Genomic DNA, 70,257 nt, shown 5'->3' with positions numbered 1-70,257 from the left:
TCAGAATCTTCATTCATCAGTAATCCATTGTTGAAGACTTTATGAATCATTAAAAAAAATCCCTCTCGACATCATCTTTACATTGCATATTCATAAGTTTACTGTATTCTTATTATATATATATATTCTTATTATTTTTGACAGTGGCAGCAGGACAGGCTCTAGAGGCCGAGCTGAACAGGGCAGGGCCAGGGTCATGCAAATTTGTACCTTGTGACATCTCCAAAGAGGAGGACATCAAGGTAGGGCTTCTGGGCAATGACTTATCTTATAGGGCAGTGAAATGAGAGTCAAATGATCACTCATATGCACAACATTTCAACAGAGTTTATATCCTCATTCCTCAATGGATCTCATGACCTGTGGTTTATCAGAATGCTTACTAAAACGTTTTGTATTGTAATCTACACTCCACCTATCTTTAGTCTTTGTTGTATTTTCCCTGTCTGTGAAAGGACTCTTCTCCACTGCTCTAGCAAGCCCCTTGCTCCTCATTTGAAGGTCTGCTTATAAACTGCTTAGAAATCACTGTTAAAGGCCCAGTCGGTCATTATTTGAAGCTCTCTGTGTTTCCTGTGCCCTTGTTTCCTGTTTTCTTCCCTTGTTTTTTTGTGCCTCCCAGACTGAGAGTTCGCTCAGGCATTGAGGTCTGTGCTGACATACATTTATTAATTTGTAAAAAAAAATATATATATATTAAACAGTTGAAGTTGGAAGTTTACATACACCTTAGCCAAATACATTTAAACTCAGGTTTTCCCAATTCCTGACATTTAGTCCTAGTAAATATTGGCTTTAAATTGTTTCACTTGGGTCAAACGTTTCGGGTAGCCTTCCACAAGCTTCCCACAGTAAGTTAGGTGAATTTAGCCCATTCCTCTTGACAGAGCTGGTGTAACTGAGTCAGGTTTGTAGGCCTCCTTACTCGCATATGCTTTTTCAGTTCTGCCCAAAAATGTTCGATAGGAGTGAGGTCAGTGCTTTGTGATGGCCACTCCAATACCTTGAATTTGTTGTCCTTAAGCCATTTTGCCACAACTTTGGAAGTATGCATGGGGTCATTGTCCATTTGGAAGACCCATTTGCGTCCAAGCTTTAACTTCCTGACTGATGTCTTGAGATGTTGCTTCAGTATATCCACATAGTTTTCCATCCTCATGATGCCTTCTATTTTGTGAAGTGCACCAGTCCCTCCTGCAGCAAAGCACCCCACAACATGATGCTGCCATCCCTGTGCTTCATGGTTGGGATGGTGTTCTTCGGCTTGCAGGCCTCCCCCTTTTTCCTCCAAACATAACGATGGTCATTATGGCCAAACAGTTCTATTTTTGTTTCATCAGACCAGAAGACATTTATCCAAAACTCCGATCTTTGTCCCCATGTGCAGTTGCAAACCGTAGTCTGTCTTTTTTATGGTGGTTTTGGAGCAGTGGCTTCTTCCTTGCTGAGCGGTCTTTCAGGTTATGTCGATATAGGACTTGTTTTACTGTGGATATAAATACTTTTGTACCTGTTTCCTCCAGCGTCTTCACAAGGTCCCTTGCTGTTGTTCTGGGATTGATTTGTACTTTTCACACCAAAGTACGTTCATCTCTAGGAGACAGAACGCTTCTACTTCCTGAGCGGTATGGCGGCTGTGTGGTCCCATGGTGTTTATACTTGCGTACTGTTGTTTGTACAGATCAACGTGGTACCTTCAGGCGTTTGGAAAATGCTCCCAAGGATGAAACAGACTTGTGGACGTCTACAATTTATTTTCTGAGGTCTTGGCTGATTTCTTTTGATTTTCCCATGATGTCAAGCAAAGAGGCACTGAATTTGAAAGTAGGCCTTGAAATACATCCACAGGTACACCTCCAATAGGCTAATTGACATCATTTGAGTCAATCAGAATCTTCTAAAGCCATGACATCATTTCCGGGAATTTTCCAAGCTGTTTAAAGGCACAGTCAACTTAGTGTATGTAAACCTCCGACCCACTGGAATTGTGATACAGTGAATTATAAGTGAAATAATCTGTCTGTAAACAATTGTTGTAAAAATGACTTGTGTCATGCACAAAGTAGATATACTTGCCAAAACTATAGTTTGTTAACAAGAAATTTGTGGAGTGGTTGAAAAACAAGTTTTAATGACTCCAACCTAAGTGTATGTAAACTTTCGACTTCAACTGGAGTGGACAGATAGATGAAGCCTCATCAGACAATTCAAATGTATTAGTGGTCAGACTAACACTGCAAGACGGAAGCTTTCCATAATGTTTTACATTTACATTTAGGTCATTTAGGTCATTTAGCAGATGTTCTCATCCAGAGCGACTTCTTTTTTTTCTACACATCCAATCATCAATCAGTGTCCAGATCCTGGTGCTTGTGAACAGTAGTGACATTGTTATAACCTGTTTTGTGTGTTTGACTGAGGGATGTGTGTATGTTTGTACGTTATTTTAGTGGTGTGTCTAGCTGGTTTTTCAGCTTAGGCTCTATGTAGCAAGTTAGGTAGGTACATAGGTAATGGGATCATAGGTCCACATACCTGGAGAGAGTAATTATACACGTCTAACACAGTGTGGTGGTCAATGACAGAGTGCAGTCAACTCAACGTATGGTATTCTCTCTGCAGAGGTTGATTTCAGTGACAGTGGAGCATTATGGTCAAATAGACTGTCTGGTCAACAATGCTGGGTGGCGTGAGTATCTGTTATCATTTTGTATGAGAATTGATGTTGTTAAGGAAATGATATATCCACAAATCAGCTGATAGTTGGAATACCAATCCACGTCCAGGCACTTATTTTTATTATTATATATATACTTTTTTTTACCCTCTTTTTCTCCCCAATTTTGTCATATCCAATTTGGTAGTTACAGTCTTGTCCCATTGTCCCGAAACACAACCCCGCCAAGTCGTACTGCTTCTTGACACAATGCACGCTTAACCCGGAAGCCAGCTGCACCAATGTGTCGGAGGAAGCACCGAACAACTGTCAGTGTGCATGCACTGACAAGGACATCCCGGCCGGCCAAACCCTCCCCTAACCCGGACGACGCTGGGCCAATTGTGCGTCGCCTCATGGGTCTCCCAGGCGCGACCAGCTGCGACACAGCCCGGTATATAACCAGGATCTGTAGTAACACAGCTAACACTGCGATGCAGTGCCTTAGACCGCTGTGCTACTTGGGAGGCCCTGGCAAGCCATTATTTAAACAGGCATATTCAAGCATTAAAAACACATACACTGAGTGTACAAAACATTAAGAGCACCTTCCTAATATTGAGTTGCACCCCTCCTTTTGCCCCCAGAACAGCCTGGACTCTACAAGGTGTGGAAAGCGTTCCACAGGGATGCTGGCCCATGTTGACTCTACAAGGTGTGGAAAGCGTTCCACAGGGATGCTGGCCCATGTTGACTCTACAAGGTGTGGAAAGCGTTCCACAGGGATGCTGGCCCATGTTGACTCTACAAGGTGTGGAAAGCGTTCCACAGGGATGCTGGCCCATGTTGACTCTACAAGGTGTGGAAAGCGTTCCACAGGGATGCTGGCCCATGTTGACTCTACAAGGTGTCGAAAGCGTTCCACAGGGATGCTGGCCCATGTTGACTCTACAAGGTGTGGAAAGCGTTCCACAGGGATGCTGGCCCATGTTGACTCTAATGCTTCCCACAGTTGGCTGGATGTCATTTGGGTGGTGGACCATACTTGATACAAACAGGAAACTATTTATGGTGAAAAACACAGTAGTGTTGCAGTTCTTGACAAACCGGTGCGCCTGGCACCTACTACCATACTCTGTTTAAAGGAAGTTAAATATGTTGTCTTGCCCATTCACCCTCTGCATGACACACAGACACAATCCATGTCTCAATTGTCTCAAGGCTTAAAAAGACTACTTTAACCCGTCTCCTCCCCTTCATCTACACTGATTTGAAGTGGCATCAATAAGGGATCATAGCGTTCACCTGTATTCACCCAGTCTGTCTGATGTGGAAAGAGCAGGTGTTCCTCATGTTTTGTACTTCGTGTATACGCTTTGCAGCTTGCACCATCAAACCGATCACCTGATCGTCACACCCTGACAAAGGTGCAAGTCGTAACGCGGATGTATTTTTAATGCTATACTGGTTTTCATCGTTTTTTAAGATCGGCAGACGTTTTTGTACCACTTAACACTTTTTTTGTGGATATGAAATGCATGTTTCTTCCCCCTCTTCTACAATTCACATACTCCATAGACATTTGGTTAGTGTTTATGCTGTATTCATTGAGTTCCCTCACTTTCATCCCCTTTCAGACCCACCTCATAAACCCACAGATGACACTACTGCAGAGGAGTTCAGAGATCTTTTGAATCTTAACCTCATCAGTTACTTCCTGGCCTCCAAAGTAAATCATTCACTCATTATATTTCCTTTACTGAAAGCCTTCAGGTATGATGCTTTATTACTTGTTATAAGCATGTATGAGCCTTAATAATGGGTTATTAGATACCTTATGTGTTACGTCATCACGGGATCTCCCCTCCTCAGTATGCCCTGCCCCACCTGCGACAGCGCCAGGGGAACATCATTAACTTGTCCAGTCTGGTGGGCTCCATTGGTCAGAAAAATGCAGCACCATATGTAGCCACTAAGGTGAACTAAAAATCTAGATAACAGTATGCATCAGTACTTTATCCCACTGTTTGAGGCTTGGAGAAGTAGGCCTAACAGGGGTGATGTCTCTTTTCCTCCACAAGGTGGGCGATCATTGCCATGACAAAAGCCATGGCTGTGGATGAGAGTCGATACCAAGTGAGAGTCAACTGGTGAGTAGAACTGGCATCTGTCTCCATTTACAAACTTTCAAACTTTCTCTCTTGCCCTTTTGTCTGTCCTGATTTTAAATACTTTTGTATTTTTCCACTTTTCCTCTTATCTCTAGCTCTGTTTGCTGCAGTCTAAATGTGTATTATCTTGTAGCATCTCCCCTGGTAATGTGATGACACCTCTGTGGGAGGAGCTGGCTGGACAGACTGCAGATACCTTAGCTACCATTAAAGAGGGAGAGAACGCTCAGGCAAGTGCTCACTGGACAGGAGCCAATACAAGATATACGATGAAATATAAGATCTGTTACAATGACATATTTCAGAATGCATTGAAAAGGGAGGGTTGGTAGAGACTTCCTAATTTCACTTGCATCTCTCGTCTTGATGACCCTGATGCCTCATCTTTAACATTCTTCCTCATCTCCAACAGCTGCTTGGTCGAATGGGGACAGAAGCTGAGAGTGGGTTGGCTGCTCTGTACCTGGCTGCTGATGCTACGTTCTGCACTGGGATAGACCTGCTGCTTAGTGGAGGGGCAGAACTCAACTACGGCTACAAGAGCCAGGTCCCATGAGCAGGCCTGTCACTCCGGGCCTTGTGCCTACCTGACCAATAACAGGACCTGTTATGTTCTATTGCCATCCTGCTTGTGATTATTGAACCAATCACCCTGTCTTATCCATAGCCACGGGATGTGGAGGTGCTGGAGATGGTACGAGATAGTGGTGAGATGGTAAAGCTGCAATAATTTGTGTTGTTGCAATAAAAACGATGAAACTATTTTTTCCGTTGCATTGTTGATATAAATGATAATGGGATTGGGGTAGGGGTAGGGGAGAGAGGAAAAAACACGAGATATGTATATATGGGACCTATTTTGCATGGAGAGCACTCAGCTCTGTTTTGTAAACTGTGCACTCATGATATGCTCCTATCTATTCAGTGTGGTTGGTTTGGAGTTGGACACGCTCTGCTGTACGATAGACCGTTTAAGTTAAATCGGGTCTGACCCTCTCCACCCTCCATATTCTATTCTTTCCCCTTTGTGGTGGATATCAAGTGATCTGGAGCAGTTTTCACAATAGTTTTCCACTTACATTTTCTATTAGTTTACAATTCTAAACTTGGCGTAAAGGGAATGGGAACAAAATCAAATTGCGTTCTCTCGCACTTGTCTCGCAGGCCTGCTGCTGCCCATGTCAAACACGTAGCGGTACTAGTCAACTAGTCTAGCAAGCAACACAGTGCTGGGTGTTTTATTTAACCTTTGTACACCTTCAAGTTTGTGAAATTAAAGTTTGGAGAAGCTTACAATTTATCCTACCATTTCTACCGATCTTCATACCAGTTATGATATGCACATTCTCGTGGAACAGTTTCATTTCAAGAGTAACGTTTTCGTTTCTCAAAATCATTGACATGTGACTAATAATACAAATCGGATTTCAAATGATTAAAACTCCAAAAAGTTCCAATTCCACGAATGGGACCAGCCTCTGCCATGTGAACACACTGATTCACACTGGCGGCTAAATAAATGAGCACATGGAACTATGAGATAGTCCTACTGCTACATTGGCCTATAGGCTATGTTTTACACTGTCAACTAAGTCAATTACATAAAGCTGACAAATAAAAACTGAAAATGTCCTGATTAAAATGCAAGATTCTTTCAATTTCATCTATCTTCCCACCGCCTGTCTGCCTCCCTTTCTATCTGTCTTGATTTGAGCTACCACTAGTGAAGCAAACATTGCATCAAATCAATAAACTAGGTCTGGTCCAATGAAGGTCTGGCCCAATGCTGTCACTGGCTACAGTGAATCAACTAGCCTTTTCTGGGCCATCGCATTGTTTTTGGGAAAAGGTCTTCAGGTATTTTATGGCGTTTCCACTGGGTATATGGGATGCTCAGAGCATGACATTTTGCTCTTTCACACTAAGGTGATTATCTAGGGGGAGACTGTTGGAAAGCTTTTTCAAATACTGTGAGGAACTATTATCATTCACAATGGATGTAAAACAATATATATATACACTTAATTGACTTGCTGAAGAAAAAAATAGCTGAGAAACTGTCACAAGAATTTTCAATCCCAATGATAATAATCAATAGCTCTGACCAATCCGAGGTTTATAAGACCATGGGAATAATCATAATAATAATTAGTCAAAGACTCAGCTTATGCAAAAGGTTAGTACAGTTTATTCAGAGAACGTTCTAAAGTCAAGAATACAAAGACATCCATTTTATAGCTGCGCACATACTTCCACACAAACAGTAAGTATCCTACGCACATACTGTCCTGCTACCCAGCCGACAAAGATTAGGGGAGGCCGTGAGAATCACCCCGTCCTCTCTCAAGATAGGGAGACCCTGGGAAGTATTCTCAGTGGCCCCTAGCCAAGGTCGGCACCGAATCTTGCTCAGACAGTCTGTTTTTAAGATACTATAATAGACATATTGTACAGATATACAGTATTGTTATACCCTAATTCTGACTAAAAACTACACTCACGGATATATAATTCTACTGACTAAAACCACACACATTATTAGAATAATGTCATGATTGTAATCAATTTCATACAATCATATGGTTTCAGGGTGGAATATTCTAATCATTAATTTAAACATAAATCCCATTAACAGAAACTCAGCTTATTAGTGGTGGTGAGTTAAGACAATCAGAAAAACCAGACATCCCAAAACAGGCAACCAGACACATTAGTCCATTGATGACATAGTCCCAAAGTGTCTGACCCAAGATGGCGTAGCAGTAGGACGTGTGTGTTTATCTTTGTCTTATCCAGCGTAAATAGCGAGTCTTTTTCGTATATATATATATATTAATCTCACTTTCTATCTACGAACTAAATATACTTTCCTGCAACTTGCCTCGCCCATTGTGGTACGGATCTGCTATTTTTATTCCTTATAACTGGAACTCCATCAGGAGCTAGCCAGCTAACTAGCTACTAGTCTTTGTTAGCCACGGCTAGCGGTCTTCACCTTTTTCTCGGTCACCAGCCAGCCTTAGCTCGGACAATACCTGCCAGTCTCCACAGCACGATATCGACCCAGAGCATATCGGACTGCTTCTCTCTACCACATCACCGGATTCCTGCCGCTCTGGATCATTACACCGGACCATCGCAGCTAGCTAGCTGCAAATGAGTGGCTACTGTTAGCTAACGCCTCTGCCCCGAAGAAAGCACCAGCTAGCGTTGAGCTAGCCTCGAGGTAGGCCCATATACCAGCTAATTTTAGGGCTATAATACCTTTGCCAATTGGCCTGGAACCATTATTGTCGAGACGGAGCCCCACCGATCCATCACGACTGGACTGCAGACGTGATCGCCTGATGTGGTCCGACAAAACAATAAACAATACAAAACAAACCGTGAAGCTTAAGGCTATGTGCCATCAAACAAAGTTAACTTCCCACAAACACAGGTGGGAAAAAGGGTACCTAAGTATGGTTCCCAATCAGAGACAACGATAGACAGCTGTCCCTGATTGAGAACCATACCCGCCAAAACATAGAAATAGAAAATCATAGAAACACAAAACATAGAATGCCCACCCAAACTCACGCCCTGGCCAAACCAAAATACAGACATAAAAGGATCTCTAAGGTCAGGGCGTGACAGTACCTAAACCTATAGGGGTGGATCTGGGTGGGCATCTATCCGCTGGGTCGGCGGCGAGGGTCCCTGCACCAAGTGGGGTGAGCCAGCGGAGCCTCCTGCGGTGGTGAGCCAGCCAGCGGAGCCAGCGGTGGAGCAGGGTCTGGGGGGGACTGTCACGCCTGACCTTAGAGATCCTTTTTTATGTCTGTATTTTGGTTTGGCCAGGGCGGGCCCCAGACTGGGGGCCGTCGTCGCAGGAGGCTCCGGACTGGCAGACATCGTCGCTGGAGGCTCCGGACTGGAGGCCGGCATCTCTGGAAGCTCCGGGCTGGGAGCCGGCACAGTACTCACCAGGCTGGGGAGACATACAGTAGGCCTTTTCCTTAGCCGAGGCACCGGATACACTGTTGTCTTAGCTCTCCTGATCAACACCTGTGATTTCTTTATGCCTCTCTCTAATGTCAATATGCCTTGTATACTGCTGTCTTGACTAGTTCTTATTGTTTTATTTCACTGCAGAGCCCTCAGTCCCGCTCAACATGCCTTAGATAGCTCTTTTGTCCCCCTGGTGCCTCCAGAGACGAAACCTCTCTCATCGTCACTCAATGCCTAGGTTTACCTCCACTATACTCACATCCTACCATACCATTTTCTGTAAATTGCGACGACCCTCCCACTCTGTCTGACAAATTCTTTCTCTTTGCTCTTGTTTTCCTTAGTAGGATGTCGGTGGGCGGAGCCGGGAGGATCGTCAGAGAAATGGGACACACCTGGACTCCCAGGATAAATACCTGGTGTGTCCCAGGATAAATACACCACTGCCCCATTCATGGAATAAATACACCACTTCCCCATTCATGGTGGAGACTCTCTCCATGCAGACACCTTTATAGATTTTGTTGTGATATTTTTGTGGCCTTTGGTTGTTTGCTTTGGCACCTTTCAACACCCCGCATTATCACATTAATGCATGCAAAACACTCACTTACACTACTGATTACACACACCATTGTTAATTGTACTTATTTTACTTTATTTAATAAATATATTTTGTTATTCCTGGTCTCCACGTTGTCTCCTTTTTGTTACAAACTTTGAGCCGGTTCGTGACAAGTGGGAGCTCATCCGGGATCTTGAAGGTATTGTGTTTGGGAGTAAACGTGGAGTTAATGTTAAACTTTGTAGATGCTTTGTTTGCTTTTTTTGTTACAGCTTTTTTTATTTTTGTCATGTTTGGTGCCCAGTATTGGTTGCCTTTTGTTTGGTAAACTTGCCACTGCGGTGGATAGTTGTGTGCTGCGTTGGAGAGACTACATTGGTTAGTTTCCAGGCCTCTTGCTCTACTCACTGTTGGGACATCGGCCTGAGGTGAGTACAATCGGCTGTGTACCTCAGTGGGAGATTTAGATAGGGTAGTGATACTTGCTACCCGGAGCTATAGACTTTTTCCCCTGTTAGGCTTAGCGACGTGTTTCATTTTGGAATACGTTGGGCATGGTTATTTTTGTGGTGTCTGTGGATTGAGCAGTTGTCTTGGGGACACTCAGTGGCTTGGGGGAATCTGCCAGCGTGCTGGGTGGTTTAGCGGGTTAGTGTGTAATTACCCACCGCAAATCTGCACGAAGACTAGGGTTGAGTTACTGTAGGTTTTGGAAGCTCCATATATATCCCATCTCTCTTCTGTGGTGCCCAGTGTGATTGTCATTTCTCTGGTTGTGGTCTGATGTGTTCAGCAGAGGGGAAGAGCGAGATTTTCTTTTCTTGTGACTATGGTGTCTTATGTAGACAAGTTCATTCGCCTTCCATCAGAGGAACTGTTAGAATGATGTACTGAAGAACAGCTGAAGGTTGCTGAACACTACAAGGTTGAAATTTGTGATAAATGTCTAAAATTATATTAGTTTAATATTGAAGGCCAATCTGATGGGGAGTGATATTCTTGAAGTTACCACTGGGTAACTTATTCGGAGTGAGTGGGGGCTTTCAGAGAGATTTGGGCCTTGCTCACCGAGATACTTTGGTTCACGGAAAAGTTTAATTCAACTAGGGTTGAGCCTGACTCCCGTGGTGAAGATGACTTTGGTCAAGAGGATCACTGCTGTCAAGGTTCAGTTCATTGGAAAAACGAATGTCCGGTTCTCAGGGCAAAGGGTAAATTCAGTACGTGTGCTTACGTTAAATCTAAGCCTACAGCGTTAGCTGCACCTGTTCCACATCAGTTCACTCCTGACACATTGTCTCAGGCCCAGGGGCATGTAAAAGTCCATATTGACCCAGACTATTTACCTTTCATTACAGAGGATTTTGTGTCTGTTGGGAAGTAAGAACCTAGTGCCAGTGAAGATCCTGAGACACTGGTGCCTCTGAATTGTTTGTGTTGGAGTCTGTTACCCTTCTCTGTTGAGGCTGCTTCGGGGAATAGTGTTCTAATTTGAACACTCTGTCAGTCCCATTGCATAAACTGATGTTGGATTGTGGACTGGTGAAAGGTGGGGGTGCGTCCTTCGTTGCCCATTGAGTGTATCAATGTTATCCTTGGGAATAACTTGGCTGGTGAGCGTCTATGGCCTGTCGTGTTTCCATCTCTAGTGGTTTCCACTAAGCCGTTATTTGCAGGGATTCCTGATGAGTGTGCAGAGTTTCCCAGAGGTGTTCTCTACGTGTGCAGTGATGCGTTCTATGAGCCGTGGCGAACTGGTCACTGCGCCAACTAGCGAGAATACCACAAAGAAGTCTGTCACTGCTTTCCCTGTTATCCCGTTATCTGTATCCCACTCCGATCTGGTCAATGCGCAACGGACTGACCCCACATTGGAAGAGTTGCGGGACAAAATTGTGCCTGTGGAACAGTTGGTAGATGTCTCCCATGGCTATTTTCTCCTAGAGGATGTCCTGATGAGAAAGTGGGTGTCTCATGGTAGTTTTCTGTGAGTTGGTTTTGACAACTTCCCACAACGACGTTGCTGGACATATGGCTGTGAGGAAAACCTACAATCGCATATTAAGACATTTCTTTTGGCCTAGGTTAAAGAGGGATGTTTCTGAGTTTATCAAAACTTGTCATGCCTGTCAATTAACTGGTAAACCTAATTAAGCTGGTACCACTGTTTCCTATTCCTGTACTCAGCCAACCTTTTGAGTATCTGATTATTGACTGTTGGTCCTCTGCCTCGTTATAAAAAGGGTAGTAGTTACCTGTTCACTGTGTCAGACCACTAGGTTTCCTGCTGCCTATCCTCTCCGGTCTAAGATGACTAAGTCTGTGTTAAAAGCTTTGACTCAGTTTCTCACTGTTTGGAATCCCTAAGGTCATTCAGAGTGATCAGGGATCTAATTTCACCTCTAATCTATTTGGTCAGGTTCTCCAACAGCTCCATATTAAACACAATTTGTCTAGCGCCTATCACGCGCAAAGTCAAGGAGCACTGGAATGTTTCCATCAAACAGTTAAGTCTTCGTTGAAAGCTTATTGTACTGAGCTGGATAATGATTGGGAGGAGGGGTTGCCTTGGTTACATTTAGCCGCTAGGGAGGTTTCACAGGAGAGCACGGGTTTCAGTCCAAATGACCTTGTTTGGACATAAGGTGCGTAGATTTCTCTGTTCTCCAAGATGACTGGAAGTCGTCCGAGCCTCCTCGGTCCCTGTTATGGTATGTGTGATTTCCGGTGACGCCTGTTTGCCAATGGTGATCTGACTAAATGTGAGTTTGCTCAAGCGACCGTTACATACCTTCGAAAGGTGGTTGGGCAGGGTGAAGTGCGTCCTGTTCGGGCTAAGGTAGTAGCTATTGATACTTTTCCACCACCAACAACTAAAAAGGAACTTTTGTGTTTCTTGAATGTTATTTTGTGTTTGGTATTGTCCTGTTCTGTCGCTCCTGTCAGTTCCCTTCTGGTCTCGTCTTCTTCTTCCTCTTAAAGGTTACTTCCTCTTCAAAAAGGTTGCAGAGGTCTGGGGAGGATGAGGTTGGCTAGGGCAAATGGACGCAAAGACTGGGTCAACTTGTATTTGTGACTGGTATGGTGTTTCGGGGTCCTTGTTGGTCTCCGGTTTTATGGTGGGGGGGGGGGGGTTGACGACCCTCCCACTTTGTCTGACGAATTCTTTCACTTTGCTCTTGTTTTCCTAAATAGGATGTCGGTGGGCGGAGCCGGGAGGGTTGTCAGAAAAATGGGACACACCTGGACTCTCCCCATTCACGGAGGAGACTCTCTCCATGCAGACACCTTTATAGATTTTGTTGTGATATTTTTGTGGCCTTTGGTTGTTTGCTTTGGCACCTTTCAACACCCCGCATTATCACATTAATGCATGCAAAACACTCACTTGCACTACTGATTACACACACCATTGTTAATTGTACTTATTTTACTTTATTTAATAAATATATTTTGTTATTCCTGGTCTCCACGTTGTCTCCTTTTTGTTACGAACTTTGAGCCGGTTCGTGACAACATTATGCCCTGAATCCATTCTACCACGCCTAGAAATCTGCTCCTTTTATTCTGTCCCCAACGCACTAGACGACCAGTTCTTATAGCCTTTAGCCATACCCTTATTTTGATACTGTCGCAAAGCTAACTAAAAAGCAGCATTCCCCAAGAGAGGATGGTTTCCACTTCAGCAGTGATAAATTCATGAACTTCTTTGAGGAAAATATCATGATTATTAGAAAGCAAATTACGGACTCCTCTTTAAATCTGGAAACAAGACTTCCTAAATTGTATCAGCATATCGATTGCGCAACCACGTCTGGTAAAACTTGGATCATTGCTATTCTAACTTCCGCGATGCATATAAGGCCCTCCCCCGCCCTCCTTTCGGAAAAGCTGACCACGACTCCATTTTGTTGCTCCCTGCCTACAGACAGAAGCTAAAACAAGAAGCTCCCACGCTGAGGTCTGTTCAACGCGGGTCCGACCAATCTGATTCCACGCTCCAAGACTGCTTCCATCACGTGGACTGGGATATGTTTCGTATTGCGTCAAACAACAACATTGACGAATACGCTGATTCGGTGAGCGAGTTCATTAGAACGTGCATTGAAGATGTCGTTCCCATAGCAACGATTAAAACATTCCCAAACCAGAAACCGTGGATTGATGGCAGCATTCGCGTGAAACTGAAAGTGCGAACCACTGCTTTTAACCTCTTGCTTCTACCTGAGACGCTTGCGTCCCAACTAGAGCTCTGGAAATGCAAATGCGCTACGCTAAATGCTAATAGTATTAGTTAAAACTCAAACATTCATTAAAATACACATGCAGGGTATCGAATTAAAGCTACACTCGTTGTGAATCCAGGCAACAAGTCAGATTTTTAAAATGCTTTTCGGCGAAAGCATGAGAAGCTATTATCTGATAGCATGCACCAATACACTACAACACAAAAGCCACGCAGGGGACGTAAACAAAATAATTAGCATTTCGGCGTTACACAAACCGCACAATAAAATAGAAAACAGTCATTACCTTTCACCATCTTCTTTGTTGGCACTCCTAGATGTCCCATAAACACTATTGGGTCTTTATTTCGATTAAATCGGTCCATATAAAGCCTAGATATCGTTATATGTAGACTGTGTGATAAACGAAAAAAACATTGTTTCAAAACGTAACGTCATTTTTTAAAATTCAAAAAGTCGACGATAAACTTTCACAAAACACTTCTAAATACTTTTGTAATGCAACTTTAGGTATTAGTAAACGTTAATAAGCGATAAAATTCATCAGGAGGCGATGTAAAGATCATTAGCTGTCCGTTCTTCAGGTCCTAGACCTGAAGAAATACGGTGCCCTGCATGTGTTTGACCAAGAAAAAACTTGAAGGGAAATGACAAGACTCTAGACACCGTGTGGAAGCTGTAGGTACTGCAACCTCAGTCAATTAATTGTGGTTCACCTTTATCAATGGGTTCAAGTAGCGCATGGATATATTTTCCCATTTTCAGTGATCAGTTTTTCCTGTGCTTTTCGATGTAAATGCCGTTCTGGTAAAGCCACAGCAGTGATTTAACCAGTTTTATAAACGTCTGAGTGTTTTCTATCCACACAGACTAAGCAAATGCATATACTATATTCCTGGCATGAGTAGCAGGGCGCTGAAATGTTGCGCGATTTTTAACAGAATGTTCAAAAAAGTAGAGGGTAGAAGCAACAGGTTAATCAGGGCAAGGTGACCGGAAACATGACCGAATACAAACAGTGTAGCTATTCCCTCCGCAAGGCAATCAAACAAGCTAAGCGTCAGTATAGAGGCTCAGACACAAGAGGTATGTGGCAGGGTCTACAGTCAATCACGGATTACAAAAAGAAAACGAGCCCAGTCACGGAACAGGATGTCTTGCTCCCAGGCAGACTAAATAACTGTTTTGCCCGCTTTGAGGACAATACAGTGCCACTGACACGGCCCGCAACCAAAACATGCGGACTCTCCTTCACTGCAGCCGAGGTGAGTAAAACATTTAAACATGTTAACCCTCGCAAGGCTGCAGGCCCAGACGGCATCCCCAGCCGCGCCCTTAGAGCATGCGCAGACCAGCTGGCTGGTGTGTTTACGGACATATTCAATCAATCCCTATCCCAGTCTGCTGTTCCCACATGCTTCAAGAGGGCCACCAGTGTTCCTGTTCCCAAGAAAGCTAAGGTAACTGAGCTAAACGACATCATGAAGTGCTTTGAGAGACTAGTCAAGGACCATATCACCTCCACCCTACCTGACACCCTAGACCCACTCCAATTTGCTTACCGCCCAAATAGGTCCACAGACGATGCAATCTCAACCACACTGCACACTGCCCTAACCCATCTGGACAAGAGGAATACCTATGTGAGAATGCTGTTCATCGACTACAGCTCGGCATTCAACACCATAGTACCCTCCAAACTCGTCCCAGTACCCTGGGTCTCGACCCCGCCCTGTGCAACTGGGTACTGGACTTCCTGACGGGCCGCCCCCAGGTGGTGAGGGTAGGTAACAACAATCTCCACCCCGCTGATCCTCAACACTGGGGCCCCACAAGGGTGCGTTCTGAGCCCTCTCCTGTACTCCCTGTTCACCCACGACTGCGTGGCCACGCACGCCTCCAACTCAATCATCAAGTTTGCGGACGACACTACAGTGGTAGGCTTGATTACCAACAACGACGAGACGGCCTACAGGGAGGAGGTGAGGGCCCTCGGAGTGTGGTGTCAGGAAAATAACCTCACACTCAACGTCAACAAAACTAAGGAGATGATTGTGGACTTCAGGAAACAGCAGAGGGAACACCCCCCTATCCACATCGATGGAACAGTAGTGGAGAGGGTAGTACATTTTATGTTCCTCGGCGTACACATCACAGACAAACTGAATTGGTCCACCCACACAGACAGCATCGTGAAGAAGGCGCAGCAGCGCCTCTTCAACCTCAGGAGGCTGAAGAAATTAGTCTTGTCACCAAAAGCACTCACAAACTTCTACAGATGCACAATCGAGAGCATCCTGTCGGGCAGTATCACCGCCTGGTACGGCAACTGCTCCGCCCACAACCGTAAGGCTCTCCAGAGGGTAGTGAGGTCTGCACAACGCATCACCGGGGGCAAACTACCTGCCCTCCAGGACACCTACCCCACCCGATGTCACAGGAAGGCCATAAAGATCATCAAGGACAACAACCACCCGAGCCACTGCCTGTTCACCCCACTGTCATCCAGAAGGCGAGGTCAGTACAGGTGCATCAAAGCTGGGACCGAGAGACTGAAAAACAGCTTCTATCTCAAGGCCATCAGACTGTTAAACAGCCACCACTAACATTGAGTGGCTGCTGCCAACACACTGACTCAACTCCAGCCACTTTAATAATGGGAATTGATGGGAATTTATGTAAAATATATCACTAGCCACTTTAAACAATGCTACTTCATATGTTTAAATACCCTACATTATTTATCTCATTTGTATACGTATATACTGTACTCTATATCATCTACTGCATCTTTATGTAATACATGTATCACTAGCCACTTTAAACTATGCCACTTTGTTTACATACTCATCTCATATGTATATACTGTACTCGATACCATCTACTGCATCTTGCCTATGCCGCTCTGTACCATCACTCATTCATATATCTTTATGTACATATTCTTTATCCCTTTACACTTGTATGTATAAGGTAGTCGTTTTGGAATTGTTAGCTAGATTTCTCGTTGGTTATTACTGCATTGTCGGAACTAGAAGCACAAGCATTTCGCTACACTCGCATTAACATCTGCTAACCATGTGTATGTGACAAATACATTTTGATTTGATTTGATTTGATCTGCGTATTCCTTCAAAGCTCAGTTGTCCTGAGTCTGCACAACTCTGCCAGGACCTAGGATCAAGAGAGACGCTCAAGTGTGTTAGTACTATATCTCTTGACACAATGATGAAAATAATCATGGCCTCTAAACCTTCAAGCTGCATACTGGACCCTATTCCAACTAAACTACTGAAAGAGCTGCTTCCTGTGCTTGGCCCTCCTATGTTGAACATAATAAACGTCTCTCTATCCACCGGATGTGTACCAAACTCACTAAAAGTGGCAGTAATAAAGCCTCTCTTGAAAAAGCCAAACCTTGACCCAGAAAATATAAAAAACTATCGGCCTATATCGAATCTTCCATTCCTCTCAAACATTTTAGAAAAGGCTGTTGCGCAGCAACTCACTGCCTTCCTGAAGACAAACAATGTATACGAAATGCTTCAGTCTGGTTTTAGACCCCATCATAGCACTGAGACTGCGCTTGTGAAGGTGGTAAATTACCTTTTAATGGCATCAGACAGAGGCTCTGCATCTGTCCTTGTGCTGCTAGACCTTAGTGCTGCTTTTGATACCATCGACCACCACATTCTTGTGGAGAGATTGGAAACCCAAATTTGTCTACACGGACAAGTTCTGGCCTGGTTTAGATCTTATCTGTTGGAAAGATATCAGTTTGTCTCTGTGAATGGTTTGTCCTCTGACAAATCAACTGTAAATTTCGGTGTTCCTCAAGGTTCCGTTTTAGGACCACTATTGTTTTCACTATATATTTTACCTCTTGGGGATGTCATTCAAAAACATAATGTTAACTTTCACTGCTATGCGGATGACACACAGCTGTACATTTCAATGAAACATGGTGAAGCCCCAAAATTGCCCTCGCTAGAAGCATGTGTTTCAGACATAAGGAAGTGGATGGCTGCAAACTTTCTACTATTAAACTCAGACAAAACAGAGATGCTTGTTCTAGGTCCCAAGAAACAAAGAGATCTTCTGTTGAATCTGACAATTAATCTTAATGGTTGTACAGTCGTCTCAAATAAAACTGTGAAGGACCTCGGCGTTACTCTGGACCCTGATCTCTCTTTTGAAGAACATATCAAGACCATTTCGAGGACAGCTTTTTTCCATCTACGTAACCTTGCAAAAATCAGACACTTTCTGTCCAAAAATGATGCAGAAAAATCTATCCATGCTTTTGTCACTTCTAAGTTAGACTACTGCAATGCTCTACTTTCCGGCTACCCGGATAAAGCACTAAACAAACTTCAGTTAGTGCTAAATACGGCTGCTAGAATCCTGACTAGAACCAAAAAATTTGATCATATTACTCCAGTGCTAGCCTCCCTACACTGGCTTCCTGTCAAGGCAAGGGCTGATTTCAAGGTTTTACTGCTAACCTACAAAGCATTACATGGGCTTGCTCCTACCTATCTCTCTGATTTGGTCCTGCCGTACATACCTACACGTACTCTACGGTCACAAGACACAGGCCTCCTAATTGTCCCTAGAATTTCTAAGCAAACAGCTGGAGGCAGGGCTTTCTCCTATAGAGCTCCATTTTTATGGAATGGCCTGCCTACCCATGTAAGAGACGCAAACTCGGTCTCAACCTTTAAGTCTTTCTTGAAGACTCATCTCTTCATTGGGTCATATGATTGAGTGTAGTCTGGCCCAGGAGTGGGAAGATGAACGGAAAGGCTCTGGAGCAACGAACCGCCCTTGCTGTCTCTGCCTGTCCGGTTCCCCTCTTTCCACTGGGATTCTCTGCCTCTAACCGTATTACAGGGGCTGAGTCACTGGCTTACTGGGGCTCTTTCATACCGTCCCTAGGAGGGGTGCGTCACTTGAGTGGATTGAGTCACTGATGTGATCTTCCTGTCTGGGTTGGCGCCCCCCCTTGGGTTGTGCCGTGGCGGAGATCTTGTGGGCTATACTCGGCCTTGTCTCAGGATGGTAAGTTGGTGGTTGAAGATATCCCTCTAGTGGTGTGGGGGCTGCGCTTTGACAAAGTGGGTGGGGTTATATCCTTCCTGTTTGGCCCTGTCCGGGGGTGTCCTCGGATGGGGCCACAGTGTCTCCTGACCCCTCCTGTCTCAGCCTCCAGTATTTATGCTGCAGTAGTTTATGTGTCGGGGGGCTAGGGTCAGTTTGTTATATCTGGAGTACTTCTCCTGTCCTATTCGGTGTCCTGTGTGAATTTAAGTGTGCTCTCTCTAATTCTCTCTTTCTCTCTTTCTTTCTCTCTCTCGGAGGACCTGAGCCCTAGGACCATGCCTCAGGACTACCTGACATGATGACTCCTTGCTGTCCCCAGTCCACCTGGCCGTGCTGCTGCTCCAAGTTTCAACTGTTCTGCCTTATTATTATTGGACCATGCTGGTCATTTATGAACATTTGAACATCTTGGCCACCCGGCACAGCCAGAAGAGGACTGGCCACCCCACATAGCCTGGTTCCTCTCTAGGTTTCTTCCTAGGTTTTGGCCTTTCTAGGGAGCTTTTCCTAGCCACCGTGCTTCTACACCTGCATTGCTTGCTGTTTGGGGTTTTAGGCTGGGTTTCTGTACAGCACTTTGAGATATCAGCTGATGTACGAAGGGCTATATAAATACATTTGATTTGATTTGATTTATCCTACTCCTCCACTGGTGATGTAGAAGTTAACTGGGGGCCCAGTTTGACTCCTATTCCCCAGACGCTATTTGTTGACTTCTGTAACCGTAAAAGCTTTGGTTTCATGCATGTTAAATCAGAAGCATCCTCCCTACGTTTGTTTTATTCACTGCTTTAGCACACTTCGCCAACCCTGATGTCCTAGCCGTGTCTGAATCGTGGCTTAGGAAGGCCACAAAATTCTGAAATGTCCATCCCCAACTACAATATTTTTGCCCAAGCTAGAACTGCCAAAGGGGATGGGGTTAATCTACTGCAGAGAGTCTGCTGCGTTCTGTCATGCTATCCAGTTCTGTGCCCAAACAGTTTGAGTTTCTACTTTAAAAACCCACCTTTCCAGAAATAAGTCTCTCTGTTGCCGCTTGTTATAGATCCCCCCCCCCCTCAGCCCCCAGCTGTGCGTTGGACAATATGTAAATTAGTTCCCCCATTTATCTTCAGCGTGTGTACTGTTAGGTGATCTAAACTGGGATATGCTTAATACCCCAGCCGTCCCTCAATCTCACACAAATGATCAAGGAACCTACCAGGTACAACCCTAAACCATCACCGTAAACACGGGCACCCTCATAGATATCAGCCTGCCCTCTAAATACACCTCTGCTGTCTTCAACCAGGATCTCAGTGATCACTGCCTCATTTCCTGGGTCCGTGGTCAAAAGACTACCCCTCATCATTGTCAAACCCTCCCTAAAACACTTCAGCAAGCAGGCCTTTGTAATCGACCTGGCCCGGGTATCCTGGAAGGATATTTTTTTATTTTTTATTTCACCTTTATTTAACCAGGTAGGCTAGTTGAGAACAAGTTCTCATTTGCAACTGCGACCTGGCCAAGATAAAGCATAGCAGTGTGAACAGACAACACAGAGTTACACATGGAGTAAACAATTAACAAGTCAATAATATAGTAGAAAAAAGGAGAGTCTATATACATTGTGTGCAAAAGGCATGAGGAGGTAGGCGAATAATTACAATTTTGCAGATTAACACTGGAGTGATAAATGATCAGATGGTCATGTACAGGTAGAGATATTGGTGTGCAAAAGAGCAGAAAATAAAATAAATAAAAACAGTATGGGGATGAGGTAGGTAAAAATGGGTGGGCTATTTACCGATAGACTATGTACAGCGGCAGCGATCGGTTAGCTGCTCAGATAGCAGATGTTTGAAGTTGGTGAGGGAGATAAAAGTCTCCAACTTCAGCGATTTTTGCAATTCGTTCCAGTCACAGTAGAGAACTGGAACGAAAGGCGGCCAAATGAGGTGTTGGCTTTAGGGATGATCAGTGAGATACACCTGCTGGAGCGCGTGTTACGGGTGGGTGTTGCCATCGTGACCAGTGAACTGAGATAAGGCGGAGCTTTACCTAGCATGGACTTGTAGATGACCTGGAGCCAGTGGGTCTGGCGACGAATATGTAGCGAGGGCCAGCCGACTAGAGCATACAGGTCGCAGTGGTGGGTGGAATAAGGTGCTTTAGTGACAAAACGGATGGCACTGTGATAAACTGCATCCAGTTTATTGGAAGCAATTTTGTAGATGACATCGCCGAAGTCGAGGATCGGTAGGATCGTCAGTTTTACTAGGGTTTTTACTAGGGTAAGTTTGGCGGCGTGAGTGAAGGAGGCTTTGTTGCAGAATAGAAAGCAGACTCTTGATTTGATTTTCGATTGGAGATGTTTGATATGAGTCTGGAAGGAGAGTTTACAGTCTAGCCAGACACCTAGGTACTTATAGATGTCCACATATTCAAGGTCGGAACCATCCAGGGTGGTGATGCTGGTCAGGCGTGCGGGTGCAGGCAGCGAATGGTTGAAAAGCATGCATTTGGTTTTACTAGCGTTTAAGAGCAGTTGGAGGCCACGGAAGGAGTGTTGTATGGCATTGAAGCTCGTTTGGAGGTTAGATAGCACAGTGTCCAAGGACGGGCCGGAAGTATATAGAATGGTGTCGTCTGCGTAGAGGTGGATCAGGGAATCGCTCGCAGCAAGAGCAACATCATTGATATATACAGAGAAAAGAGTCGGCCCGAGAATTGAACCCTGTGGCACCCCATAGAGACTGCCAGAGGACCGGACAGCATGCCCTCCGATTTGACACACTGAACTCTGTCTGCAAAGTAATTGGTGAACCAGGCAAGGCAGTCATCCGAAAAACCGAGGCTACTGAGTCTGCCGATAAGAATATGGTGATTGACAGAGTCGAAAGCCTTGGCAAGGTCGATGAAGACGGCTGCACAGTACTGTCTTTTATTGATGGCGGTTATGATATCGTTTAGTACCTTGAGCGTGGCTGAGGTGCACCCGTGACCGGCTCGGAAACCAGATTGCACAGCGGAGAAGGTACGGTGGGATTCGAGATGGTCAGTGACCTGTTTGTTGACTTGGCTTTCGAAGACCTTAGATAGGCAGGGCAGGATGGATATAGGTCTGTAACAGTTTGGGTCCAGGGTGTCTCCCCCTTTGAAGAGGGGGATGACTGCGGCAGCTTTCCCAATCCTTGGGGATCTCAGACGATATGAAAGAGAGGTTGAACAGGCTGGTAATAGGGGTTGCGACAATGGCGGCGGATAGTTTCAGAAATAGAGGGTCCAGATTGTCAAGCCCAGCTGATTTATACGGGTCCAGGTTTTGCAGCTCTTTCAGAACATCTGCTATCTGGATTTGGGTAAAGGAGAACCTGGAGAGGCTTGGGCGAGGAGCTGCGGGGGGGCCGGAACTGTTGGCCGAGGTAGGTGTAGCCAGGCGGAAGGCATGGCCAGCCGTTGAGAAATGCTTGTTGAAGTTTTCGATAATCATGGATTTGTCGGTGGTGACCGTGTTCCCTAGCCTCAGTGCAGTGGGCAGCTGGGAGGAGGTGCTCTTGTTCTCCATGGACTTCACAGTGTCCCAGAACCTTTTGGAGTTGGAGCTACAGGATGCAAACTTCTGCCTGAAGAAGCTGGCCTTAGCTTTCCTGACTGACTGCGTGTATTGGTTCCTGACTTCCCTGAACAGTTGCATATCGCGGGGACTGTTCGATGCTATTGCAGTCCGCCACAGGATGTTTTTGTGCTGGTCGAGGGCAGTCAGGTCTGGAGTGAACCAAGGGCTATATCTGTTCTTAGTTCTGCATTTTTTGAACGGAGCATGCTTATCTAAAATGGTGAGGAAGTTACTTTTAAAGAATGACCAGGCATCCTCAACTGATGGGATGAGGTCAAAGTCCTTCCAGGATACCCGGGCCAGGTCGATTAGAAAGGCCTGCTCACAGAAGTGTTTTAGGGAGCGTTTGACAGTGATGAGTGGTGGTCGTTTGACTGCGGCTCCGTAGAGGATACAGGCAATGAGGCAGTGATCGCTGAGATCCTGGTTGAAGACAGCGGAGGTGTATTTGGAGGGCCAGTTGGTCAGGATGACATCTATGAGGGTGCCCTTGTTTACAGATTTAGGGTTGTACCTGGTGGGTTCCTTGATGATTTGTGTGAGATTGAGGGCATCTAGCTTAGATTGTAGGACTGCCGGGGTGTTAAGCATATCCCAGTTTAGGTCACCTAACAGAACAAACTCTGAAGCTAGATGGGGGGCGATCAATTCACAAATGGTGTCCAGGGCACAGCTGGGAGCTGAGGGGGGTCGGTAGCAGGCGGCAACAGTGAGAGACTTATTTCTGGAGAGAGTCATTTTTAAAATTAGTAGTTCGAACTGTTTGGCTATGGACCTGGAAAGTATGACATTACATTGCAGGCTATCTCTGCAGTAGACTGCAACTCCTCCCCCTTTGGCGGTTCTATCTTGACGGAAAATGTTATAGTTGGGTATGGAAATCTCAGAATTTTTGGTGGCCTTCCTGAGCCAGGATTCAGACACGGCAAGGACATCAGGGTTAGCAGAGTGTGCTAAAGCAGTGAGTAAAACAAACTTAGGGAGGAGGCTTCTGATGTTTACATGCATGAAACCAAGGCTTTTTCGATCACAGAAGTCAACAAATGAGGGTGCCTGGGGACATGCAGGGCCTGGGTTTACCTCCACATCACCCGCGGAACAGAGGAGGAGTAGTATGAGGGTGCGGCTAAAGGCTATCAAAACTGGTCGCCTAGAGCGTTGGGGACAGAGAGTAAAAGGAGCAGATTTCTGGGCATGGTAGAATATATTCAGGGCATAATGCGCAGACAGGGGTATGGTGGGGTGCGGGTACAGCGGAGGTAAGCCCAGGCACTGGGTGATGATGAGAGAGATTGTATCTCTGGACATGCTGGTTGTAATGGGTGAGGTCACCGCATGTGTGGGAGGTGGGACAAAGGAGGTATCAGGGGTATGAAGAGTGGAACTAGGGGCTCCATTGTAAACTAAAACAATGATAACTAACCTGAACAACAGTATACAAGGCATATTGACATTTGAGAGAGACATACAGCGAGGCATACAGTAATCACAGGTGTTGAATTGGGAGAGCTAGCTAAACAGTAGGTGAGACAACAACAGCTAATCAGCTAGCACAACAACAGCAGGTAAAATGGTGTTGACTAGGCAGGGAGGGTCGGATTAACTACACACAGAGCCTGAGTGCGGCTGTGGCCGACAGATAAAACATAAACAAGCAGAATGGAGTACCGTGATTAATGGACAGTCCAGCATGCATCAGCTATGTAGCCAAGTGATCAGTGTCCAGGGGGCAGCGGTGGATAAAAATAAAAAATAATAGCGATTCCGTATCACATTGGGTGAGGCAGGTTACCGGAAGGTATAATCGAATTAAAAATCGAAAAGAGATTGAAAGTAAATATGGGTCCAGTGAGTGGTTGGGCTGGCTGGGGACGCGGCGATTCAGACAGTTATCAGGCCTGTGCTAACAAGCTAACAGTTAGTAGGCCGGGGCTGAGCAAGGTAGCAGTTAGCGGACCGGGGCTAAACAAGCTAGCAGTTAGCAGGCCGAATTAGCAAGCAAGCAGATAGCAAGGGCTAGAAAGTTAGTCTTTGGGGGACGTCGCAATGGGGTGAGTCTGTTTATGCCTCTTCATGCTGTGACATCGATAGACCGGTCGTGGGTCCGGATATTGTAGCCCAGGAGTATGCTTCGGTGGTAGCACAGGAGCTCTGGCTGGGCTAGCTTCAAGCTAAGTGGATGGAAACGCTAGCCAGGAGTAATCATCCGGGGTTGCGGTTAGCTAGTTAGCTAGTTGTGAAGATCCAGCTGAAAATGTTCCGTTTGCGGTGGGAATCCGGGGATAAAAAAAATAAAAAATAATAGGTCCGTTATGCTCTGGTTAGAGTCGCGTTGTTCGAACTGGTGAGAGCTTTCTGAGCTAAAGGTTAGCTGATGACCAGTTAGCTGATGACCGCTGGCAATGGTTTGCTGGTAGTTAGCTGGCTAGCTTCAGTTGAGGGGTTCCGGATCCGAAGTAAATATAAGTACTTTAGAAAAAAAAGCAGATCCGCGCTACATTGGGTGAGGCGGGTTGCAGGAGAGTATTTCGAAGTTGAGGTTTAGCAAAATGTTTTAAAAGATATGCGAAGAAAAATATGTAAAAAAAGGATATATACAAGGGACACGACACGACAAGACGTCTGACTGCTACGCCATCTTGGATTCTATTGACCTCATTCCATCAGAGGATGCCTGGTAATTCTTTAAAAGTGCTTTCCTCACCATCTTAAATAAGCATGCCCCGTTCAAAAATTTTAGAAATAAGAACAGATCTAGCCCTTGGTTCAATCCAGACTTGACTGCCCTTGACCAGCACAAAAACATCCTGTGGCCTACTGCGTTAGCATCAAATAGCCCCCGCAATATTCAACGATTCAGGGAAGTTAGGAACCAATAAGCACAGGCAGTTAGGACTGATAACTTCAGGAATGGGTGAGCTACATGACATTTAGCATGAAGTCACCCAGGTGTCCCACACAAGTTGCCCAAATGTACCCAAGTGGCCGAATTGGTGAAATGACCTATAACTATATACAGCAGTGCAAATAACTATATACAACATATCAAAAAGCAATTCTAACACACACACACACACACACACACAAAAAAAATATTAGATTTTTTTTTATTTTTTTTAAAACAGTACACACCCCTTGGAAGTCCTCATCATAATATTTTGCTACCTGTGCCATGTCCCATAGCAGTCTCTTTCTGATGTAAAGCAGAGGCAAACTGAACAAGTGGTGCATTTCATGCGACACAGAACACAACGACGCCTCCATGCTGTGCCCTTTTGGCTCTGAGGCACAGTCATGCCTGCAGTAATGAACTGTGGCATATGAACACCACTGGGGCCTCCCAGTCGGAGTCGCTATCACTGTGAAAGAAAACATAAAACAAATATTTGTATTGTATGAGCCTTTTATCATCACATAAAATAAATAAACATGTGTGTATATATATATGTGTGTGTATATATATATATATATATATATATATATGTGTGTGTATATATATATGTGTGTATATATATATATATATGTGTGTGTATATATATATATATATATATATGTGTCCTCCTCCCAGAGCGCTAAGAACCTTGGCGTGATCCTGGACAACACCCTGTCGTTCTCAACTAACATCAAGGCGGTGGCCCGTTCTTGTAGGTTCATGCTCTACAACATCCGCAGAGTACGACCCTGCCTCACACAGGAAGCAGCGCAGGTCCTAATCCAGGCACTTGTCATCTCCCGTCTGGATTACTGCAACTCGCTGTTGGCTGGGCTCCCTGCCTGTGCCATTAAACCCCTACAACTCATCCAGAACGCCGCAGCCCGTCTGGTGTTCAACCTTCCCAAGTTCTCTCACGTCACCCCGCTCCTCCGCTCTCTCCACTGGCTTCACTGGCTTTCCGCTACAAGACCATGGTGCTTGCCTACGGAGCTGTGAGGGGAACGGCACCTCAGTACCTCCAGGCTCTGATCAGGCCCTACACCCAAACAAGGGCACTGCGTTCATCCACCTCTGGCCTGCTCGCCTCCCTACCACTGAGGAAGTACAGTTCCTGCGCAGCCCAGTCAAAACTGTTCGCTGCTCTGGCCCCCAATGGTGGAACAAACTCCCTCACGACGCCAGGACAGCGGAGTCAATCACCACCTTCCGGAGACACCTGAAACCCCACCTCTTTCAGGAATACCTAGGATAGGATAAAGTAATCCTTCTCACCCCCCTTAAAAGATTTAGATGCACTATTGTAAAGTGGCTGTTCCACTGGATGTCTTAAGGTGAACGCACCAATTTGTAAGTCGCTCTGGATAAGAGCGTCTGCTAAATGACTTAAATGTAATGTAAATGTAAATATATATATGTGTGTGTATATATATATATGTGTGTGTATATATATATATGTGTGTGTATATATATATATGTATATATATGTGTGTATATATATATATATATATATATATATGTGCACTGAAACCCACCATGACTATATAAACGATTGTTTACATGGGCGAATCACGCCGAATGCTCCGTAAAAAAATGATAGAGATGGAATTCCCGGCACAAATAGTTTACAAAATGTTTAGATTTAGGCTATGTAATTGATTTTATCAATGAAAACGGCACCTCATTTGATCAATGGGATACTCAGGAAGAGAAATAAGAACAAGATATCAGAATGTAAGTCATAATTTTACCTTCAAATGTGAAAGTCTAAAAACTGTCATGGCGGAAAATGTTTCTGTTCTTGATTGCTCTTCTCAAACAAAAGCATGGGATTTGTTCTCTGTAATAGCTATTTTAAATTGGAAAACGTAGTTTGATTACCAAGATTCTAATCTTTTGAAGGGTGTAAGACACTTGCATTTTCAAGAATGTTTAATGTTACGAAATTGTATTTTTAGTTGTCACTCTGAAATTTCCCCTGATGTTGATCCCTGTACGGGGACAGCAGCCATAATGACTCGTGACATGACTTGGACTTGAGCCTTATGACTCGACCTGATACCCTCCCCAAGCCCAAATATTAAAAATGATGCTATTAAAAAACGTGTGCAGCGCATCAACTCCTCATTTAACTGATTACAGTTTGAATCGGACAGCAGCCAATCAAATTGTGCCAGCTGAGAAAAAGTTGTGCGTGGCAGTGCAGAGGAAGGTCGGCGGGTGAATTCAGATGGAGCCCTTGGAAAGATGATACCCCAAATTATTATTTTCAGATATAAAGACGACGACGCTGTGTCAACAAAAAAACGGATTGCAACTTGCAAAACATGCGGGAAGAAAATTACAAACGGAGGCGCAAAAATGTCCAACTTTGTTCGACATTTGAATCTGCACATAGAATGTTAAGTCATGGCTAATATAGCCGACAGCTAAATATTTTATTACTTTACTGGTGCATCATGTAGGCTAACGTAACGTTAAATCAATGAGCCTCCACACAGTCAGTCAGTGCGGGAACGTGATCATCGCACCCAAGATTGAGCTAAACTGGCCAGGCAGTTGGTAGCCTAAATCCTGCCTGATGTTACTGCTTTTCCTAAAACCATTGACATACGTTAGCCTACTGTAACCACACAGAGAGAGTGTGTGTGTGTGTTAAGTTTGGGCGATTGTGTACAAGCCTACATAGCCCGATTTTGCCCCATAGCGATCCTCGATAGTCGATCACTATTGGGTGGGTGTGTCTTTCTCATGGCTACTCATGTATTTCTATGGAAATATAACGTTTATTTGGAAAGTAATAAATATATAGATATTTTTAAAAGCATTCATGATTTGCGTAAATATCATATACTAACTATTACTCTTGTTAAACATATGAAATGGTATTACATTTGGTGAAGAGCACATTATGACTTGTTTAGGACTCGAAACTCAAAGTTTAGGACTTGATACTTGACTCGGACTTGCCTGTCTTGACTTGGGACTTACTTATGACTTGTAAAATAATGACTTGGTCCCACCTCTGGCAAATAGCCCACCCAACTAGCTCATATTATTTTTTTTGCTCTTTTGCACCCCAGTATCTCTATTTGCACATTCATCTTCTGCACATCTACCATTCCAGTGTTAATTGCTAAATTGTAATTATTTTGCCACTATGGCCTATTTATTGCCTTACTTTCCGAATCTTACTACATTTGCACACACTGTATATAGATTTTTCTATTGTGTTATTGACTGTATGTTTGTTTATCCCATGTGTAACTCTGTGTTGTTGGTATCGCACTGATTAGATTTATCTTGGCCAGGTCGCAGTTATAAATGAGAACTTGTTCTCAACTGGCCTACCTAGTTAAATAAAGGTGAAATAAAAAATACATTTAAAAATGTTTTGCATGTCAGCAATCAACTTTTCAAGATATGTTACTTTCCAAATACAGAAATCATCCCCACATGATGCACTTTGCTGTAAAATTACATGTCTTGAAAACTTGAGTGCTGACAAGCAAAACATTTGGGGATTATGTAATCAATGGACTAATTAAACAAATACCAAAATATTGTTTTGGGGTGGAATTGTCCTTTAATCCATGCATTAACCGAATTGAATGTAACCAAATGATGCAGATTAACGGTAAATGTACTACTGGTGACGTACGTAACGGTGAGTTTATAAAAAAGAACACTCAACAGTCAAACAACTAATACAAACAAGGAATGCGCAAGAACTGGAGGGAGACAGCTAATCACATTCTGGAGAGCTGAGCGCATTCTGCACATTATCTTCACACATATTTTAGATGCATTGCTTTTCACTGACAGCCGCATCGCAATAATTAGCTCGGCCTATTGCTACATGCGCTGCCCAAATTGAAATGCTTCCCAACTAGGCATATAGGCCTACATGCTTGTGATTTTAAACAATCCACTGCTATTTTTTTAAATAAGCTAATGATCCTCTGTGGCTAAGTCATGCTTTCTGGTGAAGTATTTTGAATGATTTTAATGTTCTTCACAATGCTCCAAACTCCAGAGCACAAATCTCAGGGACATGGATGTGTCATTTGTTTTGCTACAGGGTAGAACAAATCCCCAGGAGAAATCCCCAGAGTAGGCCTAATTCAACATTAAATGAAACTAGACCAACAGGTGATTCAGGCTCCACAAAACACAGATGCCCACATTGATTAAACTTAGGTTACTTGGAATAGATTATACAACCTCACTTATGCCAATATTTTTTATTTACAATACACACATTTTGAATACAGTAAAATACATTTGATTAGTAACAATTAGACATATATCAGACAAAATATTTTGCAACCCTCCCATAGGATAGCATCCACTTGCATGTAAGGTAAATTCATTATTTTCAGTCAGTAGGCTTAGCTACATAGGTTATGTGAGTGTGATAGCCAGAGTGCCTAGTATTTAATATACTGTATATCTCAGTGGTGCACTGGAAGAAGTTGTGAAACCCAAAGATCATAAAATGTGTGCAACCGGGAAATGCTTCCGGAGAGTTGCATCAGCTTTCCATATGCACACCAGAGAGGAAAATGTGAAGCAAGATGTTTTACTCAGCTGTAAAACTTTTTGAGGATCTGGGGACCCATGCCAAATCTTTTCATTCTCCTGAGGGTGAAAAGGTGTTGTCGTGCCGTCATGACAACTGTTTTGGTGTGTTTGAACTATGATAGTTTGTTAGTGATGTGGACACCATGGAACTTGAAACTCTTGACCCACTTCACTTCAGTCCTGTCGATATTAATGGGGGCCTGTTCGGCCCTCCTTTTCCTCATTGGCTAGAATGGTCCCACCTGATCTCGCCTCCTCCCGTCTATCTTCCATCTTTGAGGACATGCATTTCTATTTTTAGAGCTGCCACTTGACTATCTTGTTAATATAATAGACAATCTTTGTGGACACGGTATTGGACAATGCAAGTGTGCTGAATGCTGATGGACATTGAACATTGGTATGTAAAGAAAACGACAGGGTTCAACATATTATTATTACAAAGATTTATACAATATTACAGGAGAAATTATGCATTATATAACAAATACACATCCAAATGATGGTTACCTTGTAGTATTTAAATGCCCATCCCACCGAAAGCACGACGTCCAATCAAATAACAAGATTGCTACAACTCCCCGTTCGTAGACCAATCGTGGCCATCTCCACTCTTGGTCGTTTGAACTTGATTAACCTCGTTTATTCGAACCCATCTAACCGTGTCTGTTTTGTCCAATCAGATGGCAGAGATTCGTCACGCATATGTCATCTTCAACAACACACTGCTGTGCTGACTATTATCATCTTCCATTATAATTTGCTGTATATTTTATTAACAATGAATTCAGTATTCATACCAGCATGTCTTCAGATGACGTCTTTATTATTTCGTGTAAAGGTAAAATAGCCTACTTGAAATTCAATGGAATTTGCAAACCTATTCTTGCACAATTTACAAATGAAATATATAAGAAATATATATCAGATACGAATTTGGACATGGTTGGTGTTTTATTATTTTAATCTCAAGAACATTGTTGTCATTATGCCAAGGTCCAATACGGAACGCACTGCTTATAGAATTTGCTCCCACACGGACACATATACCATTCATTAGCTACGTAGCGGAGATGGCAGCTCTGAGGACGGTGAGTCCAAAGATCACTCTCTTATATCGCTATTGTCTGTTTATCTCGATCGTCTCTGTAAATAGTTAACAATGCGGGGCTAATGTGTTGAACAAGTAAGAGTTAATGGACCTCTACTATTTACTTGTTTAACTGATGTGCTACTCGTCCCGCGCTGCTTTACCTTCAGTCTATCAGCTACACAGGCGCAGCTACTGCTTTTGGTGACGTTATTCGTGTTGGCAGTGTGGACATAAAGCGTGCAGTCACATATGAATAGGCCTAGGGGTGTCTTTGCGCCAGCATTCGGAGCGGGGGTGATAAATAAATGTGTGGCGTAAAAATAGCATCTTTAAACAGATTTTCATTGTTATGCAAAATAACAATGCAGTAATGAATATTTAGGGTGGATTACATTATTCCGAATCTTTAGCCAGTCAGAATCTACAGATGTAAGCTTTAAAATGTGAAGGGTGGTTTGTTTACGATAAAAGCGAAATCTCAATGCATGGAAATACAGTGTCAAATTACGTTTCATTGTAAAAGAGGTGGTTTTCCCTAGAAATGGCATGCCTGCTATGAGGTGTTGGCTATGTCTCCAACACACAGACACTCTCTCTCTCTCCGCATACCTTCACAAGACAGGCCAAAACATACAGTACCAGTCAAAAGTTTGGACACCTACTCATTCAAAGGTTTTAATTTATTTTTACTATTGTAGATTGTCTACATTGTAGGTTACTAGTGAAGACGTCAACTATGAAATAACACACGTTATGGAATCATGTTGTAACCTAAAAAGTGTTAAACAGATCAAAATATATTTGAGATTTTTCAAAGTAGCCTCCCTTTGCCATGATGACAGCTTTGCAAATTCTTGGCATTCTCTCAACCAGCTTCATGAGGTAGTTACCTGGAATGCATTTCAACTAACAGATGTGCCTTGTTAAAAGTGAATTTGTGGAATTTCTTTCCTTAATGTGTTTGAGCCAATCAGTTGTTGTGACAAGGTAAGGGTGGTATACAGAAGATAGCCCTATTTGGTAAAAGACGAAGTCCATATTATGGCAAGAACAGCTCAAATAAGAAAAGAGAAACAACAGTCCATTACTTTAGGACATGAAGGTCAGTCAATGCGGAAAATGTAAATAACTTTGAAAGTTTCTTCGAGTGCAGTCGCAAAAACCATCAAGCGCTATGATGAAACTGGTTCTCATGAGGACCACCACAGGAAAGAAAGACCCAGTGGTCTACCACTTCGCAGCTGAGACGTTGTTGCTCTTAGATGTTTCTACTTCACAATAAGAACACTTACAGTTGACCGGGGAAGCTCTAGCAGGGCAGGAATTTGACAAACTGACTTGTTGGGAAGGGTGCATCCTATGACGGAGCCATGTTGAAAGTCACTGAGTCCTTCAGTAAGGCCATTCTACTACCGATGTTTGTCTATGGAGGTCGCATGGCTGTGTGCTCAATTTTATACACGTGTCAGCAACGGGTGTGGCTGAAATAGCCAAATCCACTAGTTTTGAAGGGGTGTCCACATACCTTTTTGTGTGAGTGTGTGTATATATATATTATTAGTGTATTTACAGCCTGCTTTGCTCCAGCTGTCCCTTACACAGACACAGTGCAGGGTACTGAACACAATATATATATATATATAAATAAAATGTCACGCCAGACAAGTAAACCAGTAAAGCACCACATCTATCTAGAAGAGGGACAACATTGTAACCTTGGTTGAGAAGGCAAGTTTCCAATGTGGGAGTAGATTGTATTACAAGGTTCTTAGTAGGTTATTTGTCATAATGTGAATTCTGATAGCCTATGTTCTTTTAACTTTACCGGGATTATTAAATGTAATGTTTTCTCTTGTTTATTAGGCACTTCATGGACGGTTCATTCAAGCCTTCCCCTACTCTATGGGGTCGTTGCGGTTTGCCAGCTCATTCAAGGTAATATATAAAGGAGAAGTAATGACCAGACACCTGAGACAGTTTCCTGAGTCATTGTATTACTCTCTATTGTCTGAGTCATCACAACCCCCAACACAGGAGGGACTCTGAGGCACGGCTGTTTATTAACAGAGGCCGGCTGAAGCTTCTTTACAGGTAGAAGTGTCATTTGGCGCGTGTTCAATGGCCTACCAGTCAGCCCGGGGTCTATTGATCAAACGTTTTCTTAGTCCACCACGTGACTCTGTACCCTTTCTTCCCTTCTCACTTCCTTGTGCTTTGATTATTCAATTCAGTTTAATTGATGTGCTTAATTGGCTCCCAAGCCACCATTAATTTCCGCTCCAAGCAAGCCCTTTCATTACAATAAAGAAAATCATTGTGTTCGGCCCTCGCTCTGTTCCTTTCCCCTCCTCGTCTGTCTGTCCGTCTGTCTCTTCTGCTCCGCCCCGCTTCCTCTCTCAGGCCGCAGACCTCACTATCGAGCGCAACACTGCGGGGAAGCCCAAGCCAGACCCCGCCTCCCTGGTGTTTGGCAAGCAGTTTTCAGACCACATGCTGACCATCTATTGGTCAGAGAAAGAGGGCTGGAAGGTTCCCCAGATCAAGCCCTTTCAGAACCTGTCGCTGCACCCTGCCACCTCTGCCCTGCACTACTCCATAGAGGTGAGAGACGGAGCCATAGTGCAGACATAGGAGACATTTGGCTATGTTAGCCTCGTAAAACCAGACAGACGTCGCAATAGTTCACATTCTGTTTCATAAAGGAAATGTGAGCGCAGTGGTCAATTTGCCTGACGAGGCTAGCACTGTCTTACTGAGACCTCGGTCCTTGATACAAGTCACCTAGCTTATTCTTTCAGAGATGGTTCATTCTGCCAGATGTATGAACAGTATGTCTGTGTCTGTCTCTCAGCTGTTTGAGGGCATGAAGGCGTTCAGAGGGGTGGACAATCACATCCGTCTGTTCAGACCCAACCTGAACATGGAGAGGATGCACCGCACTGCTGAACGCAGCTGTCTCCCTGTGAGTCTCTCTCAGACCTGGTCCTGAAGAACCCGGTTCTGGTTTTCCACTCAATTGAACTGAACCAAGTAGTTACAGGTCCTCTGTCCCTCCCATCTCTGTGTAGTTGTTTGATAAGGTGGAGCTGTTGGAGTGCATCAGGAAGCTGGTGGAGGTGGACCAGGACTGGGTCCCCTACTCCCTAGACGCCAGCCTCTACATCAGACCCACCTACATTGGGATTGAGGTGAGCACTGCTCCCCCTCTCACAGTCACAGGAGTCTCCATGGTTTCACATTTCATATTGTTGGTGGGGGCAGGTAGCCTAGTGGTTAGAGCGTTGGGCCAGTAACTGAAAGGTTGCTAGATCGAATCCCTGAGCTGACAAGGTAAAAATCTATCGTTCTGCCCCTGAGCAAGGCAGTTAACCCACTGTTCCTTGGCCATCATTGTAAATAAGAACTGGTTCTTAACTGACTTGCCTAGTTAAAGAAAAATAATGATCATATCTATTTTTTAACCATCTACACTTAGCCCTAGGTAGTGACATAGCGCTGTCACTGTTTCCTCCAGTAACACCCCTCTCCCCCTCCTGGCCTTAGCCTTCCCTGGGTGTGTCGAGGGCCAGCCAAGCCCTACTATTTTGCATCGTGGGTCCTGTAGGGCCCTACTTTACCACAGGGGCCTTCAGCCCAGTCTCTCTGCTGGCAGACCCAAGCTATGTCAGGGCCTGGAGAGGGGGTCGGAGCCTACAAGATGGGGGGGTGAGTATCACACTAACACACACACTTCCAAGTAGAAGTGACTCAACAATTTGCGACAGCAACAATGGGTTGCTTTGTTGCATTGGAATTTCTGAAACAGGAGTGGTTTCTTAATAGCTTATTAGCTATATAACAAATTGTATAACGTCATGGAATTATGAAGATATGGTCTGACTCTGGGGCCCCAAGTTTACTTCTGAATAGAGACAGTTTGAGGCTTATAATGTAATTGTTTAGCTATTTTAACCATGCACATTCCTCTAGACAACATGTTAGCTGAACATGAACTTAATGTCCTGTCTGTCCTCTGGTAGCCATGTTGTTTGACCTCTCTCACAAGGTCAGCCCCACCAGCAGGAGGAGCTGTTTATGAGGGTTGTGTGTTTCCAAGGAAGCTGCCTTCTGAAATGAAATATTCCATCACCCCTCCTCTCTCCCATGTCTGTTCCTCCCTTTCACTCTCATACTTTCTGTCTCTCCCTCTCTGTCAGTAACTATGGGCCTACTATATCAGTGCAGAATGAGGCCATAAAGCAGGGCTGTCAGCAGGTCCTGTGGCTGTATGGAGAGCAGGAGGAGATCACAGAGGTCGGCACCATGAACCTCTTCATCTACTGGACGAATGAGGGAGGAGGTCTGTTTCACTGTCTATGGTCTGTACGGCGCCTTCAGAATGTATTCACAACCCTTGACTTTTTCCAAATGTTGTTACAACCTGAATTTAAAATTGATTAAATTTAGATTTTATCACTGGCCTACACACAATAGGCCAGTGATAATGTCAAATTAAAATCCGAAATGTCTTGAGTCAATAAGTATTCAATCCCTGGCAAGCCTAAATAAGTTCAAGTCACATACGTTGCATGGACTCACTCTGTGTGCAATAATAGTAATCAACATGATTTATTAATGATTACCTAATCTCTGTACACCACACATACAATTATCTGTAAGGTCCTTCAGTTGAGCAGTGAATTTCAAACACAGAATCAACCACAAAGACCAGGGAGGTTTTCCAATGCCTCACAAAGAAGGGCACCTATTGGTAGACACTGAATATCCCTTTGCGCATGGTAAAGTTAGTAATTACACTTTGGATGGTGTATCAATACACCCAGTCAAACAATGATGCAGGCATCCCTTCTAACTCAGTTGCCGGAGAGGAAGGAAACCGCTTCGGGATTTCAACACAAGGCCAATGGTGACTTTTAAACAGTGACTGTAATTAGGAGACCACTGAGGATGAATCTACAACTATGTAGTTACTCCACAATACTAACCTAAATGACAGAGTGGGGAAAAAGGAAGCCTGTACGAATAGAAATATTCTAAAACATTCATCCTGTTTGCAACAAGGCACTTAAGTAATACAGCAAAATATGTGGCAAAGCAATTAACTTTTTGTCCTGAATACAAAGTGTTGTGTTTAGGGCAAATACAACACATTACTGAGTACAACGCCATATTTTCAAGCATAGTGATGGCTGTATCATGTTATGGGTATGCTTGTAATTGTTAAGGACTGGGGAGGTTTTCAGGATGAAAAATAAATGGAGCTAAGCACAGGTAAAATCCTAGAGGAAAACCTGGTTGTCTGCTTTCCACCAGGCACTGGGAGATGAATTCACCTTACAGCGGGACAATAACCTACAGCACAAGGCCAACTCTACCTCAAAATAAGACTTAATGTTTCTGAGTAGCCGAGTTACAGTTTTGACTTACATCTACTTGAAAATCTATGGCAGGACCTGAAGGTGGTTGTCTAGCAATGATCAATAACAAATTCTTCAAGCTCTGTCAAATTGTGAAAATAATAATGGGCAAATGTTGCACAATCCAGGTGGGGAAAGCTCATAGAGATTTACACAGACTGACAGCTGTAATAACTGCCGAAGGTGCTTCGACAAAATGTTGACTCGGGTATGTACACGTAAATGAGATTTCTGTATTTCATTTTCAATAAATGTGCAAAATGTGCTTTTCACTTTATTGTGGGGTATTGTGTTGAGAGATTAAAAAAATAATATTTAATCAATTTTGAATTCAGGCTGTAACACACAAATGCAGACTAGGTGAAGGGGTATGAATACTTTCTGAAGGTACTGTTTGTTTGCTTAGTGTCTGCCTAGACTGTCAAAATAAGATGTGTCAGTGCTTCCCCCTGTTGGATGTTAATGTTTCTGTTCAACTTGAAATGGTGAATTCTGTTCAACTCCAAACGACGGTGTACAGCTTATGCATGTGAGTAAGAGTATCTGTTTGTATGTAGAGAGAGAATTGCTGACTCCTCCTCTAGATGGCATCATTCTCCCAGGAGTCACCAGACAGTCTCTGCTAGACCTGGCCAGAGAATGGGTAAGTAGTGAGGAAGAGGGAGGTTATAATGGGAAAAGATCAAAGTTATTTGAGAACAGAGAGGATATAAGACCAGTGTAATCCATTGACATAGAAGACAGAAGATGGTTAGCAGAATTATTTTATTGGAATTCTAGTGATGCACAGTCATACAGACTTGTTTTGTTTCCTTCAGGGAGAGTTCAAAGTGACAGAGCGCACCATGGGCATGAAGGAGCTGCTCGGTGCTCTGGACTCAGGCAGGATTACGGAGGTGTTTGGTGCCGGGACGGCCTGTGTGGTCTGTCCCGTCGGCAGCCTGCTCTACAAAGGGAAGGTAACCACAAGCCTTGGTGTATTTCCATTTTTCTGAAACCCTTTTGTTTTGCCCTCAAACAAAATGCTCCAGATTATATTCTCTCTCCCCTCCCTCAGACCTACCAAATTCCTACAATGCAGAATGGTCCAGATCTGGCCAAGCGATTCCACAAAGAGCTGACAGACATGCAGGTAAGCAGGTCTCTGCCCTAATGCTTGCTTTGCCCCTTTAAACAGAGTACTTCCCTCCGATATTAATTACAACTAAATACATTTTGCTCTAAGCAACAAAATAAAGATGATGCTCTTTTTTTGTTTCCACTCTTCACTTCTGGCGCCATCCACTCCTCAGTATGGCCGGAAACAGAGTGTATGGGCACCACTGGTTGTTTAATTGGCAGTTTGCACATGCCAATCATATCGCGACCAGTCCCCCGCTCCATCTTCAAGACCAGCAGCTTCAGCACAACCCATAATGCACTCCTTCTGATAGGCTGGCAGAGATGAACAGGTCACGTCTGTTACTCTTGGGGACTGCGGGGACTTTTAAAGGGATAGGGTTAGTCTGTCATTCAAATGTTGCAACTTGCATGGAATACCGACAGTTACACAATACTGTATAAGTAATGCTGTGAAACGGCTGCAGCTTCGGTTCAACCAACCTAGTCTAGTCTGTATTAGGAACAAAGTCAGTCTTCTTCCTATTCAGTCCTTTATCATACTGTAGCACAGGTTACAGAAGAAATCGTCCTCCAAGCTTTTTAATAAACACTACATGAGATGGTCTATAGGGTTGTCCATGCTATTGGACACAAACTATTGTTGTAATAGTTTAAATATGCAATACACACAACTATTGTAGGGGATTACTGGTAAGTTATTGGTCATTTGCAATATGGGAATAACTTTTACAGGTACTTAATAGGAACAATTGAATCTGTTAGACATTTTCACTGGCTGACATAAGGAATATGTTGACTGTAGGAACGGATCAGATCAAAACCACGTCACAGGATTTGTTACTTTCTAAATATCACTCTATAACCTGAGGAAGTAGAATATGATTTAAAAGACTTTTTGTTGTTGTAGAACCTATGTATATCAGGAATACAAATGGTTATACATACCATATTGACACCAGAGGTGCTTTTCAACAATCTCCTAGAAATGAGTTTACACTGACCTTAGTTTGATTTAAGTCAAGTGTGTGACTGAGCAGAAGAAAGTCAGTCAAGTGATCGTGTGTCTTTCTGGATTGGAAAGATGCCACTAAGAAAGTGATGTTGAAAAGATTGAGATTAAAATGGAAAGGTCCAAGTGAACTCAAGCATACACAAAGAGGTTAGCTATAGTTACATGATGTACTTAAGCAATAAGGCCCGAGGTATATGGCCAATATACCATGGCTAAAGGCTGTTCATATGCGCATTGCGGAGTGCCTGGACTCAACCCTAAGCCGTGGTATATTGGCCATATACCACAAACCCGAGGTGCCGTATTGCTATTATAAACTGGTTACCAACTTAATTAGAGCAGTAAAAATACATGTTTTGTCATACCCGTGGTATACGGTCTGATAAACCACGGCTGTCAGCCAACCAGTTTATAATGTAGACTTCAGAGTACGAGAGAGACCACGTTCAATAGATGCTATAGACTGTGACTTCTGCACTAGGTTGTGTGTAATCATTATGTAAACTTAAGGTAACAATGAGTAGTTATTTTTTTGTCTGTGGGTTTTTCTTGTCAATTGGAACAACAGTCTTCCCAATTATTAACTGTATATCCAGGTTTATGTCCTCATCCTGCTGCTTTCCTTTCTATTAATGTATTTGCCTCTTTCATATCGCTTGGTTTTCTCCATTCCTCCCTAAGTGCCTGACCGGGTGTGTGGACTGTCGTTGTCCTGTGGATCTAACTTGTTTTTAGTTGTTGCACTAGGCTATCCTGCTGGATCTTTGTGTTTTTGTTGTGGGACATTGTTACTAGATTTTTACAATAAACTCCATCTGTGGTCCATTGTCTGACTGGATGTGGTTTTGCTAAACTATTTGTACTGCTTTGATGCTCATGCACTTTACTCGATTAAAACTTAAATCTCACATTGTCAGTGTAGTCCCTTCTCAGTAATAATGAACGAACCACACACCATCGTAATGTCTGACTTGGTCCATTGGACAGACTTTATTACAATCACTGATTCTACCGTACGGGATTGCTCATTCAATACTAATGACAGAAAACAATAGAATACCACGATTATAGAACACTAAATATTGACACCTTTAGAGAGCTGTAGAATACACATTCCTTCTAAATGTTAACTTAAAGATATCTAAATTAGTCTTGTAAATTATAATTTACATTTCTTTGGCAACTTTTGTTCTGAATATTTTTTCTTCACTAAAAACGTTTCACCCAAAATGATCTGCATACATAATCAGAAATTCTATATAAATAGATGGTTCTACCAAATTATGTTTTGAAACAGGAAAAGACAACTTCAGACAAAAGCTTTGGCACAGTGCCAACCCCTAAGATTAGCATTTGATTGAAAGATGAGATCATACCTCTATCAGAACATGCTGATAGCAGGCCAGGATTAGATCCCCAGGCTGGATTTAACTGATCCTGTACTGAGATGAGCAGCAATAGAAAGGTGTCTGTTGAGCTCACTGGGGGAGGGCTATCAGTGCCTGGCCCTCTCACTGGCTCTGGTCTTCAGTGGGACAGTCCTCCTCGAACAGGGCCAGGGTGTGCTGCCCCAGGGGGTTGTAGAGGAAGGCGTCCACCTCTCCCCCACCGTTCCTGGTCTTCTGGAAGTGGATCTCCAGCAGGTCCTGCAGGTTCTCCTGCTCCATGACGGCAGGGATGCCAGTCAGCAGCACAGTACGCCCACAAGCTGACAGCCGTGTCTGGTAGAGGGGTCAGATTGGAGGATATTGCTTTACTGCAGACAGCTTCTAGACACTAATGTTTAGACTAGCTTGTCTGTAAGTCCCAAACAATGAGTTGAGCACCTATTATCTTGTGTATAGGGCCTTGAGTTTCCTAATTGAATAACAATCCCATTGTAGTTGTAACTTGTAACCAAATTTTAATGGGCGCACAACCATAGGCTGATACTGTGTATGGTTTATAACATTACTCTCAGAATTGATTTCACTAGGCATAAAGGTATTTCTGCTGATAGTGTAGTTGGTCTATGATAAAGTTCTTATTTTATAGTATGGTTGTCATGGAGTTAAAGGGATAAACTCATGGCCATGAACATGAAATCTGCTTACCTGGAAACTTGTGATCTCTCCGTTCAGAAATGGAGTCACCTTCACACTGTGCTTCCTCCCTTTTTCAAACTCCACATCGTGGTACAGCTTGCCAGTCAGGCCTTTGGCAACTGTGGTAAACAATGCACAGTACGCTCAGATAATCAAAGTTGTACATTTCTCATTATATAAAGTCAGAAAGAATGGACAGAAATAACAGTATGAAAATTCATTTGTCTGAGCTTTTTCACTTTATGAAGAAAAATACATTTTCTGACAGGAACTTGACTTGCGTACTATTGTTTTCTATAAAAGTGATGACCACGTTGCCAGAATCATGCAGCATGTCAGACTCTTCCACCTCCCCCCCTCCATTCTTGCTCTTGGCAAAGTGGATCTCCAGTTTGTCGAGAAAGCGGTCCTCCCCGGCCTTCTTGGGCAGGTTGGAAACCAGGATACGGCGGGAACATACCTCGGTCTCCATCTGAGAGACAGGTGCACACACAGACACTGGTTCACACAAAGGAATGCAATGACATACATACCAATGAAATAAACTAAACTAACTGGATGTAATCCAAGTTATTCTGCACATCCAAGTTATTCTGCACATGACACTCTTCATAACAGAGCCACAGTGTTGTTCAGGCCCTTGTATTGCACTCATTACATCATCTTCCTGACACCTAAACACTAGTGAATGGAGATGGGTCTCTGTGGTTGTACCTCTACTTGACAGGGCACCAGCAGCTGTACGAGCTTGGCCTCCAGAGTGATGGCACAATCCCAGCCCAGATCCACCTTATGCTCCCTCAGGCTCAGGATCTTCTGGGCCACTGTGGAGGAAAGGCGGTATAATAACCACAGAAATCAAATAGGTGCTAGACAGAGTAAAGGTTTCAGTTTTACCTTCCTCATCCTCAAAAGTGATCAGTGCAGTGCCCTCCTCCATTGGATACACTATACGTGGCTTCACATTAAAATTGAGTGTGTTTGCGCCATCACCCGTTTCTCCAGTGAACACAACCTTCTTTTCAGGCACTGCAGCAGTAGACACCTAAAACCAAGAGAGACCATCTTCAATAGTGAAACTAAATCTCAACACACCTACTACAGTACACAGCCACACTAAGACTAATAATACAGCTCCTGAGTTTTGGGGTGTGGCCCTACATCAGTCTGCTGCTTGAGGTTGTGGGTGCTCTCCTCCTCAAGCTGCAGTTCTTCCTCTGCTCTCTGGATCTCCCTCTTCAGTCTGCTCTCCTCATCATGCAGGGCAGCTATCTTCTTCTGCAGAGAAACATTACTCCTATCAGTCATTCAGGCAGAATCCAAAACCTCTATCAAGACCTCTCTCAACCCCGCAAAAAGCCACTAAGTATAGGAAAAGCGAAATATAGTGATATCCTAAGACAAATGTTAATCCTAGTGTTGATCTTCGGTTTAGTGGTTTGCGAGAGGTTGTCATACCCTTTCAGAGTCTACATCCCTGGCTTGGTTGTTGTCATCCTCTTCCAGAGATATCCTCAGTTTGACTACGCGCTGTCTGAACTGTTTAGCAAGGTCCTCCTGGTCATCCCTGGCTCTGGACAGGTCCTGCTGCTCCTTCAGCAACTGATTGTGTTGAACCTGAGAACACAGATTCTATGAGGCCCTTGAGCCATAGGCTACACTCACAAACCAAGGAGATTAAATATGCATCAATTATTATACAGTAGAGAAAGCTCTCTTTCTCTCACTCTCTCTATATATCTATATATACGCACACAGTGGCTTGCGAAAGTATTCACCCCCTTGGCATTTTTTCTATTTTGTTGCCTTACAACCTGGAATTAAAATAGATTTTCTGGGGGTTTTGTATCATTTGATTTACAAAACATGCCTACCACTTTGAAAACAAACAAGAAATAAGACAAAAAAAATAGAAAACTTGAGCGTGCATAACTATTCACCCCCCCCCCCCAAAGTCAATACTTTGTAGAGACACCTTTTGCAGCAATTACAGCTGCAAGTCTCTTGGGGTATGTCTCTATAAGCTTGGCACATCTAGCCACTGGGATTTTTGCCCATTCTTCAAGGTAAAACTGCTCTAGCTCCTTCAAGTTGGATAGGTTCCGCTGGTGTACAGCAATCTTTAAGTCATACCACAGATTCTCAGTTGGATTGAGGTCTGGGCTTTGACTAGGCCATTCCAAGACAATTAAATGTTTCCCCTTAAACCTCTCAAGTGTTGCTTTAGCAGTATGTTAGGGTCATTGTCCTGCTGGAAGGTGAACCTCCATCTCGGTCTCAAATCTCTGGAAGACTGAAACAGGTTTCCCTCAAGAATATCCCTGTATTTAGCGCCATCCATCATTCCTTCAATTTTGACCAGCTTCCCAGTCCCTGCCGATGAAAGACATCCCCACAGCATGATGCTGCCACCACCATGCTTCACTGTGGGTGTGGTGTACTCGAGGTGATGAGAGGTGTTGGGTTTGCGCCAGATTTAGTTTTCCTTGATGGCCAAAAAATGACATTTTAGTCTCATCTGACCAGAGTACCTTCTTCCATATTTTGGGGAGTCTCCCACATGCCGTTCGGCGAACACCAAACGTGTTTGCTTATTTTTTTTGTTTTGATTTTTTCCGTAAATCCCAGCTCTGTTGAGTGTACGGCTTAAAGTGGTCCTATGGACAGATACTCCAATTTCCACTGTGGAGCTTTGCAGCTCCTTCAGGGTTATCTTTGGTCTCTTTGTTGCCTCTCTGCTTAATGCCTGTGAGTTTTGGTGGGCGGCCCTCTCTTGGCAGGTTTGTTGTGGTGCCATATTCTTTACATTTTTAAATAATGGATTTAATGGTGCTCCGTGGGATGTTCAAAATGTCTGATATTTTTTTATAACCCAACCCTGATCTGTGCTTCTCCACATCTTTGTCCCTGAACTGTTTGGAGAGCTCCTTGGTCTCCATGGTGCCACTTGCTTGGTGGTGCCATTTTCTTGGCAGTGTTGCAGCCTTTCAGAACAGTTATATACACACACACACACACTTAGATCGCACACAGGTGGACTTTATTTAATTAATTATGTGGCTTCTGAAGGTAATTGGTTACACCAGATCTTATTTAGGGGCTTCTTAGCAAAGGGGGTGAATACATATACACAATCCACCTTTCCATTTGTATGGTTCTTTTTTCCATTTCACTTCACCAATTTGGACTATTTTGTGTATGTTCATTACATGAAATTCAAATGTAAAAAAATTTTTTACAGGTTGTATTGCAACAAAATAGGAAAAATGCTAAGGGGGATGAATACTTTTGCAAGGCACTGTGTGTATATATATATATATATATATTACATTTATTTCGCAATTCAAACTTTGTCACATGCGCCGAATACAACAGATGTAGGTAGACCTTACCGTGAAATGCTTACTTAACCAACAAAGAGAAAGAGTTCAGAAAATATTTACCAATTATAAAAAGTAACAATAAAATAACAAAAAGGAGGCATTATACAGGGGGTACCGGGTCAATGTGCAGGTGTACAGGTTAGTCGAGGAAATGTGTACATGTAGGTAGGGGTAAAGTGACTATGCATAGATAAACAGCGAGTAGCAGCTGTGTAAAAACAAATGTAAATAGTCCTGGTAGCCATTTCATTGTCTTCTGGCTTGGGGGTAGAAGCAGTTAAGGAGCCTTTTGGTCCTAGACTTGGCGCTCGGGTACCGCTTGCCATGCGGTAGCAGAAAGAACAGTCTATGACTTGTGTGACTGGAGTCAGACAAGTTTTGGGGCTTTCCCAATCAATATCCTTTCTTTGGTCAAATATACCTTGCATTTGCTGATAGCATGTAGGATTCCATCCAAGGTGTTTTGTGATCCCTGGGTGTCTGTCATTAAGGAGAAATCCTGAAAAACAATTCCATTCAATTCCATTAGGTCAGCCGCCTGTTTATACAAATGATAGGACTCACTGAAGATGGGGTCCCCCTTACCTCATCACACATGACTGTCGGAGAAATTGACGCTAATCTGTAAAGTATAAAATGTCGTGGAAAATGTGTTAATAATGAAAAAGAGCTGTGATAGATCAATTAGTGGAAGAATATCATAATTGGGCTGGCTGTCTAAATGTAGCCAACGTCTCCACTGACGAGTGTAGGCTACACTTCATAAAATGAAGTAGTTTGAAACGATCTAGTTTAAAGCTTTCGGTATTCATATAGTTACACATTCCTTTTTGATTCGGCCCAACTATCAACGCGTCCAAGTACCATTGACCGTTCATTTTAAATCTTTAATTTAAAAAAGTATGACTCTTAACACATATCCAATCAATTTTAAATTAAAATGAGTTTAAAATCATTTAGTTACGATTTTATAGAAGACAAAGCTGAGTAAACCACTTACCGTAGTTAGCTGTTGTGTAATGGTACGTCTTTTTCTTTCAGTTTCAGTTTCTTCAATCTGACACGGCAGATTTCGACAAGAGGTAGGCGCTTGGGTAGCCCTTACGCGCACTCATTAAATCCTTGATTATGCTCCAGCACAGCACTCAATACATCATCTTTTACTGAATATATATATATATATAAACGCAGCAAAAAAAAAAACGTCCTCTCACTGTCAACTGCGTTTATTTTCAGCAAACCTAACATGTGTAAATATGTGTATGAATATAACAAGATTCAACAATGGAGACATAAACTGAACAAGTTCCACCCATGTGACTAACAGAAATGGAATAATGTGTCCCTGAACAAGGGGGGGTCAAATTAAAAGTAACAGTCAGTATCTGGTGTGGCCACCAGCTGCATTAAGTACTGCAGTGCATCTCCTCCTCATGGACAGATTTGCCAGTTCTTGCTGTGAGATGTTACCCCACTCTTCCACCAAGGCACCTGCAAGTTCCAGGACATTTCTGGGGGGGAATGGCCCTGGCCCTCACCCTCACATCCAACAGGTCCCAGACGTGCTCAATGGGATTGAGATCCGGGCTCTTCGCTGGCCATGGCAGAACATTGACATTCCTGTCTTGCAGGAAATCATGCACAGAACGAGCAGTATGGCTGGTGGCATTGTCATGCTGGAGGATCATGTCAGAATGAGCCTGCAGGAAGGGTACCACATGAGGGAGGAGGATGTCGTCCCTGTTACGCACAGCGTTGAGATTGCCTGCAATGACAAGCTCAGTCCAATGATGCAGTGACACACCGCCCCAGACCATGACGGACCCTCCACATCGATCCAATGCCAGAGTACAGGCCTCAGTGTAACACTCATTCGTTCAAAGATAAACGCGAATCTGACCATCACACAACAAAACTGTGACTCGTCAGTGTAGAGCACTTTTTTACCAGTCTTCTCTGGTCCAGCGATGGTGGGTTTGCGCCCATAGGCGACGTTGTTGCCGGTGATGTGTGGTGAGGACCTGCCTTACAACAGGCCTACAAGCCCTCAGTCCAGCCTCTCTCAGCCTATTGCGGACAGTCTGAGCACTGATGGAGAGATTGTGCGTGCCTGGTGTAACTCGGGCAGTTGACATCCTGTACCTGTCCCGCAGGTGTGATGTTCGGATGTACCGATCCTGTGTAGGTGTTGTTGCACGTTCTGTCACTGCGAGGACAATAAGTTCTCAGTCCTGTCTCCCTGTAGCGCTGTCTTAGGCATCTCACAATACGGACATTGCAATTTATTGCCCTGGCCACATCTGCAATCCTCATGCCTCCTTGCAGCATGCCTAAACCAAATTCACAGATGAGCAGGGACCACAGGCATCTTTCTTTGTGTTTGTCAGTAGAAAGGCCTCTTTAGTGTCCTAATTTTTCATAACTGTGACCTTAGTGTCCTAACGACCATTCCACAGGTACATGTTCATGGATCATTGAACAAGCATGGGAAAGTGTTTAAACCCTTTACAATGATCTGTGAAGTTATTTGGATTTTTACAAATTATCCCTTGAAAGACAGGGTCCTGAATATAAAATGACCTTGAATAGATTTCTCAGGTGTGCTAGTGGCTGGAAAACATGCACCCAGTAGCTTGGTGACCACTGTGCCATACTGATACCATTAGACCAATATGATAGTGTGGAAATGGATTTGAGCAAAATGTAAAAGGACAAGCTTGTACTTTCCAGCGTTTCCACTTGTCAATGCCATGTTCACACAAGTCTGGTTGGGCCAATAAGTTAATTCATGACATTATCATTAACAAGCAGCTTTTGTAAACACCTTTCTACTGCTTTTTATGAGGCAATAAGCAGCTGTATTGCTTAATCTCCAACACTTGTCAATAAAACCACAAATGAAAACACCAGTCAAGATTTTTTTATACATTTATTAGTGAAACCAATGAACACCTAGAATCTAAGCTTCTGGAAGAACCATTTGTTCTTCCCTGTCTTGTATCTGTGGATAGAAAAAAAACATTTTAGAAAAGGTTTACAATGGAGACGAAAAAGCCTGCCATTTTATTATCCTATAGTAGTTAAGCTACTTGTATCATGTGTCAGATATTATCAGGACAAAGAACCTGTGCATTTCTCACAAGTCCTGGTTCCTGGTGTGGGAAAAGACTCACCTCTCCTCAAACTTAATCTTGGCCTCCCGTCTGGCTTTGCGTTTCAGGGCAGGGTCTCTGAAGACATCCTTGTTGACGACAGTTTTGTCCAGGGGAATGTCCACGGAGTATCTGAGCACAAGGAAAAACACAGTAAGAGACTTAGTAAGACACCTACGTCAAATTCCCATAAAAAAGGACAAACGCGAGTGGATAACACTTCATCAACTACTCTGAACATTCCAAGAATCAAGAATGAAAATCGAACCATCTATCAAGATTACTAATGCATGCAGAGATGAAATGTGTTGAGAAGCCAGACTTCACTAGCGTGCTGACCCAAACCATACTTTGGGTCAGCTCAGTACAACATGGCTTAGGAGTGTGAAATGGTAGTTCACCACATCAAACAGAAAAGGGTCCAGTCTGTACACCATCTATACATTCCTTGGCATTGCATCCTACTTAATAGATCCCTGTCAGTTTGGCCACTGCTAGAATTCCATAAAAATGTAGACATGGATGCAATACTGCTAGTCACCTACAGTTAAGTCTCACATGTCAGCAGGTAGCCACCTAAACAAACCATTACTCCAATGTCCACCTGGCACTGACCTGGTTGGCATGAGGTGATTGTAGTTGTACACCTTTACGAAGGCCTTGATCTTGGACCTCTTGGCAACCTTCTTCTTGCCCATGGTTGTGGTCACTTTGCGGGGGTAGCGGTCAATGCCCGAGACAAGTGCGTGGCTATAAGGGCGGTCTGAGGTGCCATCATCAATGTTCTGTAGGAAGAGAATCCATATAGTTAGCTGTTCAGTTACCAGTGTTTATGGACCACATTTCAAGAGGATTATCCAAGCAAACAGTAACTAATCAAACTGGGAGTGAAATATGCACATTTAGCAATAGTTCAGGAGCAAACTTACCTTGACTATAACAGCTTTACGACCAGCGTAGCGCCCAGCAAGGACCATCACCACCTTCCCAGGTTTCATGAACTTGCCCATCTCTGGGTGACAGAGGAGTTATAAAAGAAAAGCACTATTACTAACACAAGACGCCATGGAATGGTCAATGTGGGACAATACTCACTGCTTCTAGATATCAGTAGTATCTTTGTTATCTAGGGAGTACCGGTATGCTATTACCTAAACTAGCTACGTCAGCTTGGACGTCAGATGACCAATGACTGAACGCGATTGCAGGAGCAACAACGACGTAAATTAGCAAAGTCATGTAATGAAAAACAGTATTTTATGAAAAGTTAAATTACATGTCTTAACCAACGTTCTTTTGCGGTTTTTCAGCCGAGTAAATTTTGACTCGTTCTATTGCCCAGCCCAGCTAGACAGCCATCGCTGTTTATTTACCTAGTTAGCTTATTAACGTTACCATTCAGGTGAGGTGTTGTATACATTCATACATTTAAATAGGCAACCGAACGCCATTAACCGAGCACATTGTGGTTATCCGATTATATAAATTACATAACCGAAGTGGTTGGTTTTGAATCGACATGAACCCTCATCAAGCAAGCTGCCATGTTGAAACGCTAGCTATATGGATAGCGGACACTATATAAAAGTACACCTTTTTCCAATATAAATGTCAAATGTAGGGAAATTATCCCTAAACCCGGATCTAAAACGTATACTTTAGGGTAAAAAAACAATTAAAAAGTATGTAAACGTCAGGATTTATCAAGATGGTTGAAGATTATTGCGTTGAGAAATTCACTCACTGGTGCTATTCTGTGGCCACCGCTAGCAGGAAAGGAAGTTGAGAAGATTTTCGTGACCTTTCACATCAAATCAATGATGCGTCATTTCCGCCGAGCGGAACACCTCTTTGCTCAGAACTGGTAAAGGTGGCATGAAAACCTTTTAGGAAGCTACATTTGCCACATTCAGAATTATGTCCCTGTAATTGAGGATGATTTCCACTCAGTTTGCGATTCACCTGTGTCAACTGAAGAACCTGGCCCGGATGGCCTGTCAGTTGAATTCTATAGACAGTTTTGGGACTTACTACACGACACGATTTTCAATATGTTTCAAGATTGCATTAAAAATGGGGAAATGGTCTCCACTATGAAACAACCTTCTCTCATTGACAATTGGAGACCAATTACTTTTTAAAATGTTGATTATAAATTGATTGCTCTGGTTTATGCCGATACCATTATAAATGAGACTCAAACAGGGTTTATGAAGGGCCGTCACATAAACTCTAATATTCGTTTAGTCTTGGACCTTATATATTATTCAGATGCAATTGACTCAGTTGTCTTATTTTTGGACTTCTGTAAAGCCTTTGACACAATTGAACATGAATTTCTCTTTAGGTCTCTTAAGCTTTTTGGATTTGGTGAAAATTTGATTAAAGTCATTTGCATGTTTTACAAAGATATAAGTAGTTATGTGCTACTAAACCTTAATACTTCCTAAATATTTAGTATCAACAGAAGTGTACGACAGCAATGCCCAATTTCGCAATTTTTATTCATTTTGGTTGTGGAACTTCTATCTCTAGATATTCTGAATAATGCCAATTTTGTATGGCTTAACCATTTTTTAACAAAGAAATAAAAATTTCCCAAATGGCTGATAATACTACTCTTTTCTTAAGAGACAAAGACCAGGTCTCCCATGCCCTTAATGCTATAACTGCATTTTCTATTGCATCAGGATTAATGCTGAATGTTTCTAAATGTGAAATCTTATGTTTATTTGACTCTGATGATAAAGAAATAGAAAATATTCCTGTAAAGGACTGTGTTAAATATTGAGGAATACATCTGTCAAAAAACCACTTAGTCAGACAACATTTGAATTTCTCTACTAAAATTAAAAGAGAACTAAAAATATATTGAATAATTGGTTACAAAGAGATCTTTCTATACTTGGGAGTGTACTTCTGTCCAAGGCGGAGGGATTGTCTCGTTTTGTGTACCCCTCATTATTGTTATGTGTAAATTCAGCTACTTGTAAAGAGATCAATAAGACCTTTCTTGATTTCATCTGGAAAAATAAGACTCACAAACGGAAAAAGATCTGTCCTTTCTAGCAAAAGAGCTGAAGGCGGTCTAGAAGTGTTGGATTTTGTTGATATAAATAACACTTTCAAAATAAACTGGTTGAAAAAATGTTTGATCAATACTGATTCAATATGGTATTTCATTCCAAATAATGTGTTTAATAAATTGGGAGGTCTTACATTTTTACTGAAATGTAATTATATTACTGAAAGATTACCTGCTAAATTGGCTAGGTTTCACCAACAAGCTTTAATGACCTGGAAAATATGTTTCCTGCACAATTTTTCCCCTCATAAAGCTCTTTTGTGGAATAATTCAGACATAACTGTAAGGAATAAGTCATTGTTCTACCCCAGCTGGCATGAGAGGAATATTGACTTTGTTCTTCATGTTTTCGACAACAAGTGTAATATTCTCACATATGAACAATTTATAACATTGAAAGAGTTTCCAATACCTTTCAGGGAGTTTATTTCTGTGATCAAAGCTGTTACCAGTGGTCTAACTACACTAATGAAAACTCATCTTAGCTTTGGTAATGATCACAAAGTGTATCCAGAATTCAGATTGGAAGGCGTGGGCTTACTTGAGAGATCTTGTTGTAATCAATATATAAGACAAATTCTTCATTCACAAAACCAACTTACACCGAGAGGAACATTTTTCTGACACTGTCTGGAAAAATGCATAGTTAAGGCCTTACAAATACTGTATACCAAACAAAGTTAAGGAAGTGCACTTCAACATTTTTACAGAAAATATATCCATGTAATTCTATGATATCCAAATTTGTTCCTATTGATGATATCTGCGTTTTCTGTGAAAAAGAAGGTGAGAATCTCTCACTTGTTCTTTGAATGTAAATTTGTGTCAGAATTTTGGGAAAACCTTGCAAAATACTTATTTACCATTATGAACACAACCCATGTTTTTGACATGAAAGATATATGTTACTATTGCAATGATAACAAGACCACTGAAATGATTGTTCATTTTTTAAATTCTTGTTGCCAAATTCTTCATACACAAACAAAAATTCCAAAATTCTATACCAAAATTACACATTTTTCTGATTGAATTTAATTATCTTATTAAAACATTAACCCTAGTGAATAACATTTTCCTGAATCATTATAAGATTTTTTTCAGGGTAAATACAATTGCACTAAAATTGTTTATTTTTTGTATTTTCTTGTTAACCTGTGTTTTGTTTTGTTTGACATGTTTGATGTAGCAATGTAAGCTGATTTTTGTATTATGTTTAATAAAAATAATAATAAAAAATGCTCAGAACTGGTCCTGGAACAGTTCCATTATTTTGGAACATCATATATATATTTTTTAAGTCAGTTAAAGGACAAATTCTTATTTACAATGACGGCCTATCCTAACCCGGACGACCCTGGGCCAATTGTGGGACTCCCAATCACAGCCAATTGTGATATAGCCCAGGATTGAACCAGAGTCTGCAGTGATGCCTCTAGCACAGAGATGCAGTGCCTTAGACCACTGCGCCACTCAGGAGCCATTTATGTCAAGCATATAAAAGGTAACCTAGTGTCAGCCCTATATTGAGTTTCTCTGTGACATGTGGCAATCAAGGTGTCCTATTCAGTTGATGGCACAGTTGCCAGTGTTCTCTGATGCTGCTATGCAAAGTGAAGGCCTGCAACCTGACTAAAGACAAAAGTGTCAGGCATCATTATTACCCCTGTATTTTATATGACTTATTAATGTGCACTGACAACAAGTGTGTTGAAAGCAATAAATGGATACAAATTGTGCATGGGCTGAAATAGGTTTTTGAAATAGTTTATTTGCTCACATTCATAGTTATTGAACAAAAACAATAAACAGCTGTATAACTTTTTCTCAATCTGACCAGTAGGGTATACACAGAAAAGCAAAAACAAATCAGAGACAGTAACTAAGTCTAATTTTTCATACAGAAATGTACATTGCTTAGTAGTAGTATTGTGATGTGTGCGTCTATGTTTGCGTTAACAGTAGTTTTGACATGAGCACAGTGCATTTGAAAAGTGAAAAGTAACAATGCAGGCTAAATGAAGGGGTTATTGATATTCACACTAACACATCAGTATCCCTTTTGATGTAGGACAACCTGTCCTCCCATACACTACATGGAGATGCACACCAGTAAAGCACAGACCAGATCCAAGCATAGTCTGGTAGTGGTCCGGCTGAGGCATTTGCAATTTACTATACAACAAAATAGAAATAGATCCCAATACAATACCATAGACCATAAGAGAACAGAACAGAAAGTCTGGGAGCAGCACTTAACCAGTAACAAAGTAGGTAACACCTTAATATGAGGGTTGGAAAAACCATACCAAGGATGATAACAGTTTTCACTTATGTGGAAATGAACCGTATCTATGGTTTGTACATTCAGCTTTTCAGGATACACCCCATGTGATTCACATGTAATAGGAAGATTTCACTTCAAGTGGTTTTCATTCACCATTCAAAAAACGAATAGAAACAGAGAAAACAATCACATCCCACAATCATCTTAAATATTAGACGATTAAATATATAATTACATATAAGCTAAATAGTTAAATGGTATATTTTTAGTAATTTTTGAATCACTTCCATTTGGACCAGTAAAGCAGCAGTTAATACAGGGTCTCTACGTTATCCACCTTCTTTAAGACACGTTAGGCAGGTTCTGCTTATTTCTCAACGGAGAGACACTACATGCTGCATGAGCGATCATTTTGATTTTCAGAACACTTGTGACATCTTTAGAATTTTGACCTCTCTTGTACATTCATTGGTGAGAGCATACACTGTTGCCACGTTCATTTGACCTGAGTGCATTGAATAGTGCGCGTCTTCTGTGAACGCAACAGTGGAGCTTTGAGTAACCACAGAGAGCAATGCTCTGTGAATGTGAACTGTAGTAACCCATATTATTCTCTTCCGTAGAGAAGACAAATTGTACAGTTTAGTGACAGTGCAGGATACTGGTCTGTTTTTGCCCATACTACAGAGTATGGGGAGGGAATGACTATACATTTGGTCACATTGATGATCACCCATTCTATAGGTAATCATTATACAGTAGTGAATTACTATAAAAGGCCAACCTCACGATATTATCTGCATAGGTCTGAGCTACTGTATCTCATCTCCATAGGGACAAGTCAAACAACATCACATAAAGGAAGTGTTTCCTAAGGGGAGGCAACAAGCTCCATATATGCAATGTAACAAGACATTAAGATCTTGATATGCTCCCTTTGTGTGGTTATGGGGGGCATTGATAAATTAAATGTTAGTTACAGATTTGCTATATAAAAATCAGATTTGCTATATAATGCATCTCAACATTGCACACTTGATTTTTGTTGAACAGCTTTGCACGGAATTCATGCCATGTTTTTAGACAGGATGCTAACAAAAATGTTTTGACCCAACGACCCAAGATACATTTAAAGTTAAACGGATAAAGCAACATTAGCACAATTCTTTTATGCCAATTATAATTTCAGCACTTGAGGAAGACCCAAACCATGCCTCCCGGTCCTCAAAGGCCAGTCGATTGTATTATTTTTACCCTTAAATCAGGCCTGGTAACCATGTGAGCTGAAAGCATGGTTTTGGGTGTCTCTCGACAGTCCCTTCTCAGAAGGCATCCTTGATGTTCTTGAGCTGCCTCACAGCCAGGTCCACCGGCAGGTTAAACTTGAGGTGGCTGATACGTCCCAGGATGCGCAGGGCTCCCTCAAAGCCTGTCTGGGCCATGTAGCTCCAGTGCTGGTAGTGCGGGTGCACCAAGGACCCTGACTTGCACAGCAGGTTAAGCCATGACACTAGCCTCTGCTCATTCAGAGCCATGCATACCAGAGCCTTGAACTCTGAGTCTGCTCCTCGCTTGTAGCGATCGTGCTCCAGCAACACTGAGTGAATGGCCCAGAGCAGAGACTGCTTGGGTGTGACAGTGACCGGATTGCCCGCAACAGGTAGGCTGAAGGACTGCGAGAGTTGGCGGGCAGGCGACTCCACGAAGGCCTTGCCATTTTGGAGTGGTAGTACTTGACAAAGAGCTCCCAGGGGTGGATGGTCGATGGGCCAGGTCTGTAGGGCAGCAGGCAGGAGATGGGGGCCAGCACCAGGCTCATGCCCTGGGAGGGAGAGTAGAGACCGTGGGCTAGCAGGTCTCTCAGAGCCATGGCCAGCTCCTTCCTCACTGAGGCAGTGAGCTCATCACGGGACCCCAGGGCCAAGCTGCTGTTGTAGCTGACCACGTGATCTACTGAGGGCTGTCTGCATGAGGCCTGCACTCGAACCCGGTCTACAGCCCCCTCCAGACGCTGCAGCAGAGGGCCGTAGTCCTGGCCCACTTCCCCCTGCGACCACATGCTCTGGGGAACGTGGCCAGCCGCACAGCCAAACTGGCTCACTGCAAAGATCTGCAGCACAGCCAGGGCCCGCTGGATCAGCTGCAAGCCTGTCTGCCTCATCTTCTGGGCCTGCTCTGGGTCCACTATGGGCAGGAGAAGAGAATCGTTAGAACAGATGTATTGTGAGTGATGTTGTAGAGCCTATGATAATAATGCTGGGTGATAACTGACTTTTCTTCCTCCCTCCAGGGGCTCTGGTGTTGGGCCCTGCTGTCCTCGGCTGCTGGCTGGGTTCACCGCCAGACAGAAGAGGGTTCCCTACCTCATCTGTTGGGTAAAGGGAAAATACAGTAGTAAGTCAGAATATTGGTGGAATATTTCGGTAACAAAGTGTGTATTAGTGAGCTTCCAAGACACCTAACCACAGCCAACATGGCATCCCAGGCCCACTGCCACCTACCCTGGATGAAGTTGATGAACATCTCTAGGTCCCTGATCTGGGTCTTGAGCTGGTCCACCAGCTGCTCCTTGACCCTGGCTGGGTTGACTATTTGAGCGATGGCAGCGTCCACTCTCTGTCTTAGCTCCTCAGGCGTCAGGTTCCCTATGTCCTCATTGAAGTTCACATCCAGCTTCTTGATCAACTCGTCAATGATTACCTGGCAGTGGAAGAGTGGAACAGTCATGAGTATTATCAGGACATTACACATGAGGAGGAAACAACATTGTATCGAATAGACTTTTAGGAGACTTCTGGTACATGAACGGAGCCCTACCTTCTGTCTCTCCATGACCACAGACTGGGGCAGGGAGTCGTAGCTGCCCTCCTGGTAGGCATAGCACTCCAGGTCATCCAACTGGGTCTTCAGCTGGACGATGAGCTCCTTCTGCTTCTCCCTCTGGACCTCCAGACGCTCTCTCTTCTCCCTCTCACTCTGTGTGGAGAAGAGAGAACACAGAATACACTGTCAGTGGAGGACTGGGGTGTACAGAGGGGACAGGGAGTGATGGGGAGGGTCTATACACAGCCCTTATTCATCGTGCATGTTTACTAAAGACAGACTAAACAGATGCTGGAGAGGAACAGAGAGCTGTAGCCATACTCACCAGGTCCTCCTACAAGTAAAGCATGTAGACACAGAGGAAATCAGAAAAAGAAAACCTTTAATCAAAGACAGTATTACATAAGCAGGCCTTATGACGAAGGTAAATGGAGAGTTGCATGGAGTAAACAATGGGGTTTGGTTTAGTTGTGCATACAGAAGCTATGATTACAGAGGTCAGGTCTGATCTCTGTAATAATAGTGATAATGATCTTCTGGAAGCATGTTAACTGAGCCTGTCAGTCACTTATTGTGCTGATGAGATACCACCATTTTCTATCTTCCTCTGGAGATAACAGATCTCAGGGAACAGAACAGAGAGCACAGCCTTGATGTTTTGATGCAAACCAAAGCCTTAATCAAAAGCCAGGTAGCCGCAGGATAATTTCATTTCCTGTGAGAGGTTTGACAAGACGGTGGCTGCTACTGCCTGTGTGTGCGTGTACGATCGCATGTTTCCGAGTGTTGCATCCCAGGGTGTGTCTGAGTCTATATGTGTCCAGTGGTCATCCTCACAGCTATCCTACTGACACTGAATGATGACCAGCCTACGGGCAGCAACTAATGTGACCACCACACTCACTCCCATCCCCTCACCAGGTATTACTGGTGGAACACTGTGTACTGACGTCGGTCTGTGGTCTGTTTTGTGGGGGACTAACATAACCTATTTTTCTACACATAATGGATAGCTTATAGCTTGCATAATCACACAACCTCAAGCAATTGAGTGTTTGTGTTGACATAATTTTTCCACTTACTGAAGAGGAACCATTGTTTACATTCTTAGATCTACCAAGTCTGACCAGCTGTTGGCTAGATGGACTACTTACCGCGTTTTCGAGCTGTTGAGTATCCTGTGGCCTGCATCCCACAACGTGAGGACAACCTTTGAAGGCAAACTCCTCGAGTTCTACCAGCATCCTCTCCTTCTCATCAGTCGGGGCGTGAACTATCTGCTTCAAGCGGAACTGCACTTGTGCAAAATGAGATGTCAAAGCGAGGAGCGAGGAATTCAGCAGGCCCTGTTCGTCCTCCAATTTCCTCAATCTTGCGGCCATCTCCGTCTCACCAGACGCAGCTGAGCCTTTCCTCCTCGGCTCGACCGCGTTTCCCTTCCCGCTCTCATCCTCCGGACTGGCTACAGCGCCGACGGGCGCCCATCGCTCGCCAGCCCCAGCAAAGGCAGCTTCGCTGTCCGAGGTTGACAGTTCCTCTGTCGACATATTTGAAAGGTAATAAAGACAACGTTGTCCTCCGATATTAAAGTTATTGTCAACTGGAAACGACGCTTTGTTTTATCGTTTATGTACACCGTTTTTTTACCACCGATGAAGCAGGTGCATCGCCATCTTGAAATATTCATACGTCAAAGGGAGAGGCGGGCTTCCAAACGTCATAAACAGTGCCACGTCATCGTAAAAGCACTGATCTGGTGTGCATATGAACTGCCTGCAAGAAACATCAATATGCCATTTGAACCTATCCGTAGCATAACTTCCCAGTGGGGCACACTGACGAGAATAGTAGGAGTATGGTTTGTTGGTGTTTAATCCGGTGGTTGAGTAGAGTACCAATCTTGAAGAAACCATTTGAGTTATCCAAACGGGTGGAGAGAGTACTGGGTAAAGTGAAGGTTGTGAGGATCACGAGAGGCGGGCTCATCAGAAGGAACGTGCCTTAATCGATTTTCTAAATCGCTAGCCCATACTGCATTTATTTATTTATCTTGCTCCTTTGCTAACAAAAATCTCTACTGCACATTTAAGTATCTGCACATCAATCACTCCCGTGTTTAATTGTAATATGATAATTACTTCGCCACCATGGCCTATTTTTGCCTTACCTCCTTATCTCACCTCAATTGCACACACTGTATATAGACTTGTTCTACTGTATTATTGACTGTATGTTTGTTTATTCCATGTGTAACTCTGTTGTTGTATGTGTCGAACTGCTTTGCTTTATTCTTGACCAGGTCGCAGTTGTAAATGAGAACTTGTTCTCAGCTAGCCTACCTGGTTAAATACAGGTAAAATAAAGTTTAAAGTGTCTTTGTGTCTCTTGAACAGGGCACCCCTCAAGGGGGGTACATCATCCCCGCAGGAGTCTCGTGGGAAGTTGATTTTGAAGAGATTAAATATATTCCTGGAGTAATTGAAGCACGTTGGATGAATCGTGTGATGAATGGTGAAAAAAGTATATTTGTTCTTTTGATGTTAGTCTCCCTACTCAAATGCAGTTAAGGCATATAACATTTATCCCAATACACGACCCTGTCACACAGAGCATTTATCCCAAGACCAATGCAGTTGATCATTGTGAAGCTTTTGGTCATGTAGCAAGTGTTTGCAGAAGGGAGAAGCCGAGATGTCCAAGTGGAAGGGACCATATGTTTATAAAAGTGATGAATATGTGACATGTTGCAATTGCGGTGGGAACAATGAAGCCAAGTCTTCCAATGCCCCACAAGGGTGTAAGAGAATGAGGTGGCTTAGTCAGGGTTGGCACAGAGTATTTCATATGCAGCAGCTATGAAAAGGTTTGAATGGTGCTCCAGAAGAATCCAAGGTAGTGGATAGGCCTAGGCTGCAGGAGTTGCCTTTCACCAGCAGGATCCTGACATTTTAAAGGTTAAGAAGGTGGACTTTGTGGCATTTATAGCTATGGTAATTATTGGCACTGCCAAGGTGGGGAGAAGGTTCAGGAAGATGAAAATCATACCCCAGAGCGGTTCCCTTTCAGAAAGTAATCCTTTTCCCAGTTAAGATTTAGATGGAATATTGCCCCAAGCTGTTCCACCGTCTCAGGTCCTAGAACCTAAGGGAGATATGGGTATCTAAAATGTAAATGATTTTGTTTTGTCTATATACAATTTTTTATTAGGGTGATTGTTAGTATCATTTACTATGGATTTATTCATATTTTATTGGGTTTCCAATCGTCAAGTTGGTGGCGTAAATACACCTTTTGGGGTGTAACTGGCCTAAAAACAAAGAAAAAAACCAAACGTTGAATGTGGTTTTCTCCAACTATAGTCCCCTCAGTACTCACCTTTATCACCTCTTGAGTTTTTACCTTTTTACTTGCAAGGCCTACTATAGTTACATCCTGGGCACAGATTTGAGTGAACACTGATCACAACCCAACACATGCATAGTGTACAATTGGTTTGGCAATTATTTTGAAAAAAATGAAGTCTATTTGTTCTTTTTTTTTTAATCACATTTTACAGCAAATTAATTCCAGTTGGTATATTAACAGCCAGAATCATTACGGACTATTTAAAATGGATTTCATTTCTAAAACACAAGGAAGTGGGATAATCCATCTCTTACTTAAAATGTGGTAGCAACAAGACGGAGGGCATATGGTGACGGCAGGTAGCCTAGTGGCTAGAGCGTTGGAGGAACAATGGGGTGGCAAGCCTAGTGGTTAGAGCGTTGGAGGGTATGTGGGAATGCAGGTAGCTTAGTGGTTAGGCGTTGGAGGGTATGTGGGGCGGCAGGTAGCTTAGTGAAAAGCGTTGGATGGGTCCAGGAGCGGCAGGTAGCTTAGTGGTTAGAGCGTTGGAGGGTTGTTTCACCAGCAGGTAGCATTTTAGTGGTTAGAGCGTGGACTTTGTGGCATTTAGTGGCTATGGTAATTATTGGCACTGCCAAGGTGGGGAGAAAGTTCAGGGAGGTAGCTTAGTGGTTAGAGCGTTGGAGGGTTGTGGGGGGCAGGTAGCTTAGTGGTTAGGCGTTGGAGGGTATTTGGGGCGGCAGGTAGCTTAGTGGTTAGAGCGTTGGAGGGTATGTGGGGCTAAGGTAGCTTAGTGGTTAGAGCGTTGGATTTTTGTGGGGCGGCAGGTAGCTTAGTGGTTAGAGCGTTGGAGGGTATGTGGGGGCGGCAGGTAGCTTAGTGGTTAGAGCGTTGGAGGGTATGTGGGGCGCCAGGTAGCTTAGTGGTTAAAGCGTTGGAGGGTATGTGGGGTGAGGTAGCTTAGTGGTTAGAGCGTTGGATTGGGTATGTGGGGGCGGCAGGTAGCTTAGTGGTTAGAGCGTTGGAGGGTATGTGGGGTGGCAGGTAGCTTTTTAGTGGCTAGGCGTTGGAGGGTATGTGGGGTGGCAGGTAGCTTAGTGGCTACAACATATGTTTTTTATTCACATGTGGGGTGGCAGGCAAATTAGTGGCTAGAGCGTTGGAGGGTATGTGGGGTGGCAGGTTAAAAGTGGTTAGAGCGTTGGAGGGTATGTGGGGTGGCAGGTAGCTTAGTGGCTAGAGCGTTAGCAACAAGACGGTATGTGGGGTGGCAGGTAGCTTAGTGGCTAAAGCGTTGGACTAGTAACCGAAAGGTTGCAAGACCGAATCCCTGAGTTGACAAAATCTCTCGTTCTGCTCCATCTCTCGTTCTGCCCCTGGACAAGGCAGTAAACCCACTGTTCCTAGGCCGTCATTGAAAATAAGAATTTGTTTTTAACTGACTTTCCTAGTTGTATATATATTTTTAACCTTTATTTATATATATATATTTATTTCAAGTCTTCCCAAGTAGACAGTATCAGTTCAGCCACAGGGTGGCATATTTATTTGATTTAACCTTTATTTAACTAGACAAATCAGTTAAGAACAAATTCTTATTTACAATGATGGCCTACATATGGCAGACTAATGTAAAAAGGCATTTCAAAAGTATACCTGAAACTATGAGGCACAATGCACTTCACATGATCAACTAAAAAACACAACACTTTTCCTGTTTAAAAGGTAACAAACATTGTAAAACAGTACTAAGTTCTTGTCATTTATATGCTCCTCTGTGTCAATCTTGATAGTATCTTACAACTAGTTTTATCACATTCCAATCCTTCCCTGAGCCACAACCCTAAAAGATTGTTCAACATTGGTATCTAATTTTTGGAGTGATTTCAAATCCTTGATAGTTTCTGTTCATGAGCAAGCATGGGTATCTCTTGAAATAAATGTAGTAACATTCCAAGCACCTACCAATGGCGCAAAATGTTACTTATTTTCACTTCCCTTTCCTATATATACACACACAATTTTTCCTCTATAAAAAACACAATTTGATATACTGTAACAGTGATATTAAGCTCCTGCGTCCCTTCATTAGTGCAATGCGTCTGGTGGTGGAGTGTGGGCCTACCAACGGTTGGAGTGATGGGTCTAGCCCAATGTTGTCACACACGCAGGGCTCTCTTCTTGTTGGAGAAGAACACCTGCCAGTGGTCCCATTTGAAGCCAGTGGACTGGGTGCAGGACCCTCCCTCACCACAGGTGTAGCCAATAGTGCAGCAGTGCTTCATGTCACTGCAGCACACCGCCTAGGAGGACAGGTGGAGGAGGACAGGGATAAGGTGGAAGGGAGAGTAAAAAAAGAGATTGAGGAAGCAATGAGAGAAACCATATAGGAATTTGACTATTCAATAGAAGGGGAGTAGATGCCTTAGTCTTGAACTTCACTAACATTAGTATGTCATTTTCATTTCTAGAAGCGTTTGTGGTGTCTGTGGTGAGAGGGCGGAGGTGTATCATACATTTGGAACGGGACAGCAGGCCCATGTAGTGGCGGAGACCTTGCAGCATGTCTCCTCATTATTGCAGACAAACGGCCCCCCACAGTGGATTTCCTTCTCCTGTGGGGTCGGGGGCTCAGGCGCAGACACCCGAGTTAGGGGTACAGTCTGGAACTGAAGAAACATTAACTTCTGGCAAGTCCCTGAGCCCATGTTACAGCTGTAGCCCTGTGGACAGCAGTGCTCATCATCTCCACAGCACACAGCCTATACAGGGAGACAAGACAGAGAAATTATTTTTATTTCAATTTAACTAGGCAAGTTAGTAAAGAACAAATTCTTATATACAATGACAGCCTACCCTGGACAAATGCTGGGCCAATTGTGCGCTGCCCTATGGGACTCCCAATCACAGCCAGATGTGGTACAGACATGAAAGGTTCCCCATGTGAGATAGCAGAGCAAAACTGTTTCTAGGGTTCTCTATACGCATGTGCATACCAACACACACCCTCGCTCACACAAACCTTGCGCAGTGGGCAGCAGCCCCACTGTCCTGTGGAAAGTTGGCAGCAGCTGGAGCCTTCAGGGCATCTGTTCTGGGTGTCACACTTCACAGAGAGGGGGGCAGTGAGGGCACTGTCATCTGGCTCAGCTGCCAGCTTGTTGTACCATGGGATCACCACGCCACCCTTAGAGCAGGAAGTCTTGCTCATATCACATATGTAGTCTTTGGGACAGCAGTGCTCTCCATCAGCACAGCACACTGCCTGGGGAAGAGGGAACAGCGAGTAGTGAGGGAAAGGGCTTTCATTCCCTAAAATCCTTCCTTAATGGGAACACCATTAATAGTGCTGAGTGATTAACCAATATTTTGGTTATCAAGCAACTAATTGACCGATGTCAGTTCAATTATTTTAATTCCATTTCTTTATTCTTTATTTATTTTTATAAGCTCAATGCGCACGTTGCAGTTTCTTTAGAGATAAATCAGATCCAGCCTCAACTGTGAGATGTTGTAGGGAGTTGTTTCCAACAAGCCAATATTCTACATAGTTTAGCGCATAAAACATTGTAATTAACTACAATGACTATAATCCATTGCGCATCGACTTGTCCGGTCTGAGTTTCTTTCATGCCTGCTACAGAAGGGATATAGAGAGGCTTGAGAAGCAGACCAGGCTGGGGTTTGAGAAGTCAATGGGACAAGTAAAAAAAAGTGTCCTTACATTTTTTTTCCTCAAATCTAAAGGTACAACCTAGATTTGAGCCAACGTCTTAAAATAGTTGAACAAGTTATTACTCCAACCTCATGAAAGTGACAATCTTACACGTTTTAATTTTAATAAAAAAATTACTATATTGAAGTGCCTTTGATTTGGTGGCATGAACATGCGCAGTTCGGCGCGTGATGCCCGTTAGACCCAATGGCGTTTCTGCGCATGAGCTTAGATAGCCAACGTCGCCATGACATCGCCTACAAGCGTGATTGGATATTTCTAGTGGAGAAGCAGTTTCTGCCTATCTTCATACTGTACTGCCTTTGGAGCAGCTGTTGCTTCACCAGGTATCTCTACCTGAAAATACATGATCAAAGTGAATGCTAGTTGGTATTCAGCAGTCATAAAAGTATGCCTTATTTATGTTGAAGAACTACAAAATAGTTATTTTGTCAGACAGCATAGGCAGCAGCTCTATAGAGATTAAATGATGAATTGGAATGAAATAACAAAGTTATAAATTAAAACAAATGTAATACACACAAAACCTAATATTTTATTAAAGTAAAGCAATGTGATAAGCAGTAATGGCCAGTCACTTCCATCATGGGACTTTTATTGTTTTATTCTGTGCTGTTACAGCATTCAACCCAAATAAACAAAACCGAAATCCGTTATTATTTTTTTCATAACCGAACCGAAACCGAACAGACCTCAAAAGCACCAATTGCTCAGCACTAACCATTACTGTAACACTCACCTGTGGCAGTGGGCAGCAGCCCCATTTCTGGGTGGACTTCATAAAGCAGCAGGTGGCGGCCTTTGGGCAGCTGGTGTGGGCGTCACACTGTGTCCTGTGCAACTCCTCGTCTTCGTCACTGTCATCATCCGCTGTAGGCAGCTCCATGTCGTCCATCTGCACCCCCTGGTGGTCTACGGGTGCCTCCTCATGATCAGGTGCCTGGGTTGTGAGGGTGGGCACCTTCACCACCATCGGCTCTGGCCCTGAGGGACCATCACAGGTGAGGGTAGCCAGGTCACAGGTGCTGCCATAGGGGCAACAGTGCTCATGGTCCTCACAGCAAACAGCCTTAAGGAAGGGAAAGGACACACAACAAGCCTTTATAGAAATGATGTAGAAGTATTGAGAACAGTTGTGACTCCTATATTACACAGTTACCCAGTTCTACTTTTCAATACTATAAAAACAACAATTGGTTCAAGCTCCAAAACCACTTAACAAGGCAGAAGAAAGGTTAAGATCAGAAGCAGCAGCAAGCTGACAGTAGTAAAGAATGAGGATGTGATAATGGGATGTCGTAAAGACCAAAACTAAGTGCCTCTTTGTTAGTCATACATAATCTCTCACCGCATCGCAGTCAAGTTAAGAAGCCATTCCTTAATTTGCCTATCCACAGCAGTAGTAGCCACATCTCTCTGTCCCTACCTCAGGCAAGGGGCAGCAGGCCCAGCCTCCTGGCGCTGTCTTGCAGCAGGTGGTGTTGTCGGGACACACGTGGGTGGGGTCACAGGTAACATCTCCTGGCAATTTACCCTCCCGAGGCACGGCAGGAACCTTCTTCAGCCAGGGCTCATAGGGGGAGCCTGAGGGGTCGTCACACGTCTGGGCAGTCTGGTTGCACTTCTTACCATGTGGGCAGCAGTGGACGAAGTCACTGCAGCATACTGCCTGGAAGAGGGAAGAACCCAAACAAAAAGGGGAAGCTGTCACAGGAGAAGCAAAAGACATGCAATCAGGTTGATCTATCTTGAAGAAATGGATTAGCTAAGAGAGTGAATGGGCCCCTACAGTATGAGGCATAGTATACCTGTGGCAGAGGACAGCATGCCCATCCTCCTTCCTGTGTTTTACAACATGTGTTTCCATCCAAACAGGCCGTTGACTCATCACAGGGAATGTCTGGAGAGACAGCAGGGTGTTAGCGATCAACACAACTGGACGAGCTAACAAAATATTTAATAAAGCAGCAGGTGGTGTGGGCGTCATATGGTGTCCTGGGCCCCTCCTCATCTTCATCACCTTTGTCATCCTCTGTAGGCAGCTCCATGTCATCCACCTGCACCCCTTGCTGGTCTGTGGCTGCCTCTTCATGATCAGATGCCAGGGTTGTGAGAGCTGGCACCTTCACCACCATGGGCTCCGACCCTGAGGGACCATCACAGGTGAGGCCAGCCAGGTCACAGGTGGTGCCATGGGGACAGCAGTGCTCATGGTCCTCACAGCAAACAGCCTGGAGGAGGAAGGGATAGACACACAACAAACATTTTCTGCCATTTAAGACTCACAAGCCTTTATAGGAATTATGTAGAGGTATTGCTGGTAGCAGAAGAGATTATGCAAGTTAGAGAAAAGTTGTGACTCCCTATATTACCCAGTTTCCCAGTTCTACTTTTCAATGCTATTAAAACAACAATTGGTTCAAGCTCCAAAACCCCTTAACAAGGCAGAAGAAAGGTTAAGATCACAAGCAGCAGCAAGCTGACAGGAGTAAATAATGAGGAAGTGATGTTGGGATGTCGTAAAGACCAAGTGCCTCTTTGTTAGTCATACAGAATCTCTCACCGCATCGCAGAGCAGTCAAGTTAAGAGGCCATTCATTAATTTGCCTATCCACAGCAGTAGTAGCCATATCTATTTGTCCTTACCTCAGGCAAGGGGCAGCAGGCCCAGCCTCCTGACGCTGTCTTGCAGCAGGTGGTGTTGTCGGGACACACGTGGGTGGGGTCACAGGTAACATCTCCTGGCAATTTACCCTCCCGAGGCACAGCAGGAACCTTCTTCAGCCAGGGCTCATAGGGGGAGCCTGAGGGGTCGTCACACGTCTGGGCAGCCTGGTTGCACTTCTTACCATGTGGGCAGCAGTGGACGAAGTCACTGCAGCAAACTGCCTGGAAGAGAGAAGAACCCAAACAAAAAGGGGAAGCTGTCACAGGAGAAGCAAAAGACATGCAATCAGGTTGATCTATCTTGAAGAAAAGGATTAGCTAAGAGAGTGAATGGGCCCCTACAGTATGAGACATAGTATACCTGTGGCAGAGGACAGCATGCCCATCCTCCTTCCTGTGTTTTACAACATGTGGTTCCATCCAAACAGGCCGTTGACTCATCACAGGGAACGTCTGGAGAGACAGCAGGGTGTTAGCGATCAACACAACTGGACGAGCTAACAAAATAATACACAACACTAATGTATTGTTCTAAGAAGAAGGGTAATGTCATACCTCCTGTCCTAATGAAGGGTGGAGAAGTACCCTCCCAAAGAGAAGCAGGACTCCTATTGGCTGAGGTGGTAGTGACTGGAATAGGTGTCGTCACTTGGGCAACTTCTGAAAGCACGTACAGCAAAATTATCATATACACATTAACATCCAGACAGTGATTGGTACAAAAATAGATCAGGAAAATATGCCTTTTTTGGGGGGGGTGAAACCTGCCATTCTGGTTTTCCCACTCTGCCCTCTTGCGGGCAGGGAACTTAGCCCACATGGGCATTTCCTTGTTGGTAGTGGATATACACTTGGATTGCTTGATGTCACAGGTGCTGCCCTCAGGACAACAGTGAATCTTATCCTCACAGCACACAGCCTGGTCAGTGCACACAGACACACAGAGAATCACCTTATGAGATGACCATATATAAACAAAGGGTTAGCACATAGGCCATGCAAATCCTTGATTAGACAGCTCTCCATTGAGTGATTACAGACACTGGAGAGTGTACATGTCACACATTCAAAGGACCAATATTATTCCTGACTCGCAAATCCATGATAATAACCCCCTAGCCCCCTCCATATAGCCCCCCTGTACCTTGGGCATGGGGCAGCACCCCCAACTCCCATCTGGAGTCTCACAGCATGTGGTTCCCACTGGGCACTCAGATTCTCTGTCACTGCACATCACTGCAACAACAGGCTCTACCGGGGTGGAAGAAGGCAGAGGGGTTAGTGATGATGTTGCAACAGAAGCATAAGATGGCAACATGTGACTCCACAAGAGTCTAACCTGTCTGTTTGATGCAGGAGCTGCAGTCTGTGCTGCACTGGTGGCCTTCAGGACAGCAATGTTTCCCATCAGAGCAAGGCACTGCCTGTGTGTACATTATATCAATTTACTATTCACTCAGGCCTGCATCCTAACTTGATATTTGTGCACATAACTCCAGTTTTTCCATTGACACCAATGCATGTTTATGTGAACGATATAACAGTATGAATCTGGCGCAAAAGGCTAGATTGCAGCAGTGGTTAGGTTATTACATGAGCAACAGGACAGCAACCATAGCCTGTAGTGGCCTTCAGACAGGAGAACTCTTCGGGGCAGTGGGACTTGTCAGGGCAGATGTTATCATCCTCATTCCCGGCATATGCACTGATCATTCTGAAAGACTAGAGAGGTAGAAAAAATAAATTTGACTTTTTCAATGACAAAAAACATGACTGATCATAGTATTTTTGATTTCCTTACGTTCATCTAGGTTAATTACGTTGTTGGGGAAAAATGGTTTTGTTACAGTCTAATGCTATGTAAATGCTTGAGTTGAATAGTACTGTATGTACTTTTCACTGTTAATTTTCAGTACCCTCTTCACACACCTCACAAAGTATTGATTTGTTTTTGGCTCCTTATCTCTGGGCCACTAAAGCCGTAACCAGGCTGAATTCTAGTTCTGTCTATTTAGATCTCTAAAGATCTTATCACTCCCCAATCGTAGGCTGTGAGAACTGGTTAGAACCGATTCTTGTTTGTATAAAGCTTTAAGAGAGGGGTAAGCAGTTCTTTGTGTAGTGATCATCCCTGCAGTTGCTTGAATAAACTCTTATTGCTGATAAATGAGTTCTGCCTGATTCCTCCAACGAGTTTTCCTCAACAATGTGAATGATTGAAAACAGGGACACATATTGCCATGAAAGTCAACTGGAGTCATTGTTACAGTGCATTTCAACGTTGTTAATGGTCATCTAAACTTTCTTCCTGGATTCACTGACATTCTTACTTTAGGAAATATGGACTGTTTAGCAGAGACTCTCTCCACCCATGGTAGGGAGACAGTTCCATTCACACACATGGACTCATTCACAACGCATAGTGTTCCCTCAGGGCAGCAGTGGATATGATCCTCACAGCACTCAGCCTGAGATAAATGGTAAGAGAGTAGTTTGATTAACAAAGTGTGTTAGAATCTCACATCTTACAGACCAAACAGATACTACGAGAGAATGCTAGCACAAGGGTGCAATTAAAGAGGTATCTATTTCAGGGTAAGAGACAATGACACCATAGTCTACCTATTTGGTTTGTACACTTCTAATAGATATAATTCAGTGTACAAGGGTTGGGGAACTCGGGTTCAGGCTGCAAATAAAGCTAAGGGCTAAGCTCTGCGGGCACCACCCCATACATACCTGATACATTGGGCAACATGCATAGCCATCGGAGGGGACCTTGCAGCAGGTGTTGCCCTCCTCACACACCTCTCCGCCTGGGCAGTCATCAGCAGAGACCTGGGCCAGCAGGGCCATACAGAACACCAGATACCTCTGCATCTGGAGAGAAAGAGAGAGACAGAAATAACTTGTAACACAAACTATATATTATATGCATTTATTGTACAATCAATAACTGACAAATGTTAGAAAGCTGTTTTGTACAGAAATGCATAAATTCTCAACAATGAAGTCATCAGAACTAAATCTAGACAGCACTCTCACTTTCCTCTTAACTGGGTAGTGCTGTAGCCTACTAAAGTATATCAAAATTCCCCAAGCTATTTTCATAGGTTCACTTCCTCTTTTATGTTCCATGGGGTGAGCTTCAGAAAGTTAACAGTTCCACATTCTTACCAGGACAAAGCCCTCCTCATATGCAACCACATGTAAATAATGAATCTATGATGCAGAAAAGGGGATATGATTATACTGTTACTAAGTGCTGAGCTTCATATGGGAGATCATTAAAGCAGTCTACCATTGCTTCAGTGTTGTTTAGGCTACTAGACACAAAAATGATGCAGCATACAGTATTTCTACTTTCAGTTTACCTGTTTTTATGAAAGGAAAATTCCCCTTAATCTGAGCCAAGTGCCTCCCATAAGAGATACTTTCCTTCATTGTGGTATCAAGAGCAATAGGGAACAGAGGTGTATTAACCACAGACAATATTCACCTGACAATCAGTACTGTTCACTTACTGTATTTTGTGACAAGGTGGTTTCAAAAGGAGACGAACATGGTCTTTAACAGTTCCAGAAGAACTGTGGACCCTGACATATCATCATGCTTCTTTTTCTATTGGCACACACTCAACCATGTTGGTCAGAAAGTGCATTTAGAATTTAAAAAAATGGATCCACCCACCTAGGTCCATATTAAATGATTTGTAATTGTTATAACAAAAGACAATGAACAATGACAACAATTTAAAAGCAATGACAAGGATAGCATAAACAATATATGCAATTTAATTTGAAGTAGAACATTTGGTGCAATTTCACTTGAGAAGTTTAGAATTTCATATATTTGTCATTGAGATCTTGGCACTATCTACATAAAAAAAAGTTGACCTTACCTCTATCTCAGTGACTTTACAGGTGTCAGCGCTCCTTGACAATGTAGCCGACTCCTGAACGCGCTGAAGTTTCTCAACAACAAAATATCAAGTGCAGGAAATATGTTCACGCCCCTAAATGTCTTCCTAGCTATTCGACATTCTGAATGGTTTACATAGGTGTCAATCTACCACACACGCGCCACTGACAGGTACTAGAAAAGCTTCTCCGCTAGAAGGTGCAGTAGTTCAAAGGACAAATATAAATACTGTCATTGGGACAACCCAATAATAACAGATAGGATGGAGGAGAAACAAGCAAGGGCAAGGACTCAGATAATGTAGTGGGGCGTTTCGGACCTCACCAGTGGCTGCGCTACAGGTGTAGATGGGGGATATGACATTGTAGATTAGGAGACAGCAGTTGGCAATTAATTATTGGGTCAACCTACAGGGACATGGGGTGTCGCATCCTGCAAAGGGATTTTACAGGCATGCTGGGAACATGAGCGAAGACAGAACACAAGCTTTAGGTGGGTAATAGCCAGGCGAAGGAGATGGGACTGTAATGAAGGGAGCTCAGTCTGACGGTAGCTATTCCTGTAAATCCACAATGGCTACTCCGGCCTCCAGTAGTTGATCTAGAAGTGCCGATGAGACTACAGAAAGATAAGGGAGGGTGTTGATCCATCTGATTTGTTTAAGAGATGTCTGGATACTGTGTATCAGGATTATATGGCCGTTTACACAGATGGTTCAGGACGTACTGGGTCAGCCTTTGCGGTGCAGGACTGTGGGGTGGCAGTCAAGAAACATATTACAGATTATCTGGCTGTATATAAGGCAAAATTGATAGCCATACTGTTGGCCTTGCAGTGGGTGGAGGAAGTCAAGCCAGACAGAGTAGTTATTTGCTCTGATTCATGTGCAGTGTTGATGAGTCTCCAGTCCTTTAGGTCACATAGCAGACAAGGCCATGTTTAATGAGGGTCTAAAAACCCATTGCAAGATTAGACAGATGGGTATACAGATAAGATTTACTTGGGTCCCAGCCCATGTGGGGGTGGAGGGGAACGAGGCAGTTAATGTACTGGCTAAACAAGCACTTAGTAGTGGGGATGTTGTAGTTTCAATGAGCAAGGCAGAGGCAACACGCCTGATATGGACAGTGATGGTGCAGAGATGGCAGGAACAGTGTAATAGAGATACGAAGGGGAGGCATTTATTTCAAGTAAAGAGGCAAGTCAGGGAGGGGAGGACGCACATTTATAATTCTAACAGCTTTTTTGTTGGCAGAGTATTTAAATGTCTTAAAATATAGT

At 43.5% G+C, this 70,257-nt stretch overlaps 6 protein-coding genes across 7 annotated transcripts in view; 2 read left to right on the top strand and 4 right to left on the bottom strand.

Annotated features, from left to right (window-relative positions):
- Positions 1–5,589, top strand: part of hsd17b14 (hydroxysteroid (17-beta) dehydrogenase 14) — a 6,513-nt gene extending 924 nt beyond the window's left edge. Inside the window, exons 3-9 of the mRNA XM_065010371.1 lie at positions 145–242; positions 2,623–2,689; positions 4,294–4,385; positions 4,529–4,634; positions 4,740–4,806; positions 4,961–5,057; positions 5,240–5,589. Coding sequence (XP_064866443.1) covers positions 145–242; positions 2,623–2,689; positions 4,294–4,385; positions 4,529–4,634; positions 4,740–4,806; positions 4,961–5,057; positions 5,240–5,383 — 671 coding nt within the window. The 3' untranslated portion in view covers positions 5,384–5,589. The remainder of the gene's footprint in view (positions 1–144; positions 243–2,622; positions 2,690–4,293; positions 4,386–4,528; positions 4,635–4,739; positions 4,807–4,960; positions 5,058–5,239) is intronic.
- Positions 5,590–30,845: 25,256 nt separating this feature from the next.
- On the top strand, positions 30,846–39,316 carry bcat2 (branched chain amino-acid transaminase 2, mitochondrial). Its single transcript, XM_029650081.2, is given in 12 exon segments — positions 30,846–30,940; positions 32,806–32,877; positions 33,343–33,543; positions 33,794–33,904; positions 34,011–34,130; positions 34,486–34,625; positions 34,627–34,647; positions 35,139–35,281; positions 36,917–37,002; positions 37,178–37,318; positions 37,417–37,491; positions 37,652–39,316. Coding segments are annotated over 12 exon segments (1,170 nt in total). The 5' UTR covers positions 30,846–30,922; the 3' UTR covers positions 37,694–39,316.
- A 137-nt stretch (positions 39,317–39,453) lies between these two features.
- On the bottom strand, positions 39,454–45,029 carry ifi35 (interferon-induced protein 35). Its single transcript, XM_029650087.2, has 10 exons — positions 44,961–45,029; positions 44,546–44,582; positions 44,382–44,459; positions 42,036–42,194; positions 41,739–41,855; positions 41,475–41,622; positions 41,292–41,401; positions 40,863–41,049; positions 40,587–40,696; positions 39,454–40,214 (listed from the first exon to the last, which is right to left on the bottom strand). Exons 2-10 carry the CDS (start codon positions 44,555–44,557, stop codon positions 40,005–40,007), a joined length of 1,131 nt encoding a protein of 376 aa, XP_029505947.2. The 5' UTR covers positions 44,558–44,582; positions 44,961–45,029; the 3' UTR covers positions 39,454–40,004.
- Positions 45,030–46,870: 1,841 nt separating this feature from the next.
- rpl27 (ribosomal protein L27) lies at positions 46,871–48,954 on the bottom strand. The gene is made up of 5 exons (XM_029650090.2): positions 48,857–48,954; positions 48,042–48,124; positions 47,728–47,897; positions 47,134–47,244; positions 46,871–46,961 (listed from the first exon to the last, which is right to left on the bottom strand). The coding sequence occupies exons 2-5, from the start codon at positions 48,120–48,122 to the stop codon at positions 46,913–46,915; spliced, it is 411 nt and encodes a 136-aa protein (XP_029505950.1). The 5' UTR covers positions 48,123–48,124; positions 48,857–48,954; the 3' UTR covers positions 46,871–46,912.
- A 2,994-nt stretch (positions 48,955–51,948) lies between these two features.
- Positions 51,949–56,987, bottom strand: rundc1 (RUN domain containing 1). Its single transcript, XM_029650785.2, is given in 6 exon segments — positions 51,949–54,204; positions 54,207–54,668; positions 54,757–54,852; positions 54,986–55,184; positions 55,302–55,460; positions 56,462–56,987. Coding segments are annotated over 6 exon segments (1,707 nt in total). The 5' UTR covers positions 56,855–56,987; the 3' UTR covers positions 51,949–53,806.
- Positions 56,988–60,171: 3,184 nt separating this feature from the next.
- LOC115121060 (progranulin-like) lies at positions 60,172–69,060 on the bottom strand. Of its 2 annotated transcripts, none has more exons than XM_029650082.1 (17): positions 68,957–69,060; positions 67,795–67,935; positions 67,386–67,523; positions 66,649–66,777; positions 66,395–66,479; positions 66,200–66,306; positions 65,824–65,974; positions 65,611–65,715; positions 65,417–65,508; positions 65,035–65,277; positions 64,409–64,619; positions 64,197–64,288; positions 63,815–64,057; positions 63,128–63,457; positions 61,675–61,917; positions 61,169–61,414; positions 60,172–60,955 (listed from the first exon to the last, which is right to left on the bottom strand). In XM_029650082.1, the coding sequence occupies exons 2-17, from the start codon at positions 67,933–67,935 to the stop codon at positions 60,812–60,814; spliced, it is 2,700 nt and encodes an 899-aa protein (XP_029505942.1). In that variant the 5' UTR covers positions 68,957–69,060; the 3' UTR covers positions 60,172–60,811. The 2 variants fall into 2 exon arrangements, with proteins under 2 accessions (XP_029505942.1, XP_064866442.1); XM_065010370.1 differs by lacking the exon at positions 68,957–69,060 and adding an exon at positions 68,580–68,933.
- Between the last annotated feature and the right edge of the window lie 1,197 nt (positions 69,061–70,257).

Source organism: Oncorhynchus nerka, linkage group LG26 (assembly GCF_034236695.1).
Source record: "Oncorhynchus nerka isolate Pitt River linkage group LG26, Oner_Uvic_2.0, whole genome shotgun sequence".
NCBI classification, from domain to species: Eukaryota; Metazoa; Chordata; class Actinopteri; order Salmoniformes; family Salmonidae; genus Oncorhynchus; species Oncorhynchus nerka.
This window is presented reverse-complemented; position numbering and strand designations above follow the sequence as displayed.

What these genes read in the sequence shown, in the direction of transcription:
- ifi35 (XM_029650087.2), bottom strand. An exon ending in CACTTTTGAGGATGAGGAAG is followed by an intron (nt 41,402 to 41,474) that starts GTAAAACTGAAA and finishes TTTCCTCCACAG; the next exon opens with TGGCCCAGAAGATCCTGAGC. An exon ending in GAGAGATCACAAGTTTCCAG is followed by an intron (nt 40,215 to 40,586) that starts GTAAGCAGATTT and finishes CCCCTCTACCAG; the next exon opens with ACACGGCTGTCAGCTTGTGG.
- rpl27 (XM_029650090.2), bottom strand. Translation starts at nt 48,122, where the DNA reads ATGGGCAAGTTCATGAAACCTGGGAAGGTGGTGATGGTCCTTGCTGGG. An exon ending in AATCACCTCATGCCAACCAG is followed by an intron (nt 47,245 to 47,727) that starts GTCAGTGCCAGG and finishes CCTTGTGCTCAG; the next exon opens with ATACTCCGTGGACATTCCCC. An exon ending in AAGATTAAGTTTGAGGAGAG is followed by an intron (nt 46,962 to 47,133) that starts GTGAGTCTTTTC and finishes TTCTATCCACAG; the next exon opens with ATACAAGACAGGGAAGAACA.
- LOC115121060 (XM_029650082.1), bottom strand. Translation starts at nt 67,935, where the DNA reads ATGCAGAGGTATCTGGTGTTCTGTATGGCCCTGCTGGCCCAGGTCTCT. An exon ending in AGAGTGGGAAAACCAGAATG is followed by an intron (nt 65,716 to 65,823) that starts GCAGGTTTCACC and finishes ACGTGCTTTCAG; the next exon opens with AAGTTGCCCAAGTGACGACA. An exon ending in CCTGCTGCCCCTTGCCTGAG is followed by an intron (nt 63,458 to 63,814) that starts GTAGGGACAGAG and finishes CCCTTCCTTAAG; the next exon opens with GCTGTTTGCTGTGAGGACCA.